At 34.5% G+C, this 72089-nt stretch overlaps 5 protein-coding genes across 6 annotated transcripts; 2 read left to right on the top strand and 3 right to left on the bottom strand.

Moving 5' to 3' along the window:
- Window positions 1-20696: 20696 nt before the first annotated feature.
- LOC142605534 (peroxidase A2-like) lies at window positions 20697-24680 on the bottom strand. The gene is made up of 4 exons (XM_075776934.1): window positions 24234-24680; window positions 22723-22914; window positions 21651-21816; window positions 20697-21510 (listed from the first exon to the last, which is right to left on the bottom strand). Exons 1-4 carry the CDS (start codon window positions 24465-24467, stop codon window positions 21059-21061), a joined length of 1044 nt encoding a protein of 347 aa, XP_075633049.1. The 5' UTR covers window positions 24468-24680; the 3' UTR covers window positions 20697-21058.
- Window positions 24681-27699: 3019 nt separating this feature from the next.
- Window positions 27700-33551, bottom strand: LOC142607988 (peroxidase 15-like). The gene is made up of 4 exons (XM_075779681.1): window positions 33302-33551; window positions 30011-30202; window positions 28529-28694; window positions 27700-28403 (listed from the first exon to the last, which is right to left on the bottom strand). Exons 1-4 carry the CDS (start codon window positions 33536-33538, stop codon window positions 27946-27948), a joined length of 1053 nt encoding a protein of 350 aa, XP_075635796.1. The 5' UTR covers window positions 33539-33551; the 3' UTR covers window positions 27700-27945.
- Window positions 33552-56926: 23375 nt separating this feature from the next.
- LOC142607867 (uncharacterized) lies at window positions 56927-59657 on the bottom strand. 2 transcript variants are annotated; one of them, XM_075779515.1, is made up of 3 exons: window positions 58656-59657; window positions 57551-58474; window positions 56927-57472 (listed from the first exon to the last, which is right to left on the bottom strand). In XM_075779515.1, exons 1-3 carry the CDS (start codon window positions 59184-59186, stop codon window positions 57176-57178), a joined length of 1752 nt encoding a protein of 583 aa, XP_075635630.1. In that variant the 5' UTR covers window positions 59187-59657; the 3' UTR covers window positions 56927-57175. The 2 variants fall into 2 exon arrangements, with proteins under 2 accessions (XP_075635630.1, XP_075635632.1); XM_075779517.1 differs by having other exon boundaries at window positions 57237-57465.
- A 3349-nt stretch (window positions 59658-63006) lies between these two features.
- LOC142606885 (GTP-binding protein BRASSINAZOLE INSENSITIVE PALE GREEN 2, chloroplastic) lies at window positions 63007-67673 on the top strand. Its single transcript, XM_075778251.1, has 3 exons — window positions 63007-64339; window positions 66035-66202; window positions 66726-67673. Exons 1-3 carry the CDS (start codon window positions 63137-63139, stop codon window positions 67128-67130), a joined length of 1776 nt encoding a protein of 591 aa, XP_075634366.1. The 5' UTR covers window positions 63007-63136; the 3' UTR covers window positions 67131-67673.
- Window positions 67674-70430: 2757 nt separating this feature from the next.
- LOC142606446 (uncharacterized) lies at window positions 70431-70889 on the top strand. The gene has a single exon (XM_075777796.1). The coding sequence runs from the start codon at window positions 70431-70433 to the stop codon at window positions 70887-70889; it is 459 nt and encodes a 152-aa protein (XP_075633911.1).
- Window positions 70890-72089: the final 1200 nt, after the last annotated feature.

The following is a 72089-nucleotide window of genomic DNA, read 5'->3' as shown; positions in this document are numbered from 1 at the left end:
ACCATGTATACCTTGTTTATTACTATACAGATATATGCGATTCAACACTTATAGGTATATCTTTCTCCAAAACATAAATCTACATCTCTTTCTTCCACACAATTGAAACTAAGTGAAAAAGTATATAAAGATAACTATGCAATAGATCATAATCAATATATCATAAAGTGGAAATATAAAATAAAAAAAATGCAAAGAGCAAACTTTATTTCATCATATGAACAAATCCCGCAAAATATAACTCTTCAAATTCGTAAACCACATGATTACTTAGATTTTATAGTAAAATAACATCAATCCATCCATCCATCATGACATTGTAGTATAGTCTAGATATAATTATCTAAACATCACATTTTGTTGATCATGTTTCATAAACCAAAAGTACTATCTATACATCTAATAAAATCTTTAAAGAGTAACTGATAATGCCTTAAAGTGTATACTTGTTATATATTTATATGGGCGTTATCTCCTTATTACTATGCTTAATTTGTATAATTAGGCAATGATTTGCATTAGTCTCTATTATTTATCTTTACATAATTTCTTGAATAAGATGTCATCCACTGTGTGTAGTTTTTTACTTTCAGAAAATCATGTGAGAAATATGAGTTTACATGAATTTGTACGAGAATGGAGGCCAAGCTAGAATTAAAGTGTAGCTAAAGGACCATGCTTAAATGTCTAAGAAGGTGCAGTTGGAGTGCTTGGATCATCTACTATGATTGGAAGTTTCAAATAAGGAAAGAAATCAAAGAGGCATAATCTAAAAATGAAAAATCTAATTTTGAGCACTGATCAGTATTTTGGGCATATCTCTCTCCTCAAGAATCCAATTGACACAAGGCCGAATGGGTTGGAACCGTGAATTAAATATCTACAACTTTCTAGTTTTGAGTTTTTTTTTTTTTTTTTGAAGGCCAAAATTAACTCACAAATTACTGCTGTAAACCTGGACGGAAATTAAAACAGTAAAAGTTTTATTTCTTTGGACACTTAGACGTGAGGGTTTTGAAGGGAGGCTGTGTAGAACGAATTTTGGCAGAAAAAAACTTGTATTTTCCTTTCTCTAATGGCAGCCTAAACTCTTTGTTAGGGCTAGGGGTTATGTTTCTTCTATACGGTATGAATATTCAATGTGATTTTTTTTAGGATTTTATCAATAACATATTTGACTGTTCAATTAGATTTCTTTTGATGTATTAGTTCTTTCATGCTTTCAATAAGTTCAATCACGTTTTTCTTACTGTTTAGATGAATTTCTAATAGTTTCAAATAGAAATTAGGTTTTAAAGTAGATGAGTTTTTCTGAAAACTTTTCTAATTGCATTATTAATCGAGGTTATCTGTGTTCTTGAATTGTCTCAGTTCAACCGAATCATAAGTTTTTAATTGTATAAGAATAATCAATTATGAAATATATATTTTCTTAGATCACGAAGAATCTCATATCGATATAGGGAAACACCCTGATGTCCTGGTATCTACATTATTGATTTAAATCGGCTTTTATTATTATTATTCTTGTTAACAATCACCAAGCAAAAATATTTTTCTTCTTCACCCAAATTGTTATTTAATTATATTGTCTTTAAATTTACCCTGCTCCTTGTGGTTCGACCTCGGTATTCCGAGAATTATATTGCTACGATCTCTAGCACTTAGGAATGAGCAAGCAGTAACACATGAGAATTCTTAATTTGAACAGCCGATAATATATATATATATATATATATATATAGAGAGAGAGAGAGAGAGAGAGAGAGAGAGAGAGAGAGAGAGAGAGAGAGAGAGGATGGTGGGTTTTGAACCACAAATAGGGGACACCATAAAGAATGTTGCTAGGCTCCCAAAAATTAATTTAAGAGGCTAGACGTAAGGATAATAGGTGTTGGGCTTTGTGGAGGGAAAATTTTTTGGCCCATTTTGTAGCCTATTGTGAATCCTGTGCACTGGATGTAGAAAACGCTGTTTCGTGATTAGGGGTTTATGGTTGTCATTTTTGTGTGTGAGAAAGACTGTAGCTGCACTTTGTATTTTTCCCTGATAATAGTAAATCCCTACAACTCTATGGACGTAGGCAAATTGCTGAACCACGTAAATACTGTCTTGTGCGTGTGATTATTTTTCTTTGACGTGTGTTTTTCTCTATTTTTGTTTCTCACAGGTTTAGGAATTCATGGAAATTCCCTACAATAGGAATTCCAATAAAGAATTAATCAAATTCCTTAAGTATTTATACATAAAAACATTAATAGCATAATGATGCTCTAGAGTAAAAATATTTTGTCTTATTATTATTATTTTTTTTGAAACATATTTTGTCTTATTCTCTTTTTGGCTTTTTCCTTAAATATGATCAACACACAAAGTAAAAACTTACCAAGAAAACTCAAATTAGCTAAAAATTTAATGGTGTGGAGATGCCTATTATTTGTAATAGAATGAACAAAATAAAAATCAAAAACAGATTTGAGAAAAGACGCATAAGATTTCTAAAAGAAATTTTACCAAACACATGGGATGCAAAAATAACAAAATTACTACACTGAAAACTTTTTGACACTACAAATAAGTATAAAAAATGTTCATTATCAATATGTTTCATATCAACATTAGGAATTTCCACAACAATGATATGCCAATAAAACTACATTAACAATTCTAAGTCTCAATTAAAAATAAAAAAATTCAATATCATTGAAAATTTTGGAAAGGAAAACAACAAAATCACTTCAAAAAATGCAAATGATAGGCCAAGAATGTATTGACCCATTGGATAAATTAACCAATTAATTTTCCAAGCAAATTAATTAAGTTACTTTAACATTCGATATGCGTGGTAGCACAAACAAATCACCAAATAATTAAATCCAGCGAAAATTAAATTTGACATGAGTGATTTGTTTACGAATGGGGAAAATCACCAAGGCAAAACCCCACCAAGTGAATTTAAGGTTACCATTTCCAAGAATCCACTACTATCAAAATAAGCGGTTACAAGTAAATGAATCCTAGTACCTTATATCAATCTACAGTTGAACCCTTACCTCAATACACAATTAGACTTGCAATGTAGTGATAATCTCTCCTTTCAATGCAAGATTCTCAGTACGTGACTAACCAATCCATGCGCGGATTCCAGTACGCAGCTTACTCCTTTACATGAACCCAAGTACGTGACTGACACACCAACTTGAGAAAGATGTTGGCTGCAAAGTTCTTCAGTTCACCCACACGATGAAGATCAAGAAGCTCATTGATTACAAAACCCTTCAGCGTACAAATGCAACAGCTTCTTCAAGGAAAAGATGAACTAGGGCAAATTGTCTCCGGTTATAATTTGAGTGAATAATCACTTTGCATCACCTTTGACAACACTTAAAATAATCCTTATATATGTCTAGAGTTGTAATAAAAGAAACCTTACACAAATAGCTTGGATATGCGTGAAAAACAGACCTGGAAATCTGATTTTCGTAAATCTCAATAGATAGGTTATCTGTCGAGCTTTAAAATATAGCACTTTTTCACTTGATTCTTGAATAGACTTGCATGTCTTTAACTCTTGACTTGAACCCAATGTTGCTTGAAAACTTAAACCATCCTACATCTACCCAATTACAAGTAAAGTGCGTTTTGTCAAAGGATTAGTCAATTCTAAATGAAATATGTTCATAACAGGTTCCACATATGTCCTGACAGCAAGAATACTAAAAAGAAAGGAAAAAGAAAAAAGAGATCATTTTTTATTGTGCGTTTTATTTACCTCAATGGTCTTCCTATTGTTGCCTCAACTTTGAAAGTTTATGACAAAAATAATTGATGTCTTCTAAAAATGGTGAAAACTAAAAAATGATTAAAAAAATATGGATAACAATAGTATTGTGCTAATTTTTTTTTGTTGTTGTTGTAGATGACGGGTGATTGTATCTAAAATGTGCATTGGTATATATAACATTGTAAAACTTAAATAAATAATCAATGTATGAGTGAGGGAGAGATAAGATTGTGAGAAACCGAATTTTTGGAAGAGAAAACACTATAACAGTATATAAACAAATTAAAGAGACTCTTAATGTTTGATGTATTCTCAAAATGGTGAAAATTAAAGCTTGGTTGAAAAATATGGAAAACAATTAGTATTGTGCTTCTTTTTTTTTTTTTTTGGTAGATGATGGGTGATTGTATGTAAAACGTGCATTTTTATATATAACATTGTCAAACTTAAATAAATATTCAATGTTTGAGTGAGAGAGAGATAAAGTTGTGAAAAATTAAAATTTTGGAAGAGGAAACACTATCACTATAGATAAACGAAGACACACACTTAAAATGTTAATTTAATCCACTAAAAAGATAATGAATTATTCAACTTTAACAATTACTTGAAATTAGAAAGTAGAAAACGAAAAGTTGAAATCAATTAGGGTATTTTAATAGTCAAGTATTTGTATCTAATGAATAATAATGTTTGTCCATGATTTGTATTTAATTATTTTACATAAAAAAATTTAAAAATCATAAAGAGAAAAATGATTTAAAAAAGAAAAAGAAAAATAGTATGATATGGTTGATGAGGTGGCTCAACAGGAGCATAACAACATTATATGCCATGTCTCTACTTTTAGATATATCTATATATATATATATATATATATATATATATATATATATATATATATATTGATGGTTTGTCTAAACAAGAAATTATTAACAAAATGGCTCACATGTCTATGGTTGGTATTGCATACATGAATAACCATGACAATCTTGATGACCCTGATATTGTTGATTTGCTTGCATTCGGCTTTACTGGTTCTCTTCGAGGTTGGTGGGATTCACATCTCACAGAAGAATCCAGAGAATCTGTTAAACATGCTTTTAAAAGAGAAACTGATGGTATGTCCATTTTTTATGAAAATATTAACCGTGGTGTTCCTGATGGTGTTAATACTTTGGTTTACACCATTTTTAAACATTTTGTTGGTACTCCATCTAATATTTCGTCTCGAATTTCTGATTATTTGAATAATTTGAGATGTCCTACCATGTCTGATTATAGATGGTACCAAGATGTGTTTACTTCTAGAGTCATGCTCAGAAAAGACTCTACGTAGCCTTATTGGAAAGAGAGGTTTATTGATGGTCTACCTCCTATCTTTGCTCATAAGGTAAAAAATGAATTAATTGGTAAAAATGATTCTACTGATTTTGATAATTTAACTTATGGTGATATTTTCAGCACTATTAAAAAACTTGGAATTAATATGTGTAATGATGAAAAATGGTTAAAACAACAATTAAAAGATAAAAAGAAAGCTAAATATGAAATGGGTAATTTCTGTGAACAATATGGTTTACCTCCTATTACCCCTTCCAGGCAAAAAGAAAAAAGTAAACATGATAAGGTTTCCAAAAGTTATTCCCATAAAAAGCATAAAAGATACAGAACCCAATTTGTTAAACCCAATGATTTTTATGCTAAAAACAAATTTGCTTTTCGACAACATGAAAAACAAAGATCAGGTAAAGGTAACTGCTTTAACTATGACAAATTTGGCCATTTCAGTAAAGACTGTAACCAAAAGCCCGGTAAATTGAAAAACAAGTTGAACATGTTAAACATTAATAATAATGATCAAAATGAACTATTTCAGATTCTTGAATTTGCTGCTTCAACTGATTCTTTTGAAGAGGATTTCTCCTTCTCATTCGATTCTAATTATCACTCTTATAGTGATGCTTCTAAATCTCCTAATATTAAACTTGGTTGTAGAGATTCCTGTTGTAACGTGATTAAATCTGTTAGAATGTTAACCAAAAGTAAAGATAGTGATGATTTATTATTAACAATGATAAGCAAAGTTGAAGAACCTAATTTACAGAAAGATTATCTTGACAAGTTTATGAAAAACTTAACAAAAGATGAAAATGTTAAAAAATCTAATTCTACGATAAGTTTTGAAGAAACTCTGAAAAGATTTAATAAAAATAAATCAAAAGAGATAACTGTTAATGATCTTCAATATGAAATAAAAACTGTTAAACAAGAAATAATTCAGTTAAAAAATTATGTTAAAACTATTAAACATGATAATGATCATCTTAAACAAGAATTGTTAATTCTAAAGATTGATAAAAATATGGATAAACACCAATCTGATGATGATGAGCAAAAAAACGGAGATGAATCCAATCAACAAGCTTCTCCTTCTTGTAATGTTTCTGATCGTGTCTTGATTAATTTGATTGATAATAAATTGTCTCTTGTTAAACATATGTTGCCCAAATGGTACACTAAGGTCAAAATTGTTGTTGCTCACGATTATGTTTTTGATGTTGTTGCTATGATTGATTCTGGTGTTGATGTTAATTGTATTCAAGAAGGACTTATTCCTTTTAAATATTTTAAAAAATCTACTGAAAGATTAGTTTATGCTAATGGAACAAAAATGAAAATCAAATATGAATTAAATAATGCTCATGTTTGCCATGATAATGTTTACTTTAAAATTCCTTCTGTGCTTGTTGAAAACATGACTGATAAATTGATTCTTGGTTTACCTTTTATTAACTCTTTATATCCTTTTCTTACTGAAGATAATGGAATTACTACTGATCCTTTTGGACAAAAAGTAAAATTCAAATTTTCTTCAAAGTATGAAACTCGTACTGATAATGCTTTTAATCTTGTTAATAAACATCTTAACTTCATTAAACAAGAAAATAGCTCTAAGAAGATAGGTGGACAACTCTCTAATAATTTGTTGCCAATAATAATTGCTAATTGTCACAAAGTCTTGATGAATGATAGTTACCCCGATGATATTGATGTCTTTCTTGTTGACTTGCATAATGACAAAAACTTTAGTGAAAAGAATATCTTCACCAAAGAATATCCTACGAATACTATAATTCAAAAAAGGATCCTTTGCACTAGGCTTTTGACCAAGTCCTTAGAATGAATCAAGTATGTCTGGAACAAATCTTCTTCCTACCCCAATATTTCCAAAAATGATCATTGTCATCCTAAAGCTTATTGTCCTGCACAACTAAGATATATTACTACTATACTCTGGCTTTTGAAACATATTTTTCAAAAGAATTTTATTGATAATATTTACTCTCATTTTCCCAAAAAACATTCTATCATTGAACTATTGACTATGGCCAACTGGCTTAACATCTTCTCCTTTACTTGGCAGGAGAAAGTAAGATTTAATACTACCATTAGTAAGTGGAATATTATGATTTCTTTGGCAGAGAAGAGGAACAAGGAGAAAGCACCTGCACAGGACTTTCCTCAAGACGAAAGGTTCCCAGCGGGACATCCTTTTGTAATGCATGAAGGCGCATCTTCTGGAGTAAAATCCAGTAATGCAACATCTCTTCAGGAATTTGTCCCGGTAGATGTGACATATTCCAGTGGTGATATCATATTAACCTTACAAGAAGTATTGAACAAAGAATTGCAATTTACTAGATTCCATTAAAATCATTCTTGATAACCTTTAAGCTTCCCACTCTTCAAACCACCATAAAATATTCAATAGAACCATGAGAGCGCTTGAAATTCACCTTGTTAACCTTACTACCCAAATTGTTGACCCTACTACTGAAAATGGAGCCTTTGCCGACCAACTTTTTAATTGCCTTGTTAACTTTCAAAACCATCATGATAAATCAAATCTGACTAGTCAACTCTTTGGCAAAGAGGAAATCCATTCAATGGATAGACAGACTATAATGGGTACTGATTTCGCTAGATTGAGTCTAAAAAACCAATCTTTGCTAAAAAGTGATGTTGCCAACTTGCCTCCAGAAGTACAATCTTGTATTTTTGAAAGCAAGGCTATGACCAAAGATCTTGATCTTTGGCTTAAACATTTCAAAACCCTTGTTTCAATTGCTCCTACCAATGTTGAACCGGATGGCCCCAATGAAGGTTACATGAAAAAGAAATGGGGGAAATACTTTGGGAGTAGTCTTAGAGTATATGAAAAAACCCATCCTTTCCCTGACCTTTTGATTAATTATGAAGATGGTTCTGATATTGATCCCTTCTGGCTTTCTCAAATGTTCGAATTTGGTTTTATCAGACTCATCAAATTAATGAGTCATGATCAGATTAACCAATTTCCTGATATTATTCAAAAAACTGTCACACATGTTGAAAGCCCTTATGTTTCCGTCCGATGTTGGAGTACTTTGCCCAAATGGGAAAAGAATAATTAGATGAATGTTCAACCTTCCAAGCATCTTGTTCTCATTAATGGATATACTCACCAAGGTCAATGGTATGAAGGAAATGCTTATGTTTCACATAAGCATCCCTATGCTCTTGCCGAATGTTGGAGAAGTTATTTCAATAATCGAATTCTAGATGTCTCTGAAGAATTATGGAAAGACTACCATTTCTTTGGTTGTACAGATAGAATCTCTATTTTCCTTAATAGACCTTATGCTTCTGCGGTCCGACATTTACAATGGGCAGAACATGATGACCCAAGAATATTTCTCACAAGAGATCATGTTTACAAACCATTAATGTATTGTGGTTTCTGTAACCAATATTCAACTTATCATGAACATGAATGCAATGATGATCCTCCATAGGATCCCTCTCTATGGGACCCTTATGCTGGTTACCCGTCTGATGCAGCTTCTACCTAGAAGCATAATGATCCCAAAACAAGACTTTCTTATTTGTCTAGCTAGATGATGCTACAATATTCACTAGTTACTATTTACCGAAGATGCTTTCCTGATAACAATGATTCCTTGTTGACTACTTTCTTATTGAGTCCATATGCCAAACCATTTTGGCACCACCACTACGTTCCAACATTGCTGCAGCTTTCTTCTTTTGTTGACTTTCCAAGATAAGGGTTTTTCCCCAAGGTTAAAGCTATTTACCTGCTATCTTCATAATTGCCGATATTTCCACTGATATTTTGGGCACAACATGCCAAACTACTTTCGGCTCCAAAGCCAATCTGATTCCTTCCGGATTTAGCGCTACTGTTGCTCCTGATGCCACTCACAAGTCCTAATATAAATAGTAAAAGTGTCACTATTCACTTTGTACTGTTCACTGCTTTATTTACTTATTTAAGGGGGGTTGTCCCTTATGGTTAAACTCAGAATTCTCTTCTAGGATTTCCTTTAGAACTCTCTCTAGGACTTCCCTTAGTTCAGAATATCTCACTGATTACACAAAGCTTGTAACTAGAACCAGGACTAGCTTTCAAGCCTTGTACTACTATCCTTGTTGATCATTGTAATCTTGTGACTACTACTACTGTAAGTGTTTTGAAGTACATTCAATAAACACTTCTGTTTTCATTACTTTGAATTATTTTGATATACAACTGCTTGGCTGGTTCTACCGCCTTATTTTTAATTATCATTTACTTTGAATTACTTTGAATTATTCTATATATCTGTTATCTGTTGTGCTTCCGCCTTCTACGCTGTCGTCCTTCCCCCTTTATGGTATATGTATATAACTGATTCTTCAGCTGTAATGGCGAGAATATCAGCACATGATACGGTGGCAGGACAAGTAGTTTCCAACGCAGTCTTTATGTTATCAACAACATCATAACCTCTCACTAAGTTATTAACTTATTACTAGTAAGTTGCTCGTGTAATGCACATATAATTTTGTGATATTTTATGTAAGACGGTTTTGGATAATGTTGTAGATATATTATAAAGAAAAAGTAAACTAAATTAGAGTAAAGAAACATATACATTTTGAGATATTAAAAATTAGTTTAATAGCTTCATTGCATATTTATAGCCTTCTTAAGGTAAGATTAATTTTTATTTAAATCATGAAACCAAAAATAAATGCAAAAGAGTAATGAGACCATGAAAATCAACTAATTTGTGTTGTGTTCACATATTTCATACCATAAAATGAAAATATACCCAACTCTCTAACTGTCTTCCACTCATCAATAATGTGACATTAAGACATGTAAGTGAAGCCTCTGTTTTCATTTTATTCTTCTTAGTCTTCTTACTATAAAACGGTTTCGTTTTAGCGTGTTATGTGAGCATTTATTTCTCAACAGCCTTAACACTCCCCCTATAGTCCTGAACATCTTCAAGTTCTGAGACTTGAACTAGAGAACAAGATTTAGAAAATTTAGGAGCAATGATATCAATCAACCCCAACTTAGTCACTAGTCTATAGTAAAAGCTGAAATTCCCAAAGCCTTAGTAAAAACATTTGCCACTTGGGAATTATTAGCTAAATGAAAAGTCTTAACAACTCCCTCTTGAATTTTATCCCTCACTAAGTGACAATACACCTCTATGTGCTTTATCCTTTTGTGAAAGATAGGATTGACTTCAATATACAAAGCATCTTAGTTATCACAAAATAACACGACAGGTCTTGGATGATTGATTTTCAAGTCTCTAAGCAGTTGATGTAACACCCCATAATTTTGATACCAATTTAATTATTATACGTAAATTATAAAGGAGGCCTAAAATTAAATGGATTAAATTGACTTGGGCCTAAGACATTAAAAATAAGATAAATGCTATGGGATATGAAGCCCAAGTGAGGTGTGGCATAAGTAAAAATATGGGCCTTGATAACCCTAGCCTTTTACCTTTTAAGTTACACGTGTATGCACATAACAAAGTTCTTTTTTGTTTTCAGTCGCAATACACGATTGAGCTTTTTTTTCTTTTCTCCTCTACGGCTGTGCATCAGAATTTCAGGTATGGTTTGTCGTGCTGAAATTTTAGAAAGTTGAAAGATTTAGAGAGTTGGAATTATTCTACGGCTAATATTTGTCCCCACGCTTATAGGAAGGCATGGGTCTATGCATTTGTTCTTTTGGTACCGAGTAAAACAATTGGCATTTGGTTCATAAAATCCAAACCTATCACTATATTGAATGGAAAGCCGACCATGATGATGAAAATATTATAATAGAAATTGTTTGTATATAGCTGACCATGATGATGACAATCATATAATAGGATTTGTTTATATATAGCCATATGGTCCTCCATAGGCTTTGAAAATTTTAAAAGTAGTATGTATAGCCATAAGTGGCTTCTACTTTTGATTTGACAGAACTATAATGAGTGACTCTACTTTTGATTAATAGATATAAATATTAGGTTGATAGATAGGTTTATATATCATGTGGCTTCTAAGGAATAATAAAATATATGATGGCTAGACCTATAGTGAAATGCTAGAGTTTTATAGAGTTGCAGTACAATTGTGCCTATTAATGGATAGTAAAAATACGTGGAATAGAACAATTAGATTAAAGCTGAAAGTGAACTGGAGAGTTACGTAAATAAATGTAAAATTTCAGAAACATCAATGCTGTCTAAGATTATATTGTCTAAGTATGAAAAAAAAAATTAGTGGGAAATTTGTGTATTGATGGACCTATTTTTAGTGTTGCTAGACTCTAATTCTACTGATTCTTTGTGACTCAAGGGTGATTGATTCCTTTTATTTTTGCAACTAAGAGGTAAGTTGTGTTTACTAATTTTGGGGATTTTCCCAAAATAGTGTTGATTATTAAACTATTCTATATCAAATAAATATGTTGATATTCTATATATAAATTGATATTTTATAAATGTTTGATATGCACATTGACTATTCTTTTTATGAAAATCTTGTGGGACAACCTAAATTTATTTAAACTTGTATGTGTGAATATATCTTTATATTTTGAGAATTATGAATGAATTATTTTTGTGAGCATATTGAAATGTGTTTTGAAAACCTATGGTAAGTTGTGATTAAAAGCTCAGTATTGTATTTAGTCTTTAGTAAGGAACAATCATACTGCAGCTAGTCCTTAGCAATGGAAGGTCTCAAAAAAGGGGACAGTGCACATGTGATAGCTCCTTAGCAAGGGAGTATACCATTGAGGATCCAAAAGAAGCTCCTTAGCAAGTGAGTGCACCTTTAGGTTCCAAAGGAGCCATCATTAAGAAAAGGGATATAAATAAGGTTCTAGTCCTAAAAGGGGACAACACAACCCTGTCAACAGGGCATAAACCTTGACAACGAGAAAAGCCTAGGAAATTGTTTATATGATGGTATTGATATATATTATGATGACTTACCATATAAAGATATTTTTTTAAATGAAATATTTGATGATAAAATATTGATGAGTTACAAGTTATGAATTTGTCGTAAGAATTATTTATTTGAAAGGTTTGTTCCCACACCCCAATGTTTGTGAATTCCACTTATTGAGTTATCTTACCCACCTTTATTTTGCCTTACAGATACATTAGAGGAATTATTAGAATAGAGATTCTTGGAAGGCAGCAATTATAAATTGTTTTGTGGAACTGAGGATATTATTATTATTTTATGCCGTTAAACATTGTACTGAAGAATTATTTTGAGGATGTTTTGTCTTTGGTGGATTAGAGCTCTGACATTTGTGATGAGATTTTAGGTTGTTGGGTTACTTTTATTTAATATATATTTTTTTATGGATTATTCAGATTAAATAGACTTTTATTCCTTATGATTTTGGGACGTTACAATTGTGGTATCAGAGCTTAGGATATGATTATGTAGACCCTTGAAAACTAGGTTATGATTCTGTAGACTTGAAAATTAGTATATGATTTTGTAGACACTTGAAAACTAGGTTATGATCTTGATTTTTTCTGTCAGAGCATTTGGTATCTAGGTTATGTTTTATGAGATTTTTTAAATAATCTTGGCAATGTTACTTCTTATGTTTAGTAGTAATAATTGTTGCGCCATCTATATTTCTTGATTTCCTTGTTAACTAGGTATCATGCCACCCAAAAAGAAGAGAGTAGCTAATTCTAATAGCGAGGAACCTATTGTTAATTTGCAAAGGTCAACCAAAGCAAGGGTTGATACTGAGGTTGAAGTCACTCAAAATGTGAGAGATAATGAACGTCCTAGGGTGACACGCATTGATCCTTTGGATGAAGCTGCTGCCCGACTGTTGGACAGGTTGACCCATGCTGCTAGTAGAGGTGCAGGTAGAGTAGAGGCAAGGGCTGATTGCTCTTTTGAGACTTTTATAAAGCAAAATTCCCTTTCTTTTGATGGGAAGCCAAATCCCATGGAAGCTGAGAACTGGTTCTTGCAGATGGAGAAGTTGTTAGAAGCTTTAGATTGCACTGATTCTTAAAAGGTGCGGTTTGCAACTTTCAAGTTGATTGGAGAAACTGAGTGTTGGTGGAGATCCACTAAAGCCATTTTGGAGGGAATGGACACTGAGAGAAACCCCATCACTTGGGAGAAATATAAAGGGTTTTCTATGATAACTACTTCCTCGAGGTGGTTCAGGAATGAAAAGAGAGGGAATTTGCTAAAACTCTATTTGATTCTAGATCTACACACTTTTTTATATCCTCTCGATATGCTAAGTTATGTGATGAGAAACCGGGACTTATGGATTATGACTTGTCTGTGGCCACACCTATGGGTGATTCTTTGGTGTGTAATTCTATGCATAAGTCTTGTGTCATCCAAATTGAGGATAGGGAAATGTTAGCAGACTTGATTTTGATGGACATGTATGACTATGATGTAATTTTGGGGATGGACTGGTTGGCGGCTTATCATGCTAGTGTAAATTGTTTTAGAAAAGAAGTGGTGTTTTGGCCTCTAGGAGAACCTGAATTTTGGTTTAAGGGCTCTAAGATGCATGCTTTACCTAGGGTGATATCAGCCCTTAAAAGTTAAACATCTATTACGGAAAGGATGCCAAGGGTACCTAGCTCGTGTGGTGGACACTAGGAAAGAGGTATTGATGTTGGATGGTATCCCTGTTGTGAGGGAGTTTCCTGATGTCTTTCCTGAAGACCTACCAGGGATACCTATAGATAGAGAGATTGAATTCTCCATTGATTTGCTCCCTGGAACTTCTCCTATATCAAAAGCACCATATCGGATAGCACCCACTGAACTTAAGGAACTCAAGGAACAATTACAAGAACTTCTTGATAAGGAGTTCATCAGACCAAGTGCATCTCCTTGGGGTGCACCAGTTTTATTTGTGAAAAAGAAGGATGAGATTATGAGGTTATGTATTGACTACCGTGAGTTAAACCGGGTTACTGTGAGAAACAAATACCCTCTCCTTCGTATTGATGACCTATTTGATCAATTTCAAGGGGCACAAGTCTTCTCTAAGATTAACCTTCATTCTGGGTATCACCAGTTGAAAATCAAGAGTGAAGACATACCCAAGACAGCTTTCAAGAGGAGGTATGGGCACTATGAATTCCTTATAATGCCTTTTGGATTGACCAATGCTCCTATTGCATTTATGGACTTGATGATTAAGGTGTTTCATGAGTACTTAGACCGCTTTCTTATTGTTCTTATTGATGATATTCTAATTTTCTCCAAAAGTATGGAAGAACATGAAGAGCACTTGAGAATTGTTTTTCAAATTTTGAGGGAGAAGAAGCTATATGCAAAGTTTAAGAAGTGTAAATTTTGGCTTGACCAAGTGGTGTTCCTAAGGCATGTGATATTTGAGGCAGGGATTTTCGTAGACCCTAGTAAGGTTGAAGCTGTGGTTGATTGGGCAAGACCGACGAATGTGAGTGAGATTAGAAGCTTTTTGGGCCTTGCTGGCTATCATAGGAGGTTTATGGAGGGATTTTCCCGTATTGCAGCCCCATTGACTCAGCTAACTCGTAAGAATACCAAGTTTTTATGGACGGAAGAATGTGAAAAGAGTTTTTAAGAACTTAAGCAAATGTTGGTCACTGCACCAGTACTAACCATCCCTAGCAACTTGGGAGGCTTTGTCATTTAAAGTGATTCTTCAAAAAAAAAGGGCTTGGTTGTGTGTTGATGCAGCATGGTAAAGTATAGCTTATGCTTCCTGCCAATTAAAAAGTTATGAACAAAATTATCCTACTCATAACTTGGAGTTAGTTGCAGTAGTGTTTGCATTAAAGATTTGGAGACATTATTTGTATGGTGAAAGGTGTGAAATTTATACAGATCATAAGAGCTTGAAGTATTTCTTTACTCAGAAAGAATTGAATATGAGACAACGGGGTGGCTTGAGTTGATTAAAGATTATGATTGCTCGATCAATTACCATCCAAGCAAGGCTAATGTTGTAGCTAATGCACTTAGTCGGAAGTCTTCTGGTTTCTCGGCTGCCTTGTTAACTACTCAAAAGGAGATTATTAATGACTTGGAGAGGATGGGAATTAAAATTGTCATGGGTGATTCCCGAGTTTTTATGGCCTGTTTGACAATACAACCCACTTTGATTGAGAAGATTAAGAGTTCACAAGTTGATGATGCATAAATTGTAAAGATCATAGGAGAAGTACAAGAAGGGAAGAGACCAGAATTTAATGTGTCTAATGATGGTGTTTTGAGGTTTGGAAATAGACTTTGTGTGCCAAATGATTTTGCATCAAAGAAGGAGATTATGGAAGAAGCCTATTGTACCCCATACTTAATGCACCCTGGTAGCACTAAAATGTATCGTGACATTCAAGAAACTTATTGGTGGAATAACATGAAGAAAGAGATAGCTCAGTTTGTGGAGCAATGCTTGATTTGTTAACAAATTAAGGCACTACACCAGAAACCTTCAGGATTACTACAACCCCTTCCCATCCCCGAATGGAAGTGGGAGCATATATGTATGGATTTTGTGATTGGTTTGCCAAGATCTCCTAAGGGACATGAGGCCATTTGGGTAATTATGGATAGGATGACAAAAACAATACATTTTATTCTGGTTAAGATGACTTAGCTCACTTGATCAGCTAGCACAAATATATATTGATGAGATTGTGAGTCTTCACGGAGTTCCAACATCAATTGTGTCTGATTGAGACCCAAGATTCACCTCAAAGTTTTGGGAAAGCCTACACAAAGCTTTGGGTACTAATTTTAGCTTTAGTACAACCTTCCACCCGCAAACAAATGGACTATTAGAAAGGACTATTTGTACTTTGGAGGATATGTTAAGGGCTTGTGTATTGAATTTCAAAGGAAGTTGGGAAAAATACTTGTCTTTAGTGGAATTTTTCTATAATAATAGCTATCACTCTAGTATTGAGATGGCTCTCTATGAGGCTTTGTACGGTAAAAAATGCAGGTCCCCATTGTGTTGGGAAGAGGTTGGTGAGAGAAAATTGTTGGGACCAGAAATGATTTGTAAAATATTGTAAACATCACAAAGTCGACAGAAGAATTATTATGACAACTCGAGAAGGGGAGTGGAATTTGAAGTTCGAGATATGGTATTTTTGAAAGTTGCCCCAATGAAGGGTGTGATGAGATTTGGGAAGAAAGGGAAGTTGAGTCCTAGATTTGTTGGTCCATTTGAGATCCTAAAACGCATTGGTAAAGTTGCCTAGGAGTTGGCCTTACCGCCTACACTTGCAGGAGTGCATAATGTGTTTCATGTTTCCATGTTGAGGAAGTACATTCCGGATCCTTCACATGTATTGAACTATGAGCCACTCAAGATCAAAGACAACTTGACTTATGAGGAAGTTTCAATCCAAATTCTTGACCGCAAGGATCAAGTGCTACGCACCAAGACCATATCATTAGTTAAGGTCCTCTAGAAGAATCACACAGTGGAGGAGGCATCTTGGGAGTGAGAAGATGAGATGAAATCAAATTATCTAGAGCTATTCGTTAACGAAGATATGAACAATTTCGAGGACGAATTTTTTTTAAGGGGGGAAGGATGTAACACCCCACAATTTTGATACCAATTTAATTATTATACGTAAATTATAAAGGAGGCCTACAATTAAATGGTTTAAATTGACTTGGGCCTTAGACATTAAAAATAAGATAAATGCTATGGGATATGAAGCCCAAGCGAGGTGGCATAAGTAAAAATATGGGCCTTGATAACCCTAGCCTTTTACCTTTTAAATTACACGTGTATGTACATAAAAAAGTTTTTTATTTTTATTTTCAGCCGCAACACATGATTGAGCTTTTTTTTTTTTTTTTTTTTTTTTTTCTCCTCTACGGCTGTGCATCAGAATTTCAAGTATGGTTTGTCTTGCTGAAATTTCAGAAAGTTGAAAGATTTAGAGAGTTGGAATTATTCTATGGCTAATATTTGTCCCCACGCTTATAGGAATACATGGGTCTGTGCATCTGTTCTTTTGGTACCAAGAAAACAATTGGCATTGGGTTCGTAAAATTCAAACCTATCACTATATTGAATGGAAAGCCGACCATGATGATGACAATATTATAATAGAAATTGTTTATATATAGCCCACCATGATGATGACAATCATATAATAGGATTTGTTTATATATAGCCATATGGTCCTCCATAGGCTTTGAAAATTTTAAAAGTAGTATGTATAGCCATAAGTGGCTTCTACTTTTGATTTGACAGAACTATAATGAGTGACTCTACTTTTGATTAATAGATATAAATATTAGGTTGATAGATAGGTTTATATATCATGTGGCTTCTAAAGAATAATATAATATATGATGGCTAGACCTATAGTGAAATGCTAGAGTTTTATAGAGTTGCAGTACAATCATGTCTATTAATGGATAGTAAAAAAACGTGGAATAGAACAATTAGATTAAAGCTGAAAGTGAACTGGAGAGTTACGTAAATAAATGTAAAATTTCAGAAACATCAATGCTGTCTAAGATTATATTGTCTAAGTATGAAAAAAAAAATTAGTGGGAAATTTGTGTATTGATGGACCTATTTTTAGTGTTGCTAGGCTCTAATTCTACTGATTCTTTGTGACTCAAGGGTGATTGATTCCTTATATTTTTGCAACTAAGAGGTAAGTTGTGTTTACTAATTTTGGGGATTTTCCCAAAATAGTGTTGATTATTAAACTATTCTATATTAAATAAATATGTTGATATTCTATATATAAATTGATATTTTATAAATGTTTGATGTGCACGTTGACTATTAGTTTTATGAAAATCTTGTGGGACAACCTAAATTTATTTAAACTTGTATGTGTGAATATATCTTTATATTTTGAGAATTATGAATGGATTATTTTTGTGAGCATATTGAAATGTGTTTTGAAAACCTATGGCAGGTCGTGATTAAAAGCTCAGTATTGTATTTAGTTCTTAGCAAGGACAATCATACTGCAGCTAGTCCTTAACAAGGGACAGTCCCAAAAAAGAGGACAGTGGACATTTGATAGCTCATCAGTAAGCAAGTATACCATTGAGGATCAAAAAAAGAAACTCCTTAGTAAAGGAGTGCACCTTTAGGTTCCAAAGGAGTCATCCTTAAGAAAAGAAATGTAAAGAAGGTTCTAGTCATAAAAGAGGACAGCACAACCCTGTCAATGGGGCGTAAACGTTGACCGCAAGAAAAACTTAGGAAATTGTTTATACGATGGTATTGATATATATTATGATGACTTACCATATAAAGATATTTTTTTATATGAAATATTTGATGATAAAATATTGATGAGTTACAAGTTATGAATTTGTCGTAAGAATTATTTATTTGAAAGATTTGTTCCCACACTCCAATGTTAGTGATTTCCACTTATTGAATTATCTTACCCCCTTTATTTTCTCTTACAGATACATTAGAGGGATTATTGGAGTAGAGATTCTTGGAAGGCAACAACTATAAATTGTTTTGTGGAACTGAGGATATTATTATTATTTTATGGCGTTAAACATTGTACTGAAGAATTATTTTGAGGATGTTTTTTCTTTGGTGGATTAGAGCTTTAACATTTGTGATGAGATTTTAGGTTATTGGTTACTTTTATTTAATATATTTTTTTATGGATTATTCAGATTGAATAGACTTTTATTGCTTATGATTTTGGGGCGTTACAGTTGAAGTACCCAAGTTATTTCACAATTAACACTTGTCATGGCGTTATATTCGACTTTAGCTGAAGACCTTGAAACCACCCCTTGTTTCTGTGATCTCCATTAGACTAAAGCTTCTCCTAAGGAAACATTATAACCTGTCTAAGACCTTTGCTGTTTGGACAACCAGCCGAATTTGCATCACAAAAAGTTTTAACTTGTAGATCAGATTTACTAGGAAAGAAAATTCATTTTCCAGGTGAACCCTTTATGTATTGAACCACTTTATGAATTGCTAACATATGGAGCCAAAAATTGACTTAATCTGTAAACTGCATAAGCAAGGGCAGAGATAGGAATTTTTTTGTTTGCAGGACCAAATTGTGGGACTAATATATTAGTCAAAAATCAAGATAAATTGTCACATACATGCATAAACATACATACACATATATAAACCTTAATATTTTGATAGTAGAGAAGATCATAATTTATAAATATAATGTATACAAAACTATAAACTTTCACATATGTATATTCACTAAATAATACTTTTAGGAATATTTATTATCTTTTAAACGCTAATGAGTATACAAAAGTTATCTAGTTTGATATTAAACATATACAAAAATGAATTTGAGAAAATAAAAATCACCTTGTCTGTATAACTACTAGGCAAATTGACAAATTTTATTGTTTTTAAGAGCATCATTGGACAAACTTAAATATTTGGAGATGTCAACTTCTATTTTTGTAACTTAATATTTAAAAATTTTAGTAACTATACGTAAAATAAAAGTATTTTTTAAAATTTTGGAGGGACTATGGCCCCCAAGATTAGCTGCAGCTCCACGTACCCCTGCATAAGTAATGTCCAACCTTGTCAAAGTCAAATACAACTCATACAAGAGTCTTTATATCAACCTTCTATACTGATTTGGGTCTGCTCAGACTTTCCCTTCATTTTTTTGAAAGTCTCAAGTTTTGCTCCATTGGAAGTTTTTATGGATTTGAACCCAAAAAATCTGTCTTTAAGAATCTCAATAGCATACTTTCTCTGGTTTGGACTTATACCTTTATCATTCCTGGCCACTTCAAGATCCAGAAAGTATCTTAAAGAACCAAGATCCTTTAATCCAAATTTCTCATCAAGGAGCTTTTTAATTTTTGAACACAATCAACATCATTATTACCTCAAAAACTGGATTGTATTCACCCTCAAAAACTGTTAATAAAACACCTTTATTTTATGCAGCTCGTAATTCAGAAAGCATTCTTCCTTAGTGGACCTTCTTCTTTAGCAGAAAGCAACTGCTATTTTAGGCAATAAGCGTGGCTTTGAGTTATACTGCTAGTTTTAGGGATCAATGGTACTTTATTCTATATGGTGAAACGTTAGGAGCGTTTCAAGAAGTATAGAAGACAAAGTGGGATTCTTGGGTTGGGGTTGGTCGTATGACAAGCTGTAACAAATATTTATTTTTTAATATTTGTGGGAAAGGGGATGAAGTTGGGATTTGGTTTAGTGTGATGTTTTCACCATGAACTTGTAGATAAATCTGTTATGATTTTGCTATTCAATTTAACTGATGAATGAGTTGAAAATACCATTACTATTTGGTTTATAAATAATCTGTCTACCAATTGGTTGATTACATCTCGAGATTACACTTACACCTCTGATTAGCTGTTTCTTTGAGAAGTGAATGAAGTATTTCGTTGTAAAATTATGTTCTATTAATTTCATGCTTCTGGATCATGCCAAAATTTGTTGTTTAAATTATATATTTTGTTTATTGAGTACTCTCCAGAAGCGCTGGTACTCTCAAACCCAGTATCAATTATCTTGAAATAGACAAAATATTTTGATATATTATTATTCATGAGAGGGACAGAGGTTACAACACACAGCATGGATATGTCTTTCTCAGACTCAGACTGTTACAATTCAGCAATCAGGATATATACCACAGAGAAAAAAAAAAAAAAAAAAATCATAACATGTTCTTATCCTACCAACCATCATAACTTTTTTGCTGAGATGAAAGATTCATTCAAAGAACACCAAGAAACAAACACAGCACTAAAAAAACATCCATCAAGTTACACAATTAACACAACTCAATACAAAATAGCCTCACTCATATTGACCATCATTACCATTGTAACTTAGCACACATTTTATTTATACTTAGACTTAGCCATAACACTTATTTACATTGAGCTATATAGAAGACCATCTGATCCAGTAGAGTTATTAACTTTTCCACAATTCAATCTAATCTCTCCAGCCGTCCCAGTTAACGGGCTAATGTTCCCCATTTTAATCATTGATACCACAAAGCTGGCAAAGAAGGCAGTCTGATTAGCAGTAAAGTTGTTAACAATGGCAACGGTTTCATCCCCGGTGGTTGAAAATAGTTCTTGGTCGCTCTGGAGTAGACCCTCTTGAACTTGAAGATTAGAGAAGTACTTATTGTCAAAAACATCAGGTGTGGTGAGGTCGAGATTGGTCACAACAGTAGTATTTCCATTCTGGGGGCATATTCCCTGCAGAGTTGATAAGTAGGTTGTGTTTAAGGTTGGATCAGGATTACCAGAGCCGCTAAAATTGTATAACCGGTCGATGAAAGAGCTACATTGAGCACGTCCAAACGTGTGAGCACCTGAAAATCAATCATGCATGCCAACTTATATCAAAACTCAAAAGCAATACTTTCATCACAATGTTATTAACTCATTATATTATATATATCAATTGTGATTGGAATTTGTAAGCTTATGTGTGCGAATAAATAATAATTACCAGAGAGGGCAACAAGATCGGTGCTGTTGAGGCCCACGGCTAAGAACTTGGCTTTCAGTGAAGGAAGGGCTTCTCTGGGACCAGGAAGGAAAAGACCAGCAGCTGTTCGGTTTGCTGTAGTGCTATCCCTTCTTCCCAGTGAAACATTCCACGAGGGACCTCCTGCCTGTGAGCATGGATTAGTTTTACTTTTAGTTGGCATGTGATGCAAACTAAATATGTTATTTAAAATGAAAGCAATAGTTGAAGGTGGGACTTGCTTTTCACTTTTGTTTTAGTAATATATATTGTGGGTCTAGTAGAAGGACAAAGTTTTCTTTTAATCCGGTGGCTTACTTATTAGTTTTGTAAGTAAAAGTAAAGCGTGTAAGAATCGCCGCAGAATAAATGAAAAGAGATTCCTCCAACCTTGTCCTTCTAGTTAAGCTGTATCATATGGGATGCCATTATTTTAGCATTGCATGCAAAGCAAGGTAATGTACATAAATTTAAAAACAAAGTATGCGGTTAAGTTATGTTATATATGCATCTTTTTACTATTAAGGTGATCATAAGTTGTAATTAAATATTAGATCATAACTTTTACTCATGTCCACTGGTGACATTTTTCACACACCAATTACAATTTACAATTACTCTCAGTAAGTATGAATATTGTCTGAATAAGCTCGGTGTCCCTAGATTTTAGGTCTCTTTCAACCCTATCAAAAAATGGCCTAATTATTATTATTAGTCCTTGTTATTTTCAATAAAACACCTGTTGTAATTTTGTTTACTTACACTCCAACCCTTGAGTTTTAGTTTCCTCTTCTTCTGTTTTTTCATTAGAGTAGAAAGTTAGTGTGTGTTTGGATAGATTATTTTTTGCCCGCTTATTTTACCATTCATCTTATTTTTGCTACAATTTATAAGCCCATTACATTTTTTGGTACTATTTATGGGTTTCACTGTATTATTTTAGCTAACTTTTTTCTTTATTTACAGTACTTTTAACAAAAAAATTTCAATTTCAACAAAATAAACGGATCCTTAACAGACCCTTAATAAAGAGAAAGGTTTGTTGTTATTATACCAATGAAACTGATTCTTCAGCTGCGATGGCAAGAATATCAGCGCAGGAAACAGTGGCAGGACAAGCAGTTTCCAACGCAGTCTTTATGTTATCAACAACACCAAAGCCCCTCGCTGAGTTATTATTTGGAGGAGCCTCTTTCTCACTTTGTATGGTAGCAGAGTTGTTCAACAAAAGTGATCCATCACAACCCTACAACAAAGTTTAACATATGTTTATTAGACAATTTAACAGTCAAAAGCCCATTAAAAGCAACCTGTTTTGGCTGCTAAGAAAGTAGAGGGAAAATAATTAGAATTTGATTTTGTTGTTTCACAAAATTTTCAAGAAGTGTGTTTAGATTAGCTCTTTGATGATTTGCTGAAAATGGGTAAAAGTTTAGTTGTATCTAATAAAATTGAATTTTAAAAGCTATGAATAACTAAATAAATTAAAAAGTTGAAAGCTAATGAAAGTGAATTTTATATTTGTGCATAAACAAAATATATAGTTTAAAATCTTAAAGCTAAAAGCTAATCCAAACATACTGAAATGTCTTCACAATAAAACTTGGATATGTTCTACTTTTGGAGTCAAGGTATAGAAAGGTAAGGTTTCAAATTATCTTTCATTTTCATTTCATCAATTGTCTTCCTTTAGGTTTTTTTTTTTTTTTTTTTTTTTTTTTTTTTTTTTCCTTAGATTGTTGGTAAGATTGACGTAAGTTGATAGATTGTAACATCTTTGGACAATATTCTGAAAGAGTTCCCTAATATAGCACACTAGTGCTCTTTTCTCTTTTAGCTTATACTACTTTTTCAAGATTAAGGCAAAGGTGAGAAGCTAGCTAGCTACAGCATTAGTCCCTTCTAATCAAGAAGGTAAATGCATGCCAGTTTGTTAGCTCAGGCGCTCTGTAGAAATAGAGAGACGGGTGTGTGTGCAATTAAAAAGATCAAGGAAAGATAGGTTTGGGTCACTTTCCACAAGTAGTTAGTAATTTAAAAAAATTAAAAAAAAAATTTATGTGATATGATTCAGAATAAATTTTGAAGAAATCCTACTAAGTTTTCTCTCCTAGGATGAATTAATGGTGTGTGACGTGTGCTGCAATAAAACCTTACTTTTTTCCTTCATTATTTGCTTGAGCTTTTTTTTTTTTTTTTTCTTTTTCAGACTTACTTTATTTATGATCAACTTTTTAAAGAATTTTTTTTTTCTAAGTACATCTTACTTTTTTTAAAAATAAAATGAAATAAGCAAATAAAAATAAACTCACCCAAATACAAAATGGAATAAACTCAAGTCCATGCAAAGAGAACTATGAATTAGCTAGTATATATGCGCCAAGTTTTATGGCCTCACTTCCATCATACTCTTAAGAAAAAGAGGAGTAATATGAGTTTAAACTCATTAAAACAGGCAAGAGTGAAAGAATGTTTTTTTCTCTACTGCTAAACTTTGTGAAGGTAAATTCTTAAGAGGAAACAAAGCAAATGGGTTTAAAATTAATGAAAAGTTAGAGAAAATACATTGACAAAGCAGTCATGGAAGTGAAGCCTAATGAGGCTACCGCCAATTCGAGCATCTGTCTTTAAAGCCGCTGCGATGATTCCACGTACGATGTTGGACGCGTTTGGACACGTTGAATCATAGAATGTTGGACTCAGCTGGCCATGAGACAAAGATCCTCCAAGCAAAACCACACATAAAAGACCTATCAGTAGCGTACAAGAAGAAAAAGAAGAAGAAGAAGAAGAAGACATTCTTTTCTGCAATATTATTTCACTCTAATAAACAAGAATAGCTTCAATGTTTGAGTGTTTAACAAACCAAATTGTGACCCTTATTTTATAAGGTGACAAACAACATTACACTAAGGTGAAAAACAAAGAAAATGATATCCATCACGTTTGGCAGTTGAGGTACAATGCACGCTTTGGAAAAATTCACGGGATTTGAAAAAGTCTAAAGTTGATAAAAAAGATGGTTCCATGTTCTGTCGCATCAAATAAGATGTAGGGATGCATTTCATTGTGGGAAAAAGTAAGCCGGCACCCCAACGATTTTCACAATTTTGCAATAATTTGTACCTAAAGTGACTTTTGAGCGGTGAGGGGTGAAATTATGAACCGAACTCATCAATTTTTTCTACTGTTTATAATTACTTATTATTTTTTTTACTATTTATAATTTACTACGTAAGAGAATTGTGGTCAAAATTGTAGAAATAATTGAGTTAATAAACTTACTTTTGGGAAAAAAATAAAACTGTCGGTGGAAATAAGGCTGTGAGCACTAGAACCATACGTACAGGCACGTGTGTATGAAAAATAAGAAAAGTTTGTCAGGCAGGTAATTGCTTTCCTGGATTCTAGCTAATTAGTACTTATTATTCTTCTACGCTACATGGACTGTGTTATTTAATTCAAAAGGTAATGGTTTAGACTTGGCTTTATGGTCGTGTAAAAATAATAAAATATTGCCATTTGGGTGGGTTTGAAAGATCAAATAAGACTGCCACTCAACAAATTGCTTTTCTTTTGTCCGTTTGTTATTATGGTAAGATGTAGAATTTTTCAAAGGTGGAGCTAGCACTAAGGGTGGAGTTTTTAATTTTTACAATATAATGCTAGCTTTTTTGAAAATATCTCTAGCCTTTTGTATATTTAACAAATTACAATGAATTAATAAAAAAATAACTTCCAGATATGAGTACTTGAAAACCGGCAAATTCTTTCATTTAAGTTTTGAAAACTCCGATTTTATCGTATAAAATAATTTTTGTTTTCTTAATAATTTTATGTTCAAAAATTAGAATAAGGTCTCGTTTGTTTTTGAACGACTCTTAAAATCAATAGTTTATGATTTTGCATTTAACTCAAATTTGCTATCTGTAATAAATTTCGATATTTTGTCACCTAATCGCGTAATTTGTATGAATTAGGGCTTTAGACATTTAGCCATCAAAGGCAGACCAGACTATGATCAATAAACACAGACGTTTTGTCAATTTTTTCTCTGGTGGATTCCAGTTTATCTCTTTATGGATTTAAGAGAACTTCTCGTAGATTCAAGGTTTACTACTAGAAGCTAATAGTTTAGTTTTGGTGCCATCAAAAGAGTATCGTATATGCATTCTTCAGGCTTCCACATCAGAACCAAGATCCTTTAATTCAAATTTCTCATCAAGGAGCTTTTTAATTTTTCAACACAATCAACATCATTACCTCAAAAACTGGATTGTATTCACCTTCAAAAACTGTTCTTAAAACACTTTTATGCAGCTAGTAATTCAGAGAGCATCCTTCCTTAGTGGACCTTCTTCTTTAGCAGAAAGCAAATGCTATTTTTGGCAATAAGCGTGGCTTTGAGTTATACTGCTAGTTTTAGGATCAATGGTACTTTATTCTATATAGTGAAACGTTAGGAGCGTTTCAAGAAGTATAGAAGACAAAGTGGGATTCTTGGGTTCGGGTTGGTCGTATGACAAGCTGTAACAAATATTTATTTTTTAATATTTGTGGGAAAGGGGATGAAGTTGGGATTTGGTTTAGTGTGTTGTTTTGCACCATGAACTTGTAGATAAATCTGTTATGATTTTGCTATTCAATTTAACCAATGAATGAGTTGAAAATACCATTACCATTTGGTTTATACGTAATTTGTCTACCAATTGGCTGATTACATCTCCAGATTACACCTCTGGTTAGCTGTATCTTTGAAAAGTGAAAGAAGTATTTCTTTGTAAAATTAAATTCTATTCATTTCATGCTTTTGGATCATACCAAAATATGTTTTTTAAAATTATATATTTTGTTTATTGAGTACTCTCCAGAAGCTGGTACTTTCAAACATTTTCAACTCAGTATCAATTATCTTGAAATAGACAAAATATTTTGATATATTATTATTCATGAGACGGACAGAGGTTATAACACACAACATGGATATGTCTTTCTCATACTGTTTCATGTTATAATCCTAGTGTCCCACATAGATTAAGTGTAAACTTAATCATGTGTTTATATACTCTTGGGTATCCTCTCTTTGCAAGCCGGTTTTCAAGGGTGAGTTCTACTCATGAGTTTGTAATATTTGGTATTGAAACTAACCACCACCTCCAAGTAATTGGGTGTAGCTCATTGAGTATGTGGTCAAATGAGTTGTGGTTTTGTTGTCGGCTTTGTGATCAAATGACTTGAGCCATCATCAGGACCGGCCCTAGGCTTAGGCCACTTAGGCAATTGCCTAGGGCCCCCTACTAGAGAAAGACCCCTAAATTTTGGGGAAAAAATTGAAACATATTTTTAATTTTTTTGAGATATAAGAAAAAAATTAGTTTTATATTTTTCCTCTACTTTTAAGAAGTTCTAAAGAATTAAGTAATCCTATAGATAATACAACTTTAAATACATAAGGCTTACAAATATGTGTCACTAATCACAATAAATGATTTAAATAGGAAAATGCTATAAATACTATAAATTTTACTTAAAAACCTTCACAAATTGTTGTGACAATTGATATGATTTGTAGACGTCAATAACCTATTAAGTGCGTTTTTAAATTACTTAGTAATACATCTTTTTAAGCATCATGTTGTAAAATTTATAATGTCCTTAACATCATTTATTTAAATACTTATTTATTATTTTCTTGAAGTGTTACTAATCACATTCATTGCTACAACGTTTGTAAGTTTTTTGTAGTAAAATTTGTTATAATTTTAGCATTTCTTAAAAAAAAAACACATTACAAGATAAAAAGAATGCATTTTTGTATTATAAAAATTATGATATTAAAAACTAGTTAAATATTATTTAATTAATAACAAAAAAGTCTCATTTAAATATATCGTCTTAGGCTTCAAAGTTTGTAAGACCGCCCCTGGCCATCATTAACGTCAACGTATGTTATGATTCTAGTGTTCTATAATGAGTTTGTAACATTTCAATTCAACAATCATAATATATACTCTAAAAAAACATTACTTAGCAGAACACCAAGGAACAAAGACAACACTAAAAAAACATCCATCAAGTTACACAGTTAGTACTACTCAATACAAAATACTCATCACCTAGCAGAACCCCAAGGAACAAAGACAATTCTAAAATAACATCCATCAAGTTACACAGATAACACTACTCAATACAAAATAGCCTCACTCATACTGACCATCATTACCCCTGTAACTTAGCACACGTTTTATTTATACTTAGACTTCGCCATAACACTTATTTACATTGAGCTATATAGAAGACCATCTGATTCAGTAGAGTTGTCATTAACTTTTCCACAATTCAATCTAATCTCTCCAGCCGTCCCAGTTAACGGGCTAATATTCCCCATTTTAATCATTGATACCACAAAGCTGGCAAAGAAGGCAGTCTGATCAGCAGTAAAGTTGTCAACAATGGCAACAGTATCATTCTCGTCGGCAGTTGAAAATAGTTCTTGATCGCTCTGGAGTAGACCCTCTAGGACTTGAAGATTAGAGAAGTACTTATTGTCAAAAACATCAGGTGTGGTGATGTCGAGATTGGTCACAACAGTAGGATCTCCATCTTGGGGGCATATTCCCTGCAGAGTTGATAAGTAGGTTGTGTTTAAGGTTGGATCAGGATTACCAGAGCTGTTAAAATCGTATAACCGGTTGATGAAAGTGCTACATTGAGCACGTCCAAACGTGTGAGCACCTGAAAATCAATCATGCATGCCAACTTTATATCAGAACTTAAAAGCAATACTTTCATCACAATGTCATTAACTCATTATATTATTTCTATGTGTGCGTGCGTGTGCGCGAATAAATAATAATTACCAGAGAGGGCAACAAGATCGGTGGTGTCGAGGCCCATGGTTGAGAACATTTCTTTCAGAATATAAAGGGGTTGTGTGGGACCAGGAAGGAAAATATTGGCAGCTGTTCGGTTTGCTGTAGTGCTATCCCTTCTTCCCAGTGAAACATTCCACGAAGGACCTCCTGCCTGTGAGGATGGATTAGTTTTACTTTTAGTTAGTATGTGATGCGCGCAAACAATATAATATTATTTGAAATGTCAGCAGTAGTTGAAAGATATGACTAACTTTTCACTTGTGTTTAACTTTTAGCTACGGTCAGGGTCAGGGTCGGGTTGAGCAGGATTGATGAGATTTTTTAACCCACCCATTATGATAGATTAAAAAAATCTAATACAATCCAACCCAACCATCACAGGGCAGGAGTCTCTAGCTCAACTCAACCCAACCCAATCTATGTAGATTGGTTAGGTTAAGTTGGACTCAAGGGTTGGACTTTTTTATTTTTATTTTTTTTATATTATTTTTATTATTATTAAATTGATCCGTATTAGAATAACACCACTATAAATAATAGCAAATTTATAACTAAATAATCATGAGCATAACATCACACAAACATAAACTATATAAAGAGAACTTAGGATTTGAGTTTTATTTAGGAAAAAAAGCAAAAAAGTAAATAACAAAATTGCATAATATATTTTTTAAAATTTTAAATAAATATTAAATTTAGGTGGGTCTAGTCGGATTTGGCGGATTTGTGAATCTTATAACCCGAACCCAACCCGACCCATTGTAAAAAAAAAAAAAAAAATCATAACCCAACTAACTCACCAAACCTTAAAAACCAACCTAACCCTGCAAGTTGGGTTGAATTGAGTCAATTTTGACAAATTGGTGGATTCACTGCACACTCCTACTTTTAGTAACATCTTTGGGTACAGTAGAAGGACAAAGTCTTTAGTCTAGTTACCAACTGATATGTTTTCAAAGACACAATTTCTACATTTGAAAAAGATTGTATTTTTGCCTTAAAGATGGAAATCTGATATCTAAATTGATATATGAAATTGAAATCATGTTTCTAAGACACAATTTTTATATAACATGAATAAGATTATATTTTTGTCCTTGAAGATAACTGTCTGATATCCAAACTCATATATAAATTGAAATAGTGTTTTTAAGATATGATTTGTATATAAAATGAATACTATTGAATTTTTACATTAGAGGTATCTAAACTTTAAAGGTTTTGATGCATGTCTGTTATCCAAACTGAAATCATGTTTCTAAGACATAATTTCTACATAACATGAATAAGTGTGTCCCTAGATTTTAGGTCTCTTAATTAGACCCTATCAAAAAATGGTCTGATTATTGTTATCAGTCCTTGTTTTCAATAAAATGCCCATTGTTTATTTACACTTCAGTCTTCGAGTTTTAGTTTCCTTCTTTTATTCACTTGGGTATTAAAGAGAAGAGTTTATTGTTATTATACCAATGAAACCGATTCTTCAGCTGCAATGGCAAGAATATCAGCGCAGGAAACAGTGGTAGGACAAGCAGTTTCCAACGCAGTCTTTATGTCATCAACAACACCAAAGCCCCTCACCGAGTTATTATTTGGAAGAGCCTCTTTCTCACTTTCTATGGTAGCGGAGTTGTTCAACAAAATTGATCCATCACAACCCTACAACAAAGTTTAACATATGTTTATTAGACAATTCAGACAATTTAACAGTTAAAAGCCCAGTAAAGCAACATGTTTTGGCTGCTAAGAAATTAGAGGGAAAATAATTAGAATTTGATTTTGTTGTTTCACAAAATTTTCAAGAAGTCTGTTTAGATTAGCTTTTTGATGATTTGCTGAAGATGAGTAAAAGTTTAGTTGTATCTAATAAAATTGAATTGTAAAAGCTATGGATAACTAAATAAATTAAAAAGATGAAAGCTAATAAAAGAGAATTTTATATTTGTACAAAAGCAAAATAGTTTAAAATCTTAAAGCTAAAAGCTAATCCAAACATACGAAAATGTCCTCGCAATAAAACTTGAATATGTTATACTTTTGGAATCAAGGTATAGAAAGGTAAGGTTTCAAATTATCTTTCATTTTCATTTCATCAATTGTCTTCCTTTATGTTTTTTTTTTCTTAGACTGTTTGTAATGGATGTATTTCTTGTAGAACGTGCTAAGATTGACGTAAGTTGGTAGATTGTAACATCTTAATTTGGACAATATTCTAAAAGAGTACTCCCTAAAATAGCAAACGAGTGCTCTTTCCTCTTTTAGCTTATACTACTTTTTCAAGCTTAAGGCAAAGGTGAGAAGCTAGCTATAGCATTAGTCCCTTCTAATTAAGAAGGTAAATGCATGCCACTTTGCTAGCTCAGGCGCTCTTTAGAAATAGAGAGACGGGTGTGTGTGCAATTGAAAAGGTCAAGGAAAGATGGGCTTGGGTCACTTTCCACAAGTAGTTAGTAATTAAAAAAAACTTTATGTGATATGATTCAGAATAAACGTTGAAGAAAGTCTACTAAGTTTTCTCTCCTAGGATGGAATTAGGTTGAGTTTAGTTCAGATTTTTAATATTGTACTCCTTGAAAAAGTGGCGATTTCAAAAATGCGGTATGAAACTGGGTTTTTTTTAAAAGCAAATTATTTGATAAAAGCTATTAAAAAGTGTTTTTCAAAAAGTTGAGTGTTTAGTTGGTACTTACAAAAGTGGCGGTTTAAGTTGTAAATTAGTAAAAATGACAATGTATATATAAGAACGTTTATTTCATACATACTATCAACTTCTTAATAATAATAATAATAATTTCATGTTAATAATAATTTCATGTTAATAATAACTGACCTCTTAATAAAAGATTTTGTAAAAAAGTATTTAGCTTTAGCATTTCTCTTTTCAAGAAGTGTTATGTTCACAATATTTTCACAATAAATCTTATGTAATAAGCTGTTATTAGTTCTAATTTGAACCTATCACTTAAATTACTTTTTTGTTCATCAATAACAACACCACTTAGAATTTATTGTAAAAATATTGTGAAAATGTTGTGGAAATAACATTTTTTTTTCATGAAGAATACAAAATTATTATCTTAAAAGTTGAAACCCAATAATTTTGGTAGAAGTAATCTTTGTTAAATAAAATTTTATATCTTTTAAATCAGTTGTTCCAGGATTACAAACTATTTTACAATTTTTTTACCACATTTTTGATGTGGCAAACTGTGAGGGGTTATTTTTCACTTATACATGTACCCACCCTTTTTTCTCCATCACATACTCTACAACATCACAATTGTAAATAAAATATTAAAAAAAAAAAAGTTGTGAAATTCAGTATTCCTACTTCCTATATATATTTTCTTCCACGTTGCTCTACCCAAATCCAAAAACTCTTTTTTTTTTTTTTTTCCTTTCACTTTTTTCTCATCCACTTGTTCACTTCTTCCTTGTCTTCTTATTTTCCTTTTCTTTTCCTTTCCTCCACATACAGCCACACAGGTTTCATCTTCTTATTTCTTTTACTTTCCCCCACACAACCCCCCCCCCCCCCCACACACACACAGGTCTCTCTCTATCTCGCTCCCTCTCTCTGCTCCATATTTTCCATTTATTGAAAACTCTACTGAATTCAAAAAGTTTTTTTAAGATTAGTTATTTAAGAGGTAAATAAAAAACAATAGAGAAGAGAAGAAGAAGATAAGATGCTGCAGCATAACAGCATAGAAGAGTAGAAAAAACTATGGTCAATTTAGGAAAAATAGAAACCCACCAACTATAATATTTTTGTTTTGAAAAAACGTTGTTTGTTGCGCTTTGCAACTGCAGCTCAAAGCTACTGACACCAAAATGCAGGAGCCTTTGCGCTGGAAAACACACTTTTATATATCGCACTTTTGAAAAATTTTACCAAACACGCGTTTTGAATTTTAGGCTGGAAGACACATGTTGTGGTCCTTAAAGCCGAAACAAGTAAGTACTTTTTATATATATATATATATATATATATAAAATAAAATTTATACTCTAACTTAATTTAAGTGTATATGTGTGTGAAGCTCCTTCATGGAGATTTGAACCCTGACCCCTACCTCTACACCCCAAGTCCTTACTTCTACACCTTACAAGCACTTATACTTGTGAAATGACAATTACATTAAAAGTGTGAGGTGGTCACAACGAGCACTTAATGGTGTGTGACTTGTGCTACAACACAACCTTATTTTTTTTTCCTTCATTATTTGCTTGAGGTTTTTTTTTTTTTTTTTCCTTTTTCAGACTTACTTTATTTATGTTCAACTTTTTAATGACTCTTTTTTTTTTTTTTTTTTCTAAGTACATCTTACTTTTTTAAAAAATAAAATAAGCAAATAAAAATAAACTCACCCAAATACTAAAATGGAATAAAGTCAATAAACTCAAGTCCATGCAAAGAGAACTATGAATTAGCTAGCATGCGCCAAGTCTTAGGACCTCACTTCCATCATACTCTTAAGAAAAAGAGGAGTAATATTTATGAATTTAAACTCATTAAAACAGGCAAGATTGAAAGACTGTTTTTTTTTTTTTTTTTTTTTTCTCTCTCTACTGCTAAGGCTTTGGGAAGAAACTTCTAGGAACGTTGGATAAAAAGTGTGAAAATAAGTGATGTGGTGTTTAAACAATAATTTTCACTGTTTAAATTCCATTACTGGGCCTAAACTTTGTGAAGGTAAATTCTTAAGAGGAAACAAAACAAACGGGTTTAAAATTAATGAAAAGTTAGAGAAATACATTGACAAAGCAGTCGTGGAAGTGAAGCCTAATGAGGCTAGCGCCAATTCGGGCATCTGTCTTCAAAGCCTCTTCGATGATTCCTCGTACGATGTTGGACACGTTTGGACACGTTGTATCATAGAATGTTGGACTCAGCTGGCCATGAGATAAAGATCCTCCAAGCAAAACCACATATAAAAGACCTATCAGTAGGGTACAGCAAGAAGAAGAAGAAGACATACTTTTCTGCAACATTATTTCACTCTAGAATAGCTTCAATGTTTAAGTTCAGGTGTTTAAAAAAACAAATTGTGACCCACAACATTAATATTCAGGTGAAAAAGAAGAAAAATAAAATTCAACGCGTTTGGCAGTTGAGGTACAAGGCACGCTTTTCCCGGGATTTGGAAAAGTGTAAAGCTGATAATAAAGATGGTCCCATGTTCTGTCACATCAAATAATATTAAGCTGTGGGGATGCATTTCATTGCGAGAAAAGTAAAGTAAGGCTGCGTTTGTTTCGACGGTAAACAGTTTTAAGAAATGGTTTTTCGCGTTTTCGGGTGTTTGGCAGGTGCTAAAAATACGGTTAAACGGAAAATAAGAACAGTTGACTGTAAAACTTAGGCCTCTGACCCGTAAATTCTTTTCCATTTGTATTTTACCTTCAAATAGGGATTTTCCAGAAAATTGAGAGACAGAGCACAAAGAGAGAGAGAGAGAGAGAGAGAGCACGAAGAGAGAGTAGAGAGAGCGAGTCGCGCCCCAACCCGCGCCGGCGAGTCGCGCCTTCGCTTCTCTCTTCGTCGAACCCAGTCCCGGCGAGATCGCGCCTTCGCCTCTCTCTTCGTCGAACCCAGTCGCCATCGCCGATCACGATCTCGCCTTCGCCATCGCAGATCACGATCTCGCCTTCGCCTTCGCCTTCGCCGCGCCGCGCCGCGCTGGCACGATCTCCCCTTCGCCATCGCCAGTCGCCTCTCTCTCTCTCTGTCTTCGTTCTTCTCTGACCGATTTGGGTTTTGTTGATTTGTTAGAGAAAAATTGATGATGAGATTTTTTTTATTTTTGGGTATTGTTGAGCTGTATTAAGAAAATTTGATGAGTTTTTTTTTTTTTGGGTTTTGTTGTTCATGATATTTGTTTGGAAGCCGAGAAAATGTGAGCAACAAATACAAAATGCATTTTCTATAATATTTTCAAGATGACAACCAAACACCAGAAAATATTTTTCAAAATATTTTTTAAAATGTTACCAAACACCTAAAAATATTTTCTTTTCCCGAAAATATTTTCTTTTCCTGAAAACATTTTCCAGAATTGCTTTACTGTTGAAACAAACGCACCCTAAGTTGAAAAAGAGAAAAGTAAGTCGGCACCACAAACAATTTTCACAATTTTGCCCGAACTTGTTTACATAGTGATTTATGGGCGGTGAAATTATAAACCGAAAGTGAATTGTGGTTAAAATTGTAGAAATTGTGTAGAAAACTTACTTTTAGGAAAAAAAAAATTGTCCATGGAAACAAGGCTGGTGGGCGCTAGAACCATGCGTATAGGCGAGTGTGTATGAAAAATCAGAAAGCCAGGTGATTGCTTTCCCTGGTTTCTTGCTAATTAGTACTTACTATTCTTCTACGTTACATGGACTGTGTTATTTAGTTCAAGAGGTAATGGTTTAGGCATTGTTTGGTTTGACAGAAGAGGAAGGAAAAGAAAAGAAATGAATGACTATCTTTGTTTGATTAGAAAGGAAAACAAAAAGAAGGAAGAGTGGGAGTAGGGATGAGAATTTTTGTCCGCCCTGTGGTTATCTGGCTCGGCCCGATAAAGAATAGGGTCAGCTTTGGGTTAAAAAAAAAAAAAAAAAACCCCCCGAAGTAGGTTTGGGTCGGGTCTAGGTTTTGTAAAAAATCTACCCCGAACTCGGACTTGACCTGACCGTTTAAACTTCAAGTAAAATTACTAAAATATCTTCATATATATATATATATATATATATATATATATATATATATATATATATATGCCACTTATATCAAATCCTACCCATATACACTCCTCTGTCACTCTCTCTCTCTCTCTCTCTCTCTCTCTCTCTCAAGCTCTCATGCACTACCACCGCCCCCCCCCCCCCCTCACAGCCTTGCTCAACTACTTTCTCACGGTCTCATGGCCTCGCTCAACCTCACGGCCCCATGGCCTCATTCAACATCATGGCTCTGTTTGTTCAGACTCATTTTTGTGATTTTTTTTTCTTTCTTGGTTCATTTCTTCTTTCATTGTTTTTTCTTTGTTTGTGTTTGTAATTTCTATGTTTGTGTTTGTGTTTGTGTTTTTGATTTTGAAAAGGAAAATCATAAATCTGAAATTTTTGTGTTTGTGTTTGTGTTAGGGTTTCTGTGTTTGTGTGTGTGATTTTGAAAGGGAAAATCTGAAATTTGTGTTTATGTTAGGATTTGTGTTTGTGATTGTGATTTTGAAAGGAAAAATTTGAAAATTTTTTGTTTGTGAAATCTGTGTTTATATTTGTGTTAGGATTTGTATTTGTGTTTGTGATTTTGAAAAGGAAAATTTGAAATTTTTGTGTTTATGAAATCTGTGTTTGTATTTGTGTTAGGATTTGTGTTTGTATTTGTGATTTTGAAAGGGAAATCCATAAATTTGAAACTTGTGTTTTTGATATTTGCGTTTGTGTTGTGATTTAGGGCTGGGCATGACGGACGGGGCCAATGGAGACCACGGGGCCTGGTAGGGTGGGTTTGGGGTTGAAAAGAAAACCGTTTATTAATCGGGGCGGGTCTAAGTAATGGGTTCTGGCACGCGGGTCGGGTTCGGGCATAAAGAAACACGACCCGTTGCCATTCCTAAGTGGGAGAGAAAAAAAAAAGAAGCTTTTATGGAATCAATAATATTTTCTCTTAAAATTACTCTTATACCCTTAAAAGGTTTTGTCCATTTTTGTAAAATGATATTTATATCGTTATTAATTTATAATTTAAAATGATAAAAATGTAAAATACCTCGCATCTTTCCTTTCTATTCCTCTTCATATCTAAACACCCTCGAAAAATACCTTCTTTCCCCACTCTTTTTTCTTTTCCTTACCTTTTAGTTTCTCTTCTCTCCCCTCCCCTTCCACTGAACCAAACATAGGTGGGTTTGAAAGGTCAAATAAGAGCATCCACATCAGTGGATGTAAACATTTGCAAAATACAAAAAGCAACCAATTTTACACATTTTACCCAAAAAATCTTTCACATTAGTCCTTCTAAAACTGTGCATATTACACATTTGCTACTGTACGGTAACCGTGCATAAATACACAGTTACTGTAGCTGTGTATCATATTATTTTATTAATTTCCCATTTCGCTCCATTTTTTCTCTCTCTTCTCCGTCTGCAAAACCAACTCATACTTCTTCTCTCCCTCATCATCATCTTCTTCCTCTGATACACACAAACACACCCACACAGACAAACCAACACAGAGACACACAACCCAAAACCCACCATCTCTCACTGTCTCATAGAACCTGCAAGAGCACCACCACCAAAACACAGATCCCACCATCCACCCTACACCATCCAACCACCACCATCATCACCCGTTGAAACAACCACCACCACTAAAACTCGTTAAAACAATGGAAACCCAAAATCCACAAAAAATCAACTCAAAATTAAACCATTAACTGGAAACCCATAACCCAAACCCAAAATCAAAATCAAATACAAACCCAATGGTGGTAGAGACTTAAGGGATCTGAGAATTAAGGAGAGAGATGAGGGATTTCCTTATGTTTCAATCAGCTTCATCTTCATCATCATCTTCTCTCTTCCTTGTAGCTTTCGAACTGTCAAAAAAAAAAAAAAAAAAAGAGATGTAGAGACTTTGAGGGATGAGAGAGAGGTAGAGACTTTGTGGGTTAGGGGAAAGTGAGAGGCGGAGAGTTTGAGGGTTAGGAGAAAGTGAAAGGCAGAGACTTTGTGGGTTATGTGGGAGTAGGTGGGAAGTAATAGAAAAAGTGAGGGAAAATATTATTTTAATAAAAAAGTGTGTATAATAGATAAATTGATGTGGGTGTTTTGTAAAAGTGATGGTGTAAGATAAAAAAAAGTAAGTTTTTTGTGTAAAATAGACGTAATCTTTTAGACATACTGATGTTGTTACTCTATGACTAACAATCAACAAATTTCTTTGGTCTATTTGTTATTATGGTAAGATGTAGAATTTTTTAACGGTGGAGTTTTAAGGGTGGATTTTTAGTTTTTACAATATAATGCTTTTTTGAAAATATCTTTTGGACTTTTGTATAGTTAACAAATTACAGTGAGTGATAAATAGTATAATAATACTTTAAAGTTCTAAATTTATAGAACATGAACTCTAAATTATAGAGTTTTTTCTTAAAAGCACCAAATTATATTTTTTTTAAATGATTAAAATAATTTATGAAGGTTTAAAAGCTCTTCTCATTCTTATTACAAGACACTAATGTTTAGTTCCGTGCATATGCATGAATATAATTAAAAAAATTGCAATTACATGATTCAAATTATACTTATTTTTAGAAGATGTTCAAATTATATATACATGGAATTAACTTACACATTTTTTAAACTATACATTTCTAAAATATATAATGATTTCTCATATATATATATATATATATATATATATATATATGATTTAGAATTTAATTAGATTTAAATTCTCTGAAAATGATAAACTACGTATTTAGTTCTTATCCTTTACATCATATTTCAATTTGGTTCATAACCTTTTAATTGTGTTAATTTGATCCTTAACATTTTAATGTCGTATTAATTTAGTCCATGCCATTATCTTTTTTATAGAAATTGATGGCATGGCCGATGACCAAAATAAAAAATTAGTTTCCGTTGTTTTAGAAATAAACTAATTTTTTATTTTAGTCGTTTTTATGTCAACAATTTTCATCCAAACGATAACGACATGAACTAAATTGACATAGCCACTGAAAGTGAAGGACCAAATTGACACAATTGAAATATTATGAACTAAATTAAAATGGTATAAAGGATAGAGACCAAATACGTAGTTTACCCAATTAAAAAATTAGATGGACACGTGGCGTAAAATTGAACTTCAATTGAAATCTAATTTAAAATCTAATTGAATTTGGACTGTTTAATTTTTATACTCAATAATTCACTTAGCACAAAAATTAAAAATTAGATAGGACACTTGGAGCAAAATTGAAAATCCAATTGAAATCTAATGAATTTTCTTTGAAATTTGGCTTTTAATATATATATATATATATATATATATATATATATATATATATATATATAGATTCTTTTCTGGTTGGGTTACTTTATTTTTTTTAATTTTTAAATTTTTTTTATACAAGATAGAATTTCTACTATAGCCTAAATTAAGTGTAAATGTGTGTAAAACTCCTTCCTGGAAACTTGAACTCCGGCTCTTGCCCCTCACACTCCACAAGTATTTATACTTGTAAAGTGACCACCTCACCAAGGGGGAGCGGTGGTTGGTTGGGTTACTTAATTGAACAAGATAATGGTGTTTAATTAGACTAGGCTTATATATAGTTGTTGAAAATGTGTCATTTACGTGGGTTTGAAAGATCAAATAAGAAGATTAATTGTCGGTAAGCTAATTGCTTGTAATTCAACAAGGTAAGTAATGGCTAACACTTGTAACCTAGACATATTGAAATATTCCTGCTCTAATTCCATTCATGCCTTTGATTTTTTCTAAAAGCAAAGTGATTATATATAGTTGTTGAAAAAGTGTCATTTACGTGGGTTTGAAAGATCAAATAAGAAGATTAATTGTCGGTAAGCTAATTGCTTGTCTAGGATTCTTAATCATTAATAGTCTATCTGCATGTTAAGCGGTTTGTGTTACGTAATTCAACAAGGTAATTAATGGCTAAGACTTGTAACCTAGACCATATTGAAATATTCCTGCTCCAACTCCAAGTCCATTCTTTTTTTTTTTTTTTTTTTTTTTTCTAAAAGCAAAGTGATTCTAACACCAAAAAAGATATCGCAGCGACTTATAGGGGCTACGGCTTCTCTGTCTGTCTAGAAGCACAATAAAGGAAGGGAGGACCATGTCTACAATGCCTTTCATTTCAAGCATCTAGAATTTCTGTCTATTTGTTCATTAATTGGGGCACTATTCATGGTTTTAATACAAGTAAGACTTATTCTCACCCATACATTTCTTATCTTAATTGGGGCACTATCTGTTCATTAATTGGAGCACTATTCCATCTTGTCTTCATTATTCTCTCTTTCTCTTTTTTGGTGAAATACATCTGATGTGAGTCCCACTCTTCAATTTGAGATTTAGTACAAAAGAAGCCCAAAGGTTTTCCACCAAAGCTGCTTCTATCGTATCATATGCTAAATAACAATATTAACAACTAGTCTTTAAGATAAAATTTAAATATATGACATTCATTTTATAATAATTGTTCTTTATCATTAGGTCAAGACACCAATTAATTTTTGGTCAAGCTAATTAGTCGATCAGTAGCCCATACAATATTCTACGGATAAGTTTAATATAATTCTTTCTCTCTTTTTTTGGTATAAATATTAATAATTATAGTAGTTGTTAATAGATATTTATTATGATTATGTTTATAAATGGAACTATATGTATTCTAACATTAGGCATCTAATATGATCATGTTTGTATATGGAAATTATATATTCTACGGCTTCTACTAATTATATATATAAACTCCTAGTTAAGAGGGTTTATTCAAGAATTTCAGGTATTAAGCCACCACAATAGGGTGCTTTTACAGTTCGAGGTAAAGAGAAGTTACTTATGATTAGTGGGCTATTAGTAGAATTCTAAAAGCCTAAAATATAAGATTTTTTTTTTTTTTTGCTTAAAATTGTAAAAATAAAATAAAATAAAATAAAATAGAGTGATTTTACTTAATTGGCCCACTTTTTTTAAAATTTAAAAATTTGAAATCAGTCAATTTTATTTTTACAATTTTGAGCAAATTTTTTTTTTGAATGTGAGAGTATATTGAAATAGCAGAAAAGTCCTACCCAAACAAAAGAAACATAATATTAGTGTGCGTCCCAGAATAAGGCTGCTGGGCCTTGAAGGAATTTGGCCTCACAATCTATTTGTATAGTGGGCTTTTGGATTTCCTACCACAGGTGGTGTTATGCTCGGCAGCCCCGTATACTGGGCCTCCCCTCTTTTCTCACTATCTCTTCCTTCTCTTCCTTGGGGAGAATTGATATCGCTCTCTCTCTCTCTCCTCTTTTCCCTCTGAAATTGCCAACCTCTTTAACTGAGTCTTCCTTGCCTATTTATAGCCAAACTTAGTGGAACGGTCATAATTATTCTCCTGGTGGGTGGAAGGAGGGGTCCAATACTATTACTCATAAGTGGGGGTTTAGTTGAGAGTGGGAGGAAATGAGAGTGGCATTGGAACTGGCTCCGACGCTGGGCTTGATTCTCGGCAGGGGCGTTCCCTAGGCAACGGAAGGGAGGTCCAATGCCATTTTATCTAAGTGGATGTTTGGTGGTGAGAAGGAGATAATGATAGTGACGTTGGGACTAGCCCCTCATGTAAGTCTTATGCTCGGCAGGGGCGCATCACAGGTTGCTTTGAGCACTCCAAGCTCACAACTCTCGGACGGCACTTGCGTTACAATGTGTGATCAGCGCGGAGCTCCTATAAGAGTTAGTCTTCATGGGCCTTAGGGCGATTGGGCTTGCCGGGGGGTAGGGCCGTACAATTAGTAATATATAACTCATTCTATACTAAGATTAGATGGTCAACAACCAATTAAACATCCTATCAAAAAAAAAAAAAAACCAATGAAACATCATTCGTGACCCTTGGAATCCAATTGCACTGGAACAACTAACATTAGTGGTTGCATGACATGTGACCAAAAAGTCTTCAATGTACAACGAGTGTTTAACAAACAGTATAGAATCTCGTTATATCACAAAATATTTTGAGAGAAAAAAGAAATATGAAATCAATCAAGAACTCCAAATTTAATAAATTGAGACTTCTGTTCATCAAAAGATAAACTTAGACTTCAGGTGTATGGCCTCCTACACAAATTGTGTTTTAAGCAGAACAATATTCGATGATATTTTATTGATAATTCTCCAAATTTTTTACACATAATCCAACTGCCTAACTTTTTTATTATTATTATATATAAGCAATGACATTATAAATCAAGACAAAGAAGGGAGGCTCAAAACCATCTTTGGAACTTGGGGAGGAGACCTAGTCAGGAAGTTAAGAGAAGTTTAGCAAGCAAGATTGTGGGTTAAAGTTTTTTTTTTTGGGTGAAGATTGTGGGTTAAAAAGTTAATGTTCCTTAATACAAAATAAAAACCCCAACAATATGGAAAATTGAGCGAAGAAAATAAGATAAAAGGACACGGCTTGTGTCTAAAACTTGACACGTATTCACATTCTAATGTGTCAAATATAATTGATGCACCGGACACAATCTCAAACAAAAAAGGAATACTAAAACGGCCGGAGTTACCATAACTCCTAAATATGGTCACATTAACTATGCTCCTAAATACAGTATCAGAACACCATTAAGCTAGGCACTAACACAGAACGCAATTTAAAAACAACTCAATTACCCAACAAACATCTAGACTTTTGTTTTTCATTCCGTAACCCATAACTCACAACTAATGCCTATAATAATGGGAAATGGCAATTCCTTACAAATTCAAACTATTTAATGGTAACAACTCCTTATTGGATTGAAACTCTGTATATATGAAAATAGTAGTCCCGAAAAAAGATGACACTAGTAAGTAGAAATTATTTACTACAATTAAACCACTCCCTCCTTGATTTGTGTGAGTAGTTATTGACTGAAAAATTGTACTCCATACATATAAACCTTCTTCTCAAACAGTCTTCTTGCTGGTTATATATATATATATGGAGGGCGCGTGTAGTGAGCCTAGTATATATAAGGCTGCTTTATACATTGGTTCAAGTCAGGAGTGAGTGGTGAAATTGACGATGGCTGTAACATTTGAGACTATATTTATGTATTTGTCATTCACTTGTACGGTTCTTATCTCGCTTTGGACAACCTATAATTCGTTCCAAAGTTTTCTTGAAAAATATCAGAAGATCGACTTCGTGGATTTTCTGCTTCTACTTTGGCCTACCATCTTTACATGTTTCTACGTCGCGTGGTTAAGGAAGCTGGCCACGACCTGAACTTTTGCCTGATGAATACTACCATGCATGCATGGTTTGCCCTTTCATCTATTCACTTCTTTAATATTCACTGTCCACTCTAGTTTATAAATTGTTCAAATTAGCTTCTTCTTCTTCTTTTCATTTTCTTCATAAAATTTTAACTTTAGGTATTCGCTTCATGATGATTTTTATTTTATTTTATGCTAAGACTAGTATAGACGGTTTCAAACTCAAATCTTTGATTTGACGGACAAGAGACTTTATGTATTAGCTTTTGGATATGTATTAGAGCCTTACATAATGCAAGATTAATTATTTTGCTTCATCGTGTGTGTTTTTTTTATAATTTTTTTTTGTTTTTGCTTTTTTTTTTTTAATATAAGTTTTATAATTGTTTTGAGTGCATGGAAGTTTTTTTATTTATTTTTAAATGTTACTTGTTATGTGTGTTTGAGAAGAAATAAACATATATACAATCTACTACAACTTTTTAATCCAGAATTGTCCACTAATTCCCATGGCACCAAAAATCGCAGAGAATCCAAGAATTCCTGGTCAATTCTTCCATTGGTGTTAACATGCTTCTCTTCAAGTTAATTAAAAATAACTTTACCACCGTGCACCCTTGGTGCGGTGGTCACTCAACAAATATAAATGTTTGTAGAGTGTGGGGGGCAAAGGCCGGGGTTTAAGTCTCCACGAGTAAGCTTTACATGCATATATACTTAGATTATATTAGAGTAGAAATTCTATCTTATATATAAAAAATAAAATTAAAAATAACTTCTAGATTTGAGTACCTGATCAACTTCTATAAGGAGCATCACATGGGTTTAATAAAGTCATCATTAGACAGCAAAGACATGTTATTTTACATAAGCAAATTAAATTTCATAAAAACAATCTATGAAACCAATTTGATCTCAAAGACCCTAAATTTGATAATCCTTATGCAAGACCTAACAATGCAGTATGCATAGCTCCATTGCCTGAGAAGCTGCATATTCATCGATCATTGATCGGGTTTCTGGGTTTTGATGATTATTATTATTTTTTGTTTACTTAGTTATTTTTGAATTGATCCTCCTCTTGTAATTCCATTGCCTGATAAGAAGACATTGGAGATGAAAGACATTTTCTTTTTTTGTTGCATGTGGTATTGTGGTTTCGAAGCCAATTTTGGGGCTGGTGTTTATTTTTGTTGTTGTTTAATTTTGGGACCAAAAGAATTTGACACCGTCAAAGCAGCGCCGGGCCTAGACATTTTGCGGCCTAAGGCAAGAACTAAAATGGGGCATTTTTTATACTTATATATTAATTAAATTAATGTTTATTTAATATTAATATATCATAATAAACATCATGTTTGAGAAAAGATTTAAGTTCAAGACAGTATTTTTGTTAACTATCATCATCTAGTATTTATAAAGACTAAAATAAAAAATAACTTTCAAGTGTAGAGCAAATGAGAAATAAAACTTGATTTGTACAAAAAGTATTGTTGTAGTTTCACCGAATAATAACAAGTTTTTAGCAACTTCAACCTGCATAAATAAAGATTTATTCATTATATTACCAATAACTAAAAAATATATATATATATATATATATATATATATATAAAAACACAAGATTAAAATTAAAAAAAAAAATTAAGCACAGCCGTAACAACTAACAAGCCCAGCCCAGCCAAGAAGACCCACCCACAAAAAACATAAAACAAATCCTATATTCCTATTGCACCTATAACCCAAAAAAAAAAAAAAAATTGAAGCCCAAACGTGAAACGTCCAGGCGGTCCAGCCATAACTCAATATATACATTATCACTATACAGCCCAGCCCCAGTCTTAACTCTTAACAAATCTAAAGAAAGCCAAGCCTCAAAAGCAGAAGTTATACCTCAAACTCAAAAGTCAAAACCCATTCTACAGAATCAAAACGCAGCAGCCAAAAACAGAGCAACAGTGGAAGCTTGAGCCAGGTAGCCAGATGCAATCGGATGATTTAAATGAGATCGGAGGAAGTTTGAGCCAAGCAGCTAGCAACAGTGGAGAGAAAGATTGAGAGAGGCGGAGAGCAAGAGTAGGGAGTAAAAAGCAACAAGAATGAGAAAGAGAAATGGTAAAATTTTTAGGGATTTGACTCATTTGAGTTGTATTATTTGCTGTGATTTGTGATTGTTTTGTGGGAAATATCCTAGACCGGATTTGTAGTTTATCCGGTTGATTTTTGATTTGCCTAGAGGATAATAATGTTTGATTTACCAAAATTTTTGTTTTTTGGTTAAAAAGATGTGCTAAATTGTTGTGATTCATCTTAAATTAAAATGTTTTCCCCTACTCCTTCTAATTTTCTAAAATTTTGGAGCCTCCCTTCCACTTGGGGACTTAGCTAATTGCCTAACTCGCCTAAGGGAAGGGCCGGCCCTGTGTCAAAGAGCTTGTAACAATGAATATAAACAAAATAGAAATACAGAGAAAAATTTAAAAGGAGAGAAAGGAAGAGATTTTGATATGTGTTTGTACATACCCGCCTAGCTAGAGGAGTTTGTACATACTACATACCCACCTAGTTAGAGGAGTTTACATAGAGGTTAACTAGTTTGAGCAAGTGAAGAACTCGACAAGGTCACTGATTAATTGAGTTCACTGATCTCCCACTAATTAATTGAATTTTTTTTCCTTTTTTTCTTTTCTCTTTCAATTGAAGGACACATGGCATTCTGGTTGAAAAACATAAAAACAATTTTTTTATATTTTAATATATTTGTTAGTCATGTCAACTTCTTTCCTCCATTATTTAATTAAAGAAACTATTTTGACACAATATCAAAATGTTATGAACTAAAATAATACATTTGAAATTTTATCACATAGGATAAACTCATAAACATTATCGACCATAAACATGATTTTTACATAAATCAACAAAAAATCCCACGTACAATCAAGAAGATTCATCCTTATGTTGTACATTATTATTGTAATATTCAAAATTGTGTGAATTTGTAATATAAATGCTGTGAAGGCTTATGATAAATTCCATCAAATATGTATTAAGTTGATACGGACAATATAAAAATATGAACTCTTATTTTAACTAATCTTTTTAATCTATGGTGTAGTTCTTTATATGACTTTCCAGAATATAAACTTGCATATTCATGTTTGAATTACAAAAGCTTATTCTCTTTAAAAAGTTTAAAATAAAGGGAATTGGCTTGCATCCAATGCTTTGGTGCATCACGTTTGAAAATGACTATATGCTATCATCAAAAAAAAAAAAAAAAGACTATATACTGTTTTTGTATATTGTTCACTACAATAAAGTACCGGACAAAAGTTGTCAAAAATTTTAAAATATATATTTAAAAAAAAAAAAAAACTACTCTTGAATCAACTAGTAACCAAACACCTATCAAAAAAAAAAAAAAAAAATAGTAACCAAACAAATGAAGAACTTCTCATGTTATCAAAACAGTCATGACTTTCTACAATGGTTTTTTTTTTTTTTTTAATTATCCAAAACAGTGCTACTTTCCTAATATAATTTATTTTTCAACTAACATTAGGGGTTGCATGACATGTGACCAAATAGTCTCAAATCAGAAGTACGACTTGTGTTCATGAAACACTATAGAATCTCATTATATCACAATATATTTTGAGAAAAAAAAGAAGAAGAAGAAGAAATATGAAAAAGAAGAAATAGAATTTTGGTTGCTTTCAATAACTCAATCAAGAGGTACTCCAAATTTTATACATATAATCCAACTTTCAATTTCAATAAAAAAAATTATTTAAAAAAAGAAAAGAAAAGAAAGAGAGGATGCTCCTAATTTTCAGAACACCACTAATTTTCAAAAACACCTAGACTACCCATAACTCAAATAATGACTAGGCTTTCAAAAAAAAAAAATGCCTATAAAAGTGGTAAATGGTAATTGAATTCCCGACAAATTCAAACTAACTAATACTAGTATAGTTATAACAACTCCTTGGATTGGAACTCAATCTTCTCACACAGTACTAGTCTTTTTGTTGGTTTTATCTCTTCTCTGTATATTAAGAAGATTCAGAAAGTTAATAATGGCTTCAAAAAATATAAAAAATACCCCTAATTTAATTAGATAATCTTTATTCCTTAAAAATAAAAAATATGGTTAAAATTGTAAGTTAACAAAATTCAAAAGAAAAAGTCTACCAAAAAAACTTTTTTCCTAAAAATTAACATACGCTCTCTACTTAAATATATCTCACACATTCTCTCTAAAAAATATATCTCACACATTTGATATTTTTTTTTTCTAAAAACTAGCACTCACTAAACCAGCAGTTTACTCGTTTTCAAAATCCTAAATTTTAGTTTCTTCAAAATCTCTTCATGTGATACCACTAACACACCCTACCTCTCCTCTCTGGTAGGAGTTCTTTCTCTCGTTTGAATACGAGGTTCTCCCTCCCTTAGTTTAAACTAAGGGCTTGACTTTTATTTTGCTTTTGTGATTATTCTTCTTGAATAATGGCTAACGACGTGATAAATATACTGGAAAACATGAAGTTGACCATGCACGGAGGAAGAAGAAGTCATTCCTATTTTAGACAAAGGAAGGAAGAGATTGAAAGTTGTTTTCAAAGTTTGATTGGGAAGTTTCTCACATGTAAACCTTTTAACAAGCGTACTACTCAGAGTACACTTAAAAGAGCGTGGGGATTGGAGATTCGAGTACAAGTGGTGGAAGTTGGGGCAAACCTTTTTTCAATTCAAATTTCAATCTGAATTTGATATGGATAGGGTTTTAAGAGGTGGACCATGGACCTTCGACAATCAGATTTTATTTTTAGTCAGATGGAAAATGGGAATGACTGCTGGTAATGTCAAGTTTGATTCGGCCTCTCTTAGGGTACAATATGGGGGGCACTTTTTGATATGGTCTCTCCGAAAATTGTAGCAAAGGTAGGTAGCTGCTTAGGTGTAGTGGATGAAGTGGAGAAAAGGCAGAAATGGGACGTACCAAATTTCTTTATGCGTGTGAAGGTAGCTTTCCCTATCTCTAAGCCAATTCATAAAGGAGCTTTCTTGGCTAGATCGGATGGGCAGAAGACTTGGGTGATTTTTAAATACGAAAGGTTTTCTCTGTTCTGCCATTAATGTGGATTGCTTGGACATGATCTTAAACATTGTGCTCAATATTTTGCGTCAACTAAGAATGGTAGGGAGGAGGCGTACCAATATGGGGAGTGGATGAAAGCAACTGGAATTCAAGCATGCTCACCGAGTCGTAGAGGTAAGTTTAGGGAGGAGGATGCATCTGGGCCTGAAGAAAGGAGTGCACGATCACAATAGGTGAGTGGTAAGGCAGAGGCGGTGGATGATAGCGGTTGGGATGAGGCAACTCCTAGAATTTACGATGACAAATGTGGGGAAGGAAACTATGTGAATTTCGAGATTGTTCTAGAAAGTTTGCAGCCAAATCTTGAATATCATGGAGATAAGGCTACAGAGATGGAAGGGGTGGATGGGATCACGTCTGTTACTAAAGATCTGATTCAAAGTGGGGACGAGCTGAGGGTATCTGTTGGGCCTACGCATATGAGTGGAGCTAATGGGCCTCAAGGAATTGACAAAAAATGTACATGGACCAATTTCACTCGCATGGACTATGGGCCTGTGGAATTTATTAAAGAAGGTGTTAAATCCATTCTAGGCAAGAGAATGAGTCAAGGTACGCAACATGAAGTCTCTGGCAGTGATAAAAATTAAAAAGCATATAGGGAAGCAGAGTAAGTCTGGGGATGTTTCTCAATCAGATGAAGCAGCGGGGGTATCAGAGCACCCTTGCCAAGCACAATGAGGCTGCTAAGCTGGAACTACCAAGGGCTTGGGAACTTTTAGACAGTTCGAAGCCTTCATGATTTAGTGAGGGATCAAGCTCCCACTGTATGTTTCCTAATGGAAACAAGACTTGACAGAGATGGTTTCATGAAGCATTGTAAAGACATAACTTATCCAAACAAACTGATTATTAAAAAACCCGATTCTGGAGGTGGATTAGCACTGATTTGGAAAGCGGAGGTATGGTTGGAGGTGATTAATTATACGGAGAATCATCTCATGGCGAAATTTGTAGAGGACAATGGATTTCAATGGTTTTTAATTGGATTCTATGGTTGGCTGGAATCATGCCAGAAACAAAAATCATGGACTCTTTCAAGGCATCTATCTTCACATGTGGATGGGCTGTGGTGTTGTATCAAGGATTTTTAATGCCTTTTTACACTCATCGGAGAAGCTGAGCAACCATCCGCCACGGATTAAACATATGGAGGATTTCGGGGCAACCTTGGAGTCTTGTCAGTTGATTGATTTGGGTTTTTAAGGGTATAAATTTACTTGGAACAACAGACGACCAGGAGCAGCAAATACTAGAAAAAGGTTAGACCGAGCGGTTGTAAATAAGGAGTGGTGTGATAAATTCTCGGCAAGCATTGTGTCACATAAATTTTCTCATGCTTCGGATCACTTACCAATCATTCTGCAGACAGGGACGGATAATAGATATCAAGAGAGAGTTGCATGGGGATTCAAGTTTGAAGAGGCATGGTTATTATCTTAGGAGTGTGAGGCTATTATAGGAGAGGTATGGGGCCGAATAGGGAGTAGAGGTTCTCCCTTGGTCAGTACTAGCAATAAAATTGTGCACTGTGGAGCCGAATTACAAGCTTGGGGTTCAATGAAGACAAATCCTCAAGTTGTCAAAATTAAAAGGCTGCAAAAGCTTCTTGAAAGGCTGAATTCCAGTGACCAAATGGAGGCAACCAAATCTGACTTTTTGGCAGCAAGTAAGTAGCTTGATGATCTTCTCCTCAAACAAGAAATATATTGGGCACAACGTTCCCACTTGTCTTGGCTAAAGCATGGTGACAAGAACACTAAATTTTTCCACTCAAATGCTTCACAAAGGCGTCGCAAAAATTTCATATAGGGAATTAAAAATCCGCAGGGTGTATGGCTTGACAAAATTGAGGATGTAGCGGAGGTGGCAGTAAATTACTTTGAGAATATATTTTCTTTAGGTATGTGTGACTAGATGGAAGATTGCCTAAATGCAATTTCTCACAGAATGACATCAGATATGCAAAATATTTTATCTAGTGAGTATAGTGTTGATGAGATAAAGACGACGCTATTCCAGATGGGACCAACCAAAGCTCCTGGACCGGATGGTGTGAATGCTCTTTTTTATCAAAACTTTTGGCTTATTTTTGGTAATGATGTGACTAATGCTGTTTTGGACTTTTTGAATATTGGTAATATGTTGCCTGATATAAATTATACTCATATTGTTCTCATTCCTAAAGTGAAGTCTCTGGAGAAAATGTCAGATTACAAACCCATTAGCCTGTGTAATGTTATTTATAAAATAATTTCTAAGGTACTGGCTAACAGATTGAAGTTGATTCTACCCCAATTGATTTCACCCACCCACAGTGCTTTTGTGCCTAGCCGTTTGATAATTGATAATGTGCATGCTTATGAAACATTGCATGCCATGCATAGTAGGAAGAAAGGTAAAAAAGGGGCCCTTGCATTGAAGCTAGATATCAGTAAGGCGTATGACAGGATTGAGTGGTCTTTTCTGAAGGGAATGATGATCAAGCTAGGCTTTCCTCAAAGGTCGATTGACCGGGTTATGAGTTGTGTCACCATTTCCTCTTTTTCAATCCACATTAATGGTAAGGCATATGGTAATTTTCAGCCTTCTAGAGGGATTCGCCAACGCGACCCTTTATTCCCTCATTTATTCCAGTTATGTGCAGAGGCTTTTACATCACTCCTAGCAAAGGAAGAGGAGAATGGTAGGCTTCACGGTGTTTCAATTAGCCGGACAGCCCCTACTATATTCCACTTGCTATTTGCTAATGATTCCCTTTTGTTTTGTCAAACCAAACAGGAAAAAGTGCAGGTGATCTCAGAAGTACTAAAGTTGTATGCAATGGCTTTTGGCCAATGTATTAATTTAGAAAAATCTTTAGTTTTCTTTAGTAGCAATACAACGGGTGCACAAAGAGAATGGATTACAAATGTTTTGGGGGTGAAGGAAGTGGAAAAATTTGAATCCTACTTGGGGCTACCCACCTTGATTAGCAGATCAAAATACCATGGTTTTAAAAACCAGTACAGTGAAGGAACCAGAATAGGGACTGAATACCAATTTCCTGGTTGGACTGGGGTCTGACCGATTGTTGAACTAGTGATGTCATAAATAATTTAATTAATAATTATACAAATAATTGTGCAGCGTGCAAGTTTTTAGCAAATTAAATTAAAAAAATACTAGTTTTAGTGGCAAATTCTCAACTAGTTCAACTAGTTCTATGTCTATACGCTATATGCTATATGCTATATGCCATACTCTCTCTCACTTTTTCCTTCTTCTATTTTGTATGATAGTTGCAACAGGGGGTTTGCATTGTTGTGTTTTCTTTGTTTATCTTAAAAAACATTATTTTGTGGGAGAGAATGTTCTTGTCTTTTGAATGTTTCCCACCTTGGATTCTCAACATTTGTTTCTCTCCCCACTTTTTCTAAAGGTCTTCTTGTCTTTATCTAGCTGTGGCCGTCTTCTTCCTTTTTTTTTAATTTTTATTTGTATTTGTATGCATAATTTAACTTTCAGTCCACTGCTTTATTGTTTAAAAGATGCAATATTCTTTGGTGTAAGTATGCATGTTTAGAATTGTACTTATAGACACAAAAAAATTAAGAAGTAAAAAACAAAACCCCAAAAAGTTCACAACCACATGTTCACTTCCCACTTCACAGGAACCCACGTGAATGAGCTTTTAAATCTCACATTTATTAAGTTTTATCTCCTCTCTCATCATTCAGAGTTTTAGACATCACAATCTTCTAAAATCTCACATTTCTCTCTTGAAAGTTGAAACACCTAGAGTCAGGCTAGTTCAAAATTTCAAACCTCATATTTTTTCCATTTACAGTCGCATTGTTGCCATCAAAAACTAGCAAGGAATCTCCTCTACAGCAAAAATAGTACTCTTCTCCTCTAATCTTTGTTCTCATCGTCATCTCTTCTTCTTCTTTGTCTTCTTCTTTATTTATTTATTTATTTATTTTCTCTTCACCAAGGCTTAGCTTCATAACATTGGTAAATCTAATGTATTTGGGTCACTGTGGGTGTCTTAGGCTTCACCACTTCATACTTGAGAGAGCATTTTCAAAATCAAAACCTCTCTTCTTATATCTAAAACAAGATCTCTCTTTTTAATTTTTAATTTTTAATTTTTGGTTAAAAAACACAACAGTTGAAGTATTTATGAAGAAGTGCTAAAACCGGTTTAACCGCACCAGTTTCTAGTTATGCTAGTTGAACCGGCAATTTGCACTGTTTATCTGATTTTTTCTTCATTTCTAGTTTTAACTAATAACCGGACCGAATTAAGGTTCGGTTCCCTGTTGAACCGGCCGGTCCGGTCCGGTTTTTAAAACCTTGCAAAATACCAAGCTTTGTCTTTTCTTATGGAGAGAGTTTGGAAGAAAATTCAGGAATAGAAAGGGAAATTGCTATTTAGAGCTGGAAATGAGGTACTAATAAAAGCAGTGGCACAATCAATTCCTACATACACGATGGGAGAGTTCCAATTACCAGTGAAGCTTTGTGATGAATTGAATGCGATGTGTGCAAGGTTTTGGTGGGGTCAGTCTGGTGATAAAAAGAAGATACATTGGAAAAGTTGGGAGTCACTAGTTCAACCAAAGGAGGAGGGGGGAATGGGATTTAGAGATATCCAGAGTTTTAATCTTGCTATGTTGGCAAAGCAAGGGTGAAGGATGTTAAATGACCAAGGATCTCTTTTTTATAGATGCTTCAAGGCAAAATACTTCCCTCGTTGCATCTTCTTGGAAGCCGTTGACAATCCACACAGCTCATATGTATGGAAAAGTTTACTTGCTGCTCAACCCATTTTAAAGAAAGGATGTTGCTAGAGAGTGGGTACAGGTTCCTCCATTCGGGTATTGTCAGATAAGTGAATTCCAAGCCATCCAACCAACAAAATCCTAATTCCACCAAATGGAGTATAAGAGGAGTGGCGTGTTTCGGATTTGATAGATTGGACAACTTTTCAATGGGGTCATGGTTTGATAAGCACGGTGTTTCAAAGGTTTGATGCCGAGGCAATTTATCGGATTCCTCTAAGCAGAAGGTGTGTACCAGATGTGCTGGTTTGGCTGCATAATAAAAATGGGAGGTACTCAGTTAAATTAGGCTATCATACGGCAAGGTTGCTGCTGAAAGAGACTAGCTGTTTGGGGGAAGGGTCTGTACCGATGTCTAGTAGCATGGTATGGGCGAGGATTTGGAAGCTTCATGCTTCAAACAAAATAAAAGTTTTTGGTTGGCGAGCATGTTACAATATTTTACCTACCTATGAGAAGTTGCAACAACGACGGATAATTGAAGGTGATACTTGCACAATCTACCAACGGTTCCCAGAAACAGCAATACATGCTTTGTGGGAGTGTGGAGCAGCTCAGAATGTGCGGGCTGCATGTCCAAACCGAATTTTGCAGAAAGGCTTGACTAATCAAGGTGATGTGATGCAACTATTTGCAAATCTGATGTACAAGCTTACTGAGAAGGAACTCGAGTTTTTTCTGGTGCAAGGTTGGTTAATTTGGAACCAACGCAATCTGATTTTGCATGGATGAAATCTGCAAGAGCCTAGTAGACTTAATGCGAGAGCTAGTAGCCCTTTAGCTGAGTATAAAGATGCATAAACATAGCTAGCAATGCCAGAGTCTAATGGTCACTCACAGGTATGGCAGCCACCTGAGGGAACTGTGTATAAACTCAACTTTGACGCAACAGTTTTTGCAGACATGACAACTTCAAGTATAGGAGTGATAATTCTGAATGATATAGGGGTCAAGTCATGGCAGCATTGTTGTCAAAGAGTCTGGCAGTAGTGGACAACAAGGAGGTAGAGGTATTGGCGCATAGAAAATCTCTGGAATTAGCAGTGGATGCTGGGTTTTCAGAGCTGATTGTGGAAGGCGACAACATAAATGTAATGAACTCCATCAAACAGCTCAGGTAGATTTGTCTCGCCTGGGAAATCTCTATGATGACATTTGTTGTATGGCTGGATGTCTGCAACATGTGGAATTTCATAGCATCAAATGTAGTGCAAATGGTGTAGCACACTCTTTAGCTCGTTATGATAGGCATCTAAGTGAGGATATTGTTTGATTAGAAGATCCACCACCACTGGCCTTAGAGGCTTTGTATTTCGATTCTCTCTTTGTTTCTAATTGAATGAAATTGTGTTTGCTTTCAAAAAAAAAAAAATCTCTTCATGTGTAATCTCACTAACGATAGACAAATTCAAATTGAAAAATTACATTAACCTCAAAATAATCATACATACCGAGTGCGTGTGATGAGGCTAGTATATATATAGACTTGGTTTTATACATTGGCCAAGCTTATAGGATGAGTAGTGATAATTGAATGTGTGCGATTACAATGGCATTCAACTTTGTTAGGATGCTATGGGTGACAACAAGAAGGATGAAGATGGCTGTGGTTCGTTATGATCATTTATTTTTGGATTTCTCACTTGCTTCTGTGTGTTTTATATCGCTTGGGACAACCTATAATTCATTCCAACTTTTTCTTCAAAGTTTTCATGGGGTCGACTTTTTGGACTTTTTGGTTCTACTTTCACCTAGCATCCTTATGTTTTTCTACATCTTGTGGTTAAGGAAGCTGGCCATGAGATGAATACAGAATACTGCCATGGTTTGCCATTTGATCTATTCACTCTAATATTTACAGTCTACTTTAGTTCATAAATTGTTCAAATTAGGTTTTCTTTTTTCTTTTTTAAATTTATGATAGGATAGAATTTCATCCCATTGGTATCTACTTCTTAATGATTATTTTACTAAAGACATTAATCGGTTTTTAGTATAGATAGCTCTAAAGTTCAAACCCAAATTTTTTATTCAATCGACAAGAGACTTTATCTATTAGCTTTTTTCTTCATCGAGTGTGTTTTTTTATAATGTTTTGTTTTGTTGTTACTTTTTTTTAGTATAATCTATACTATTATTTAAGGGGCTTTTTCTATTTGGATTTCTCAATTTTGATACCCAAAATACCCTCAGATTTACCCATTTGTAAATCTTAAATAGTAGGGTTAAACATGTAAATTACCAATTTAAAAAGTCCTAAATTTTAGATAAATTTGAAAAAACATTAAAAAAAAAAAACAAAACTAATGAAATACCCTTAATTTAATATAAACTTATCTTTATCTCTAAATCATAAGAAATGGTTTAAAATCTTAAATTGATAAAATTTATAAAAAAAAAAAAAAAAAAACCTAATGAAAAAAGCCACGTTGTATCAAAAAAAAAAAAAAAAAAATTATCTACCACGTTCCTACCTTGAAAAAAAAAATATATCCTACGTTTTATAGAAAAAAACTACCCCGACCACTTTTTTTTTTTTTTTTTCAAATTCAAAGTTTAAAAACAATACAAGTTTTAGATAACTTCACATTTAAAAACTCAAGTAAAACATGCAAAAATTTCGGATAAAACTACCACTCTTCCACAATCACTAGTTAACAAAAAAAATTAATTGTATTATAGATTAAAAATAATTTAATCTTTCAAAATTCTTTCTTATTCCTTAACTAACCACCGACATTGCCAACAAAAAAAAAAAAAAAAATTTAACAATTGGATAAGATAAACTACAATGAACTATCGCTTTGTAAAAAATCCCTACAAATTCTCACAAGCACAACTTCAAACTTCCACCCACTATCATTAAGCAGTTATAATGTTCTCCCTCCATCTCTATCCTCCATAGCAACAACTATTTTTGTATGTAGCCTCTGTAATGAACGTTGTTTTATGTTTTCAGGATAAAAATTTGCAATCAATGGGTAGGGGATGTGAAGTTTGTGCTACAAATGATATGCCACCATTTTTAAGTCCCTTCATGTTGACAACTCGGCTACTAAAGTTCATTATGGAGTCTACATTTCTAACAGAGCAACATCATCTCTAGAGGTAATTATTTCATGTTGCCTGGATCTAAATATATGTTTGAATGTATTGTGGGAGTTGGATTTGGGACGTGTCTTCCTAAGTTTAGTAAGCCCAGAGTCACATGTTTAATTTTTTAGTACATTCTGTGTAAGAGATCAAAAAATTATTAAAATTTGCCCAAAAAATAGAATTGCCCCTGAGCACGCGCGTGAATTTGGGATTACTACATTTTTCAATCACAAAAAAAAAAAAAAAAAACCTAAGGGTGTGATGAAAAATTATTTCACCGCATGTAATACTTATTATACCCCTAGGTTTTTTTGTGATTGAAAAATGTAGTAATCCCAAATTATAATAAATGTTCTAAATTAACCCTTACCTAAAAAATGGAGAAATTACACTTTACCACCCTAAACTATGCACTATCTTACACTTTGCACTCTAAACTATTCGATTGCACACTTTGCACCCTAAACTATCACGCTTATCACGCTTTGCACCCCGGTGTTATTTTTGTTGTTATATTTAACAGAATTTTGTTGCATGTGACAAGCACATACTTCTTGCTTAGATGGAATAAAGTTAAAAAACTGAAACACCCTTCCTCAAAATCAATTAAAACAAAACCCAAATTCTTCCCCATCTCCCTCTATCTCACGTGGGGCCATTCTCTTCCCCAGATTCCACGCAGCTTCATTTGCACTGTCTCTTAAAAAAAAAAATCACACAAATCTCAGAGTTTCTCTCATATCTTCCTTGGCCATTGGCAAAGCTCAAATCTTCTATTACAGGTTAGCAAAATCAAAATACACGTGATTTTGAGAAACACAAAGTTCAAAATGCCCAAATGTAATTCTTGACTGATTTTTTTTTTCCGTTCTCTCCTTATAATGATTTTGGTGATTGTTTCTGATGAATTCATCAGATTCTTCTTCTTAAAGTGGAAATGCAATGAGAAACACTATTTTAATACCAGGGCCACCACCACCAAATAAATAATATAAAAAAACATAATAATAAAAAATAAGTTTCATGTTTGGCTAGAGGAGGGTGCCTCTGACTTCTTCAAACATTTGTTCAACAAGATTGTTATCACATACGGATCACAACACATAAATGCTTTGAATTTCACAAATTGCAAATAAAATATCTAAGAGATGACAATGACATAAAAAATAGGCTTTGAATTCCAACACATACTAGGCTTTGAATTCCATAATGCTTTACTCATTGTTCACAAACTAGGCTTTGAATTCCAACACATACTACGCTTTGAATTCCATAAAATATCTGAGAGATGACAACACATATTAGGCTTTGAATTCCATAAATGCTTTACTCATTGTTCACAGATGACAATGACACAAAAAATAATCCAAATGTATGGATTAGGTAGAACATAAAATTGTTAATGCCTAGTAAAAATCATTGTTCAAAAATTGACAATGACAAAAAAAAAAAAAAAAAAAAACCTCCAAATGTAAGGATTACATGTTGTTAATGCCGAATACAAAAAACTTGCACAACCCAACACAAACTGATTATATTTTCTCAAACCCAAGGTCTTTTCTTCTTCTTATCCTGCATCCTTTGAATGGCTTTTTCCAAAGTCAGCACCACCACACGCTCATTGTTAGCATCGCCACCATATATTGTTAATGGTGCCGTTGAAGTTCTTACACCAGTGGAACTTGCAGCAACAACCCTTGAATCTACAACACTTGAAGCAACAGTCCTTGAACCCCCAGCCCTTGAATCTACAGCACTTGCAGCAGTAGCCCTTGCACCTCCAACTGCTTGCTTCTTGTTTGTTGTAGGTGTCTTCTTAGCATTGGTAGACACTGTACCCTACATTATAACACAAAACAATATACAAGTATCAAGAATTAATAATGGCAAACATAACACAGAGCATACAAAACTAACCTTGTCTTTTTTGGATGGACATGTTCTGCTATTATGTCCCACCTTCTTACACTCAGAGCACTTGATGATGGTACCAGCCTTGCTTAGCTTATATGGGTTTTTGGGTTCTGAAGGATGCCTCTTTCTCTTTATCTTGGGTCTACCACGTTGTATCTTATCCTTGGGTGGTTCCAAAGGATCTATTGATGTCCTTCTCCACTGTTCCATGCTAGCCACAGGGTAAATTATTGGTTCATATGCCTTCATGTATGTCTCAATTGTGTAATAAGGATGCACATAATCTTCAGGTACACTTCCATCAAATAGTATGGCAGATATGGCATGCTGACATGGGATGCCAGTAAGATCCCACTTCCTACAACCACATGTCCTCTTGCTCAAGTTCACAACAGACCTTTGATGTCTGCACTCAACCTCAAATAAACCATTTCCAGCATATATTGACACACAATCAGAAGACTTCAAACCTTCATTGTCCAACTTCGCTTGAATTTTGGGACATATTTTCCCTGTCAATTTAGACATCCCTTCCCTCTTCAATTGGAACCTCCTCATCAGCTTTCTCCTAATCTTTTCAATCATGGTTATTATAGGCTTGTCCCTAGCATCTAAAATGTATGAGTTGAAACTCTCTGACAGATTATTCACAAGCAAGTCACTCTTTGAATAATCTGTGAAATATGACCTAGACCACATGGATGGATCTACATTATCCAAATACTCATAAGCTTTTGGGCACAATTTCTTAAGCTCACCCATTTGTTCAAGAAACTCATGCTCTGTATATGCTGTAGCTGCAGCCCACAAATTGTCCTTAAGTGCTTTCCCCTTGTGGCCTTTATCTCTATAATTGGCATACAAATGCCTCACACATGACTTATGATCTGCCATAGGACATACCATGTCAAAGCTTTGGATCAAGCCCTACAAACAAAAGACAAATACTTTAATAAAAATAACAAAATATATAAAGGCCAAATTTAATAAATGAAAATAATGAAGCTTTGGATCAAGCCCTACAAACAAAAGACAAATACTTTAATGAAAATAACAAAATATATAAAGGCCAAATTTAATAAATGAAAATAATGAAAATTGCCCATACCTTTTGTCTATCTGAAATGAATGCCCATCCATGTTGTTCAACTGGGCCGAGATCCTTCAACAAGCAATCAAGAAACCAAGGCCAACTGTCCTTGCTCTCAGTTTCTACAATAGCCATAGCAATGGGGTACATGTTATCATTGGCATCTCTTCCCACAGCACTTAAGATTTGTCCTTTTTGGTTACCCTTCAAGAAACATCCATCTAGCCCAATTAAGGGTCTACATCCAGCCTTGAACCCTTCCTTTGTAGCTTGGAGACAAATGTATAACCTTTGAAATGTACCTGCCACATCAAGAGTAGGCCTATCCACCAACATCAATGTAGTGGTACCCACATTTGTAGCCTTTAATGTCTCACAATAGTCCCAAATTCTATTATATTGTTCATTATCATCACCATCAATTACTTTTTCAGCACTTTTCCTTGCTCTATACACCTGCATCCTACCCACATCAACATGAAACTTATCCTTGATCTCTTTCTGCAATCCAACGGTCGCGCAGTTTAAATCATATCTAAACTTCTGCATATACCTCTTAGAAATCCACCTTGATGTACATGCTGAATTTTTGTATGCCCTAGTGCAAGTGTGAGTAAGGCCTTAAGGCCTTGTTTAGTTGCTGAGGGAACCCACTTCTGTTTTTTTGCCTAAAAACTCAACAAAAAAAAAACTCAATTTTTTGGGACCCACAGGCTGACCACTATGCAGAACGGTTACCCGCAGAATCCTTTTCATTTTCTTTTCTGGATTGTTTTTCATTTCCAAACCAATCTGTCTCGTGAAGAAGCACTCAGTACAGGCAGTTGCAGGATCCGGCCAAACATTCATAGCACAGAACGAAGAAAATGGAAAACAAAATAAATTAAAATTAAAAGGAAGTGATTGTTCACAGATGAAGGGGGACAAATCTTGGGTACTTGTGAAACTGAAAAGGGTTGGCGGAGAATGGGAGCGGCAGAGCTGCTGAAGTGTCAAGGGCTGGCGCTGGAGCCTCAAGGGTCGGGAAGAGATTGTTCAGAGTTGAGAGGTGATGTGGGTTTGGGAGAGGAGAAAGAGATTGTTCATTCTTTGGGTTTTGTTTTAATTGATTTTGAGAAAGGTTATTTCAGTCTTTTAACTTTATTTCACCTAAGCAAAAAGCATGTGCTTGTCACATGCAACAAGATTTTGTTAAATATATTAGCAAAAATAACACCGGGGTGCAAAGCAGAATAAGTGTGATAGTTTAGGATGCAAAGTGTGCAATCGGATAGTTTAGGGTGCAAAGTGTAATCTAATGCATAGTTTAGGGTGACAAAGTGTAATTTTCCCCTAAAAAATAGAAGAGCCTCATTTAAGAGGCTAGTCTATACTAAGTACTATTTAAGAGACTTTCCTATTTTGATTACTCATTTTTTAGTTCAAAAATGTCTCTACATTCCTACGTTTAAGTAAAGACAAAACTAAAGAACAATCCGGTAAAAATGTAACTCTAACTCCTACTAAAATATTGCCTAAAAAATAGGACCACTTATTTGTTAATTTTCAAATTGGTTTACCCACTTATAAATTAGATTATCAAAATAAAAATTATATATATATAAAATAAAAACACAGGTTTTTTTTTTTGCTAAAGAAAAAAAAAATAAAGAAATATATAATTGTTTTGAGCGTACGGTAAAAATAAAGAAATATATTGATCGGCCAGTTTGACAAATAAAAGTGTATTATTTTTTAAAATCACAATCTAATACAATTGTTTAATCCAAAAATTTTCAAAAATTCCGATATGGCACCAAAAACCGCAAAGAATACAAGATTTCCTGATCAATTCTCCCATTGGTGTTAACATGCTTCTCTTCTTCATACTCACTGAACTATCATGAACTTGCCGGAGGGCAACTCAATTCATAATAACTTTCAAATTTGAGTACCCTATCAACTTCCTTCTATAAGGACCAGGGAACCCAACAGAAAAAAGTTAGCACTCTATGAATTATGCATCAATTGTTCACCAAAAAAAAGAATTATGCATCAATTTAAATATGGGCCCATGAAAAATTAAATTCGGCCCCTTTAACTACAAAAGAGCCCAAATAACGATACAAAAGAATCCAAATAATCACACAAATAAGCCCAAACAACATAAAATCAGCCCAAAGCCTTGATTTTTTTTTTTAATAAAATAAAAATTACAGATTTGTATCTAGTCAGATGATACTCATTAAAATTCATAAAAACAATCTATGAAGCCAATTTGACCTCAGTGACCCTAAAATTGATATTCATTATGCATGAACTAAACACACAGTATGCATAATGCCATAATGAGTCATAACATACTTACACTGTGATGCTGCACATCAGTGCATCATTGATTTGGTTTATGGGTTTTGAATGATTAGTATTGTTTTTGTTTAGAATGGGTTTTTTATTTACTGTATTGATCCTCCTCATGTAATTCCATTGCCTGTTAAAAGACATTTTCTTTATTTTTTGTTGTATGTGGTAGTGTGGTTTTGAAGGCTGGTGTTTTTTTTTTTTTTTGGGACCCAAAATAAATTATCCAACAAAAAAAAAAAAAAAACTATCCCTTAGTTATCTGAAGTGATGTCACTTTATGTAAACAGGATTTTCACTGAAAAGTTAAATCAACGAAATTCCCAATTACAATCAAGAAGATTCATCCTTATGTCATACATTACTATTGTAATATACCAAATTGTGCGAATTGGTATTGGTATTATAAACGTTGTATAGGCTTATGGTAAGTTCCACGTCAAATATATATTATGTACTAAAGTTTTTTTTTTTTTTTTTTTTTTGCTAAAGTTGATATGGCAATATAGCTATAGGACCTTTTATGATAGTGTTAGTGTATGGTCACGACTCACAAGGAAATATTATTAAAATAAGTGGATAGTCAAGGGCGGCGCCAAGTACTAATACGAGTGATCACAGTACCACTTAATATATATATATATTTTTAAATATACCTTAAAGAATTTTGAGTTTCAAATTACTACGAGTCTTTTGACCATCCTAGAAAAAAAAAAAAAAAAACACTTGGAACACCTTTTTTATTTATTTATTTATTTATACGAATTTCTACTCTAATCTAATCTAAGTGTATATGTGTGTGAAACTCCTTTTTAGAGACTTGAATCCCGGCCCTTGCTCCCCCAGTCCACAAGCATTTAATAACAATTGAGCTCATTAAAAATAAAATTCAACCTCTTCAAAATTTTGGTCCATTGAAAGATGAACAAAAAAATTGCAAGAAATGCAATATTTACAATATTTTCATAATAAATCTTAAATAGCAGGTTATTACTGGTAAAAAAATAATAATAATTTTAATGGTAAGTTCAAATTAGAATCAGCAAAAACTTACCACCTAGGCTTTACTGTGAAAATTTTGTAAAAATTTTGTGGACATAGCACTTCTCAAAAATTGCCCAAACAAAAAATTAACCTAAAATCTCAAATCAAACATTGAATTGTGATTTTTTTAATTGTGTTTTCAAATGACATTTTTTAAAATCGCTAATTTTTTTAATATAAAAAATGCACACTTTTTAAATAGTTAGTTTGTTAATGTTTACTTTAGTCTTTAGTCAAATTTGTTGGATTTATGTGATATATTTTTTCAAAAAGATAATTCATTTTGTTTATACTAGTACTTATTTAGCAATATGTTAGTAATTGAATGAGAGATCAGTAGCTTAATAATTACTTGGTTTTGTACATAGAAAAAGATGTAGTTGATAACATTGATAGGGAACTATCATATCACACAATAATTTCAAAATATATAAACTTGTGAAAGAAAATTTAAAAATTTTATGTATTTACAATTTTTTTTATTTTATGATGTTAACATATTCAAATTTTATTATTATTAAATTTGTTTAATTTAATTGTTTTTAATGACCACTCTAAAAAGAATTTATGGAGTCGCAACTGAATAGTGTTATCAATCACTAAAAACTATGAGAAATGATATATCCACAACATTTTTACAATATTTTTACAACAAATCTTAAGTGGCAGGTTGTTATTGGTTGTTATTGTTGGGGCAAAAAAGTAATCTTAGTGTTAGGTTCAAATTTGAACCTATAACAACTAACCACCTATGATTTGTTGTAAAATTATTGTAAAAATGTTGTGGACGTAGCACATCTCAAAAACTATTTGCAAGTAAACCGGATAATGTGTGATTTTTTTTTTTTTTTTTTTTTTTTTTTTTGAGGAGCAGATAACACATGACATTGTTATATTGACTCCAACTGTGCCCAGGGGTGCTCCTAACACATTGATATATTGAATTATTGTGAGTGGGACTAAACATTGCTAAAACAATGCCAATTTGAATAGCCGTTTAAACCCTAAAAATCTTTTCATAAACCCAGACGAGAAAGAATGAGGAAGAAAAACCAATCTTAAACCCAAACCATAACACACGTGTGCACACAAAAAAATACCAATCGAAGAAGAAAATGGTGATACTCATAGCTCGAACTCTCTCTACTTCCCAAAAGCTCAAACACTCCCTCTATTCTCTCTCACAACTCTTTACCTTTGCCCAACATCAACAATCACTCCCAACCCCAAAACCCAAAACCCCACCACCTCCATTTCTCTTCTTCAACTTCAAATCTTTCTCTTCCTCAATCCCATCTCTGCCCTTCACCCGCGATGGAAATTACGAGGAACCCACTTCCCTCGTCTGCCCTGGTTGTGGGGTTCACATGCAAAACTCAAACCCTAAGCACCCTGGCTTTTTCCTCAAGCCCTCGGAGAAGAAACCTGATTATCACTCACATACCCATCTCGTTCACATTGCTCAGGAATCGGAATTTCCGGGTTCCCTCAAAAGGGGTCTCGTGATTCAGCCCGAAGATGGCGATGAGCCGGGTTTTGATTCGGGGCGGAGGCCGGAGAGGCCGGTGGTTTGTGCGCGGTGCCATTCGTTGAGGCATTACGGGAAGGTAAAGGATCCGACGGTGGAGAATTTGCTGCCGGATTTTGATTTTGATCACACGGTTGGGAGGCGGCTGGCTTCGACGGGCGGCACGCGGTCGGTGGTGTTGATGGTGGTGGATGCTACGGATTTCGATGGCTCGTTTCCGAGGAAAGTGGCTAGGCTGGTTTCGGAGACGATAGAGGAGAATTCTGGGGCGTGGAAGCAAGGGAAGTCGGGGAATTTGCCGAGGATGGTGATGGTGGTGACTAAGATTGATTTGTTGCCAACTGAGTTGTCACCGACGAGGTTGGAGCATTGGGTGAGGCAGAGAGCTAGGGAGGGTGGGGCAGCGAGTAAGATGACGAGTGTGCATATGGTGAGTGCAGTGAGGGATTGGGGGCTCAAGAATTTGGTGGAAGATGTGGTGAAATTGGCTGGGCCGAGAGGGAATGTGTGGGCAATAGGGGCACAGAATGCCGGTAAGAGTACGCTGTTAAATTCGATTGGGAAGCATGTAGGAGAAGGAGGAGGGAAGATTACACATTTGACGGAGGCACCGGTGCCAGGGACGACATTGGGGATCATTAGAGTGGAGGGAATTTTGCCGGGGCAGGGGAAGCTGTTTGACACGCCTGGGCTTTTGCATCCTCATCAGATCACCACGAGGTTGACGAGGGAAGAGCAAAAGCTTGTGCATATTAGCAAGGAGTTGAGACCTCGGACTTATAGGATCAAGGTTTTTTTTTTGCTTGAATGTTAGCGTTTTGATTTTGTATATACTTTATTTGTTTATTTAAAGGTTGTCTAATTTTTTCATGTTAAGAGTCATGAATAGAAGTATAGAACATTATGCACTGCAATGCCTTTAGAATCAACCAGCTGTTATGAGAGCTGTTGGTTTCTAGATGTTTAAAGGTTCTAGATATTTTAGCTAGGAGGGGGATTTTAGTTAGGTAGCTTAATTCAAACTTTATAAGTATGAAGTGAAAAATGATGTTTTTACTTTTATTCAACTGAGGAGCTGAAGAGGTGATATTAGATATGACCAAATGATGCAAGCAAGAGAGTTAAAGATGTTGCTTAATTGAGTTGAGTTGTGTCTTTTTTCTTTTGTAGAATTTAAGGTTTTCAATCGGTATTAGACTGTTGTGCATTCGTTAAATATGGCTCAAGGTCTCATTTTTAGAGGTACGGCATTGGTTGTTACCTAGAGTTGCAGTTTGGTGTTGCATTGCCTGCTTACTGGTGACTTTGCTTTTATTCTCAGACAGCTGTAAGGAATCCTTTTTTAAGGCTTACCATAAATCATTTGGTCAGTTAAAGTTGATTCATGCCAGTTCAATGTGCAGAGATTAGGAGGTGGAAAGGTTTTTGTAAAGTCATATGTAGTTAGATTACCTGATCACCTCATCGTTAAGGATTTTTTTTTTTTTTTTGGTTAGGTAATAAAAGTTTTATTGATAAAAAGTACATCATGTTCAAGATGGTGAACAAATTGTTCTTGAAACAATTACAAATAAATAAAAGGGAAGATTTTCTTCTTTTTACCCCTTAGCTCAATCAAATGTTACAATATATGGTCATGGATTTGCCTGACTTTACTTTGACGGGGTTGGTTGTATTCTTAGCACTGAGTGTGCCTTATTGGGGTTTATTTGATGAAAGTGAACCAGAAAGATCTTCTCTGCAAGACTTGAATGTAATTCTTAAATCTTCGAGTCTGTAATTACTTGGATTATTAGAGTTTAAAAATATTTTTCCGTTTGCAATGTATATTTTTTGTGCTGGAAGGAAAGTGAATTTATATTTTTAATTTAACTTTCCTTTTTCCAGCCTTGTATACTTATCATTACAAATATTTACTGCAAGGCTGGTCATGATTCTTTTCATATTTTTTTTTCTCTATTCCTGGTGATTGTTCTTTTCTGCATCTGCTTTTAGCTTGTTATTTTACCTCATTAGGTTTAAGAATTTTACTTTGATTTCTCTTGTCATTATGTCACATGAGAGCAGCATTTGATTTGTCTTGAACCCCAGGCAGCAGCATGCCAGTCAATTCTTTACAAAAAAAAATGATTTTAGCTTTTAAGCAGAGATGCTGGTGCGCAATGTTATTTGATTAGTTTTGTAATAAATGTTTTTCCATTGAGTTTGAGCTCTAATGCACCTCCTCCTTTATAAGAACAGGATGATGACTGATGAGTGAGTTTGTTGTATAGTTTACTAGTCCAAGACAATATAATAACTACTGCAAGAATACTATGTCTGTTTAACACTTCATATGCAGTTAGTTAGGTGCCAAAACTCACTGTTTCAAAGATAGTTTGTTATTTGATGATTCCAGCAGTTATTTGATAGTTTGTTATTCTCTGATTTCCTTACCAATTGGTATCTGTTCTAGCTCATGCTTTTATCATTTGAATTGTGACAGGCTGGTCATACAGTTCATATTGCTGGCCTTATGAGGCTGGATATAGAAGAATCATCTGTAGATTCTATCTACTTCACAGTGTGGGCATCTCCTTATCTCCCATTACACATGGGAAAAACAGAAAACGCACAGATAATGCAAGAGGAACATTTTGGCCTTCAGTTGCAGGTATTATTCTGTGATTCCCTGCTTGCTCATGGTTTTTTTATTCTAATAATCAGTAGTCTATGTAACTAAAATTTTTGAATGGGATTTTTGCTTCTTACACCTGAAGCACCTAATAATATTTTAATCATGGCTTCTTTTAGGTCCATCCTGGAAATCCATGTAGTATATAGCATAGTGCCTGGCTGTGGCAATTTAGCCAAAATTGATTTTCCTCTTGGTCATTTTAGAACTCAACTGGCATACAGGAGTTTTGCACAGGCATTGGCCTTAATATGGCACCCCCCCTCCCCCCCTTTCTATGTGCGGGTTGTGAGGGGGGAGTCTATTCTACAAATGCTGAGTGCCCAGTTTTGGCACTTGTGGTACCCTGGCCCCATTATAGGCCTGAGTCTAAGATGATAGATGCTTATCTACTTATCAATACTTATCTCATTATACTCTTATGGAAGATGCATACTGCATTATGGTTGTGTATTGTGTATTATATAATTGTGACATCAATGTGAATTTCCCCTTGCTTCAGCCACCAATTGGGGAGAAACGAGTTGAAGAGCTTGGGAAATGGGTGAGAAGGGAATTCCGTGTATGTGGCAATAGCTGGGATTCAAGTTCAGTGGATATTGCTGCTTCAGGTCTGGGTTGGTTTGCTGTAGGACTTAAAGGAGAGGCAGTCTTAGGTGTTTGGACCTATGAAGGAGTTGATGTTGTGCTTCGCAATTCTTTAATACCTTATAGATCACATACTTTTGAAGTTGCAGGGTTTACAGTCTCAAAAATTGTCTCCAAGGCTGACCAAGCTTTAAATAAGCGGCGCCAAAATGAAAAGAAGAGGAAACAGAGTGATCCAAAAGTATCTGTACCAGCTGAATCACCAATATTAACAGTTGGTGCAGACTCAAATTCTTGTTCAGTCAGGCAGTATCATTAGAAGAAAAACAATGTGTGAAATTAACACAGATTGTGTTAACAAGAATGGGTGAGGAAGACATAGTGACAAGTATGAACCTAGCTTGTGAGAGGAAAAGCTAGCAACATTGTCAAGCCACAGATGGAATGATTGACACTCATTGACAAGAAGTGTGCAGGAGGATTTATATCTGTCCATCTTTTATTTTCAAACGATATTGCGTGGAATATCTAAATCTTAATGAGAATATTGCTGTTCTGCTGGACTCAGAGCCAAAAGAAAACATAAGATGCTATGGGCAGCATTCTTCTTTAGACAAAAGGCTCTCTCTTCTTTCTTAAAAGCATATGATCCAGCTTAAATTTATTGGTGGAAGACAAAAAGCTCTGCCCAAGTCATATTCCACACAAAAGTCAAATACTGCCCTAGGCCATGGAAATTACTGTTAGCTTACAGTTGCTTGTGAGTTGAAAATGATCACTGAGGAACTCCAAACAATGTGTATGAGTGTCAAAGCTATTGTAACAGAGTTTTATTTGTTGTCATAATTTAACCACCTTGTTTCTTTTTGCAAGATTTAATTATAATAAATTGATGATTCAGGTTTTATTAAATGCTGAAGCAGTGAAGTATGGATGGGGGAAATTCCCTGAAAAGTCACTCTTACACGTTTGGAAGCTCTACCGAGTGATGATAAATTGTTAAACCCTTGTATCAAAAATTAATATTTAATCATATGAACTTAGTGAATGGTTCAATTTGATGTGGTCATTAGGCCAGGGTTCCATTTTCTGCAGTTGATCCTTTCGCTAGGATGTAGCCTTGAGTCTCTTGACCTCAAATGATAAGTAATTAGTTCATAATAAGTAAGAAGGGAGGGGGGGGGGGGGGGGGGGGTGGGTAAGCTCATGTCATATTTATAAACTGCTTTTGTGTAAACCCCAAAATTGTACAAAGTGTTTTTTGTTTCTTTTCTTTTGGAAAAATAAAGGGGTTTATGGCACCATAGGTTACATAGAGTAATCTGGAAAGGAAAACAAAACAAATCAGTGTATGGCCCATCATTTGTTTTTAGGGTTGTTTATGGGTCGGTCTTGGTCAGCTTTGTGCCCAACCCAGAATCGACCCGACAACTTTGAATGGCAAAGCAACTAACTGCCGTCGATTGTCAAAAACCATAGGTCGAGTTAGTTTCGATCTGGGTGGACAATGATCACTTTAGTTGAAACTAACAGAGTGCAACAATCATATATGGTAGTGGAGATTTGGCTAGATCTCGAAGGATTTTGTCAAGATCTTGTTGGATCTCATAAAGATCTTGCCAAATCTTGACAGAACTCACCGAATTCGCATCTGAGAGAGAGGGGGAGGGCGATGAGTGGCGAGATTTTGGAGGGGAGGTCGATTGGACTCTGTTTTTTATGCGAAAATGTGCTAACCTACCCGCCAGTTTTGTTCCTAGAAGTGGAGATTCGTCGCTGACCGTTGTTGGTGTCGACTCGAACGGTTTTCGATTTGGTCCGAACGGTTTGGGCAAGGCAGACTTGGACACCCCTATTTGTATTTATGAAAAAAGATTGACGAAGATGCTTCAAATGGGTTTTTAATAAAATTGGAGGAGGTAGTATTCGTATATTGTAACCACCCAAGAAATTATTATTTGCATACCACAAGGTCATAAAAGTTTATGCTCTAAAGTTGAGCTTCATCACTATTATACCCTATTATATGTATTATTTATCCATACTTTATGTATAATATATGTTACAAGAATTCATGGTTGTTCGTTTTGAATCAACTTTTAGGCCTTCTAACTCTAAATATAATAGATTATTTACGAATATTTATGTCATCTAACACTGTGGAGTCAATTCTTTGTTTTATTTACCTACATTATGATAATATGATATACTTTTTTACTATATAGACTAATTCTACATTTAATCATATAGTTATTGTGGAATGCAGAAATTTAAATGGTGACAGTGTCACGTGTCATATCCGACGCCGAGGATGCCACGTCGATGCCGAGAAGACCCTACCCTCGAATGGCTAGGCCGAGGAGGCGAGCCTTGACCACGTCAATGGCACTTGACTAGAGGAGGTTGCACTATGGAGGAAAGGCTTCAGGGAAGGGGTTAGTCCTGTCGTGTCTAAAAGGATGGAAGCTACCACCACATTTATTGCACCCCACCGAACCCTCTGGCCGCATTTATGTGGAGAAAACCCCTAAACAGTGCTGTCTTGGTCGCTGTAACTTATAGAAAATTTGGGGAAACGTCTAATGGGACAAGCACTCGAGTAATGACCCACATGATCAACAAATGGAGGGCCAAGATCAACGGGAAGGGGCTACATTATGTTAGAAACCCTCTAAAAGGAAGGGGAAGGGGGTGAAATCTATGGGGAAAACATTGTAGCTGCAAGAACTAAAACTGTGACCAAGTCTAGAAAGAATATATTCAAGAACTACTCTCCTCGGACTTTGTCAAGGAAGAATTTATTTACACAAAGCTTGTTTGTCTTTACTTTCTAGCCATATTAACCATATTAACACAAAGCTTGAGCTTTAGTGAGATCAGCGTTCAGCTATGGTAGGTTTAGGGCTTAACCGAGAAAAGTCTATTAGTTCCCAACGACAAGGCCATTTCCTTAATCTCGAACGAAGAAGGAACTGGGAGGTTAGCGTGCATACCGCACACATTAGTAGGAGCCAATCTCAAGGCAAGAGTCACATTTCTCATGAGGAAAATACCAGAAGCCTGCAACTAGAGATAGACCGCTTGCGAAGGAAGCTACGCCGCTAACGACGTAGAGGAACTCCCTCGAGCTCCGACCATTCTTCTGGCAATGACAGTGATAATAGCTACCGGCCTAGATCGAAGACTCCTCTTAGTGAGTCTTTTTCGTGCTATGAGGAGCACTGTGAGAGGTGAAGAGGGAAGGGTTAATTCGACGAAGGCCTAGGCAACGATGCTATGAGCAGGGCTTTGAATTAGATTTCTAAGTCACCTTTCACTCGTAGGAGGTAAGGAGGCTTCCTCGACGGTTTACTCAACCAACATTCACCATGTATAATGGCAAAACGGACCCTATGGAGCATGTCAGCCACTTCAACCAGAGAATGGTTGTTCACTCGAAGAATGAGACCCTGATGTGCAAGGTATTCCCATCCAATTTGGGGCTCGTGGCGATGAGGTGGTTCGATGGCTTGGAGAAGGCTCCATTAACTCCTTTAAGGAGCTTACAAGGGCCTTTGGTTCTCATTTCATCACTTGTAGTAAAGTCCCTTGGCCTTTGGACTCCTTGTTGTCTATAGCTATGCGAGAAAGGGAAAACCTGAAAATGTATTCTAACAGGTACTGGGAGATATTTAATGAGATAAATAGGAACTTTGATGATGTCTATGGCCTACCTGCCAAGCATGGTTTGAGGAAGTCTTTAACTAGGAAACCTGTTGAGAGTATGTGCCAGCTCATGGACTGTATTGACAAGTATAAGCGGGTCGAGGAGGACCAACAACAAGGAAAAGGGAAGGCCAAGGTGGTCCCCCAGGATAGAAGGGACTTTAGGTTGGACAGATACAACAATGACGGTCCTCGAAGAGATTTCGCTCGGCAATCTGGATCCACTGCTGCTCAAGTGGTCAGCGCAGTGTTTCGAGAGTCGGTACATCAAATTCTGGAACAAATTAAGAATGAGCCATACTTCAAGTGGCCAAATAAAATGAGAGCAGACCCCACGAAGCGTAACCAAAGCCTTCATTACCAATACCACTAGGAGCGAGGACACACCACAGAGGATTGCAGAACCATGTGGAGCCACCTGAAGCAGCTGGTCCGAGGCAAAAAGTTAAAGCAATTCTTGTACCAACCCAACAGACAGGGTAGTCAGGCAGGGTTAGGGGCTCAGAGGGACGCATCTAGAAGACCACCTTTAGGTACCATCAGTGTCATTCTTGGCGCCCCAGGGAGGACTGGGTCCCAGCCATCCAAGGTCATGTCTATAGCTTGGCCATCCGTGGAAGACTCGCCCCCCGATTCGAAGAGAGGTAGATTGAAGGCCCGACCGACTTTAAGCTTTTCCTAGGAGGATAAGGTTGGAACTTTGCAGCCGCATGATGATGCCCTAGTAGTCACTCTCAGGATTGAAGGGTATGACGTGAAGAGGGTGTTAGTAGACCAGGGCAGCGGTGCAGAGATCATGTACCCTGACCTGTACAAGGGGCTAAAGCTGAGGCCTAAGGACCTAACTAGCTACAACTCCTCGCTGATAAGGTTCGATGGGAAGATTGTCTATCAAGGGCCAAATCAGGCTACCTATTCAGGTAGGGTCAGAAGTCATGGAAGTGAACTTCATCGTGGTGGATGCATACTCCCCCTATACTGCTATTATGGCAAGACCTTGGCTCCATGCCATGGGGGCCGTGTCTTCTACCTTGCACTTAAAGGTGAAATATCCGTTGGGGAATCAGGTCGAGGAGCTCGTTGGAAGCCAGTCTATGGCCCAACAATGCTTGGTGGTTGCAATCAGACATCAGGCCAGAGGTGAGTCCTCGGCCTCCACTGAGTAGGGCTTATAGCAATCAAGGGTGCCTGTGTGCCCCGCAGGCGTGGTGTTAGAAGAGACAAGGTGTGAGGAGTTGGTGAAAGTTGTTATTGGGGATGATGAGGATAAGTTCTTCCATGTCGGAGTCAAGTTGCCTCCTCTAGAGAAGGAGGAACTGGTACCATTTCTCAAGAAAAACATCGATGTGTTCGCGTGGAGCACTTATGAAGCTCCTAGGGTAGATCTAAATCTCATTTGCCATCACTTGAACGTCAATCCATCTGCCACCCCTAAAAGACAACCACCTCGACACTCATCCAAAGAGCATTCTAATGCTGTCCGAGAGGAAGTGATCAAGCTTAAGCAGGCTAGGACTATTAAAGAGGTGTTTTACCCTAGGTGGCTGGCCAATACAGTGGTAGTGAAGAAGAA

This window comes from Castanea sativa, chromosome 8 (assembly GCF_040712315.1).
Source record: "Castanea sativa cultivar Marrone di Chiusa Pesio chromosome 8, ASM4071231v1".
Taxonomy (NCBI): Eukaryota; Viridiplantae; Streptophyta; class Magnoliopsida; order Fagales; family Fagaceae; genus Castanea; species Castanea sativa.
The sequence above is the reverse complement of the archived record's forward strand: the minus strand, read 5'-3'. Positions and strand labels throughout refer to the sequence as shown.

Bases quoted from the DNA above. Each gene is read 5' to 3' on its own strand.
- LOC142607988 (XM_075779681.1), bottom strand. From the start codon at position 33,538: ATGTTGCAGAAAAGTATGTCTTCTTCTTCTTCTTGCTGTACCCTACTG. The intron at 30,203-33,301 runs GTATTTCTCTAA...ACTTTGTTGTAG, and splicing joins TCCACGACTGCTTTGTCAAT to GGTTGTGATGGATCAATTTT. The intron at 28,695-30,010 runs GTATAATAACAA...CCATCCTCACAG, and splicing joins CTGAAGAATCGGTTTCATTG to GCAGGAGGTCCTTCGTGGAA.
- LOC142606885 (XM_075778251.1), top strand. From the start codon at position 63,137: ATGGTGATACTCATAGCTCGAACTCTCTCTACTTCCCAAAAGCTCAAA. The intron at 64,340-66,034 runs GTTTTTTTTTTG...GAATTGTGACAG, and splicing joins CTCGGACTTATAGGATCAAG to GCTGGTCATACAGTTCATAT. The intron at 66,203-66,725 runs GTATTATTCTGT...CCCTTGCTTCAG, and splicing joins ATTTTGGCCTTCAGTTGCAG to CCACCAATTGGGGAGAAACG.
- LOC142607867 (XM_075779515.1), bottom strand. From the start codon at position 59,186: ATGCAGAAGTTTAGATATGATTTAAACTGCGCGACCGTTGGATTGCAG. The intron at 58,475-58,655 runs GTATGGGCAATT...TTTTGTTTGTAG, and splicing joins TCATTTCAGATAGACAAAAG to GGCTTGATCCAAAGCTTTGA. The intron at 57,473-57,550 runs GTTAGTTTTGTA...GTTATAATGTAG, and splicing joins GTCCATCCAAAAAAGACAAG to GGTACAGTGTCTACCAATGC.
- LOC142605534 (XM_075776934.1), bottom strand. From the start codon at position 24,467: ATGTCTTCTTCTTCTTCTTCTTCTTTTTCTTCTTGTACGCTACTGATA. The intron at 21,817-22,722 runs GTATAATAACAA...CCATGCTCACAG, and splicing joins CTGAAGAATCAGTTTCATTG to GCAGGAGGTCCCTCGTGGAA. The intron at 21,511-21,650 runs GTAATTATTATT...ATTGATTTTCAG, and splicing joins CGATCTTGTTGCCCTCTCTG to GTGCTCACACGTTTGGACGT.
- LOC142606446 (XM_075777796.1), top strand. From the start codon at position 70,431: ATGCGAGAAAGGGAAAACCTGAAAATGTATTCTAACAGGTACTGGGAG.